General features: G+C 36.3%; 4 protein-coding genes and 2 long non-coding RNA genes across 6 annotated transcripts in view; 3 read left to right on the top strand and 3 right to left on the bottom strand.

The window, feature by feature from the left end:
• Positions 1 to 3,679, top strand: part of LOC130460009 (uncharacterized) — a 4,832-nt gene extending 1,153 nt beyond the window's left edge. Inside the window, exon 2 of the long non-coding RNA XR_008919808.1 lies at positions 3,433 to 3,679. This is a non-coding gene — a long non-coding RNA (uncharacterized lncRNA). The remainder of the gene's footprint in view (positions 1 to 3,432) is intronic.
• A 13,004-nt stretch (positions 3,680 to 16,683) lies between these two features.
• Positions 16,684 to 24,874, top strand: LOC110791292 (uncharacterized). The gene is made up of 8 exons (XM_021996047.2): positions 16,684 to 16,803; positions 19,753 to 19,789; positions 20,731 to 21,299; positions 22,382 to 22,743; positions 23,288 to 23,441; positions 23,945 to 24,148; positions 24,258 to 24,521; positions 24,632 to 24,874. Exons 2-8 carry the CDS (start codon positions 19,762 to 19,764, stop codon positions 24,638 to 24,640), a joined length of 1,590 nt encoding a protein of 529 aa, XP_021851739.2. The 5' UTR covers positions 16,684 to 16,803; positions 19,753 to 19,761; the 3' UTR covers positions 24,641 to 24,874.
• A 538-nt stretch (positions 24,875 to 25,412) lies between these two features.
• LOC110791290 (uncharacterized) lies at positions 25,413 to 31,813 on the bottom strand. The gene is made up of 5 exons (XM_021996045.2): positions 31,218 to 31,813; positions 28,669 to 29,252; positions 28,411 to 28,590; positions 27,188 to 27,386; positions 25,413 to 26,441 (listed from the first exon to the last, which is right to left on the bottom strand). Exons 1-5 carry the CDS (start codon positions 31,744 to 31,746, stop codon positions 25,711 to 25,713), a joined length of 2,223 nt encoding a protein of 740 aa, XP_021851737.1. The 5' UTR covers positions 31,747 to 31,813; the 3' UTR covers positions 25,413 to 25,710.
• Positions 31,814 to 34,566: 2,753 nt separating this feature from the next.
• On the top strand, positions 34,567 to 36,050 carry LOC130472095 (uncharacterized). The gene is made up of 3 exons (XM_056842528.1): positions 34,567 to 35,598; positions 35,740 to 35,930; positions 36,035 to 36,050. Exons 1-3 carry the CDS (start codon positions 34,567 to 34,569, stop codon positions 36,048 to 36,050), a joined length of 1,239 nt encoding a protein of 412 aa, XP_056698506.1.
• A 12,446-nt stretch (positions 36,051 to 48,496) lies between these two features.
• Positions 48,497 to 55,422, bottom strand: LOC110791291 (uncharacterized). Its single transcript, XM_021996046.2, has 5 exons — positions 54,844 to 55,422; positions 52,945 to 53,531; positions 52,677 to 52,856; positions 52,090 to 52,288; positions 48,497 to 49,483 (listed from the first exon to the last, which is right to left on the bottom strand). The coding sequence occupies exons 1-5, from the start codon at positions 55,367 to 55,369 to the stop codon at positions 48,756 to 48,758; spliced, it is 2,220 nt and encodes a 739-aa protein (XP_021851738.1). The 5' UTR covers positions 55,370 to 55,422; the 3' UTR covers positions 48,497 to 48,755.
• A 1,601-nt stretch (positions 55,423 to 57,023) lies between these two features.
• Positions 57,024 to 64,080, bottom strand: LOC130460003 (uncharacterized). The gene is made up of 4 exons (XR_008919799.1): positions 63,991 to 64,080; positions 63,791 to 63,880; positions 57,661 to 57,724; positions 57,024 to 57,434 (listed from the first exon to the last, which is right to left on the bottom strand). It is a non-coding gene; the product is annotated as an uncharacterized lncRNA (long non-coding RNA).
• Positions 64,081 to 72,089: the final 8,009 nt, after the last annotated feature.

Genomic DNA, 72,089 nt, shown 5'->3' with positions numbered 1-72,089 from the left:
GAGTGCTTTAAGTTTGTATTTGGATCTTGGGCTGTGCTTGTAATTGGTTACTACTTCATCTAGTTTCAGCCTATCTGATGTAAGGTTTTCCTCTAAATTTCTCAACTTCTTAATTTTCTGCCAATCTTATTCAACTTTTCGATGTTTTTCTAAATAAAATTCTGGTTTTTTTTTCTTGGATTAGGCATAACAAATCCTATAACTCGACTGCTGATATTCATTAGTAACTAATGCCTGGTATTCACCTAACAGGATATGCTTAGTTAATATGCTAAAATTCTTAATTTTAAACTTATTACATGTTTAATATGCTTAGTTTTAAGTTTCTAAGACTTATTCTAACTACTTATACACATTTAAGGCTTGTTTGGTCGTTATAGGACATATTTAGGCTAAAATGACATTTTCGCTCCAAACTATGAACTAAAGAACCTAAGTACTCATTTTAAACTTACTAAATGTTTTATATGCTTAGTTTTGACTTTCTAGAACTCATTCCAATCCATTTATGCATATTTAAGGCTCATTGTGTCGTTATAGGTCATATTTAGGCTAAAGTGCCATTTTCGCTCCCAACTTTGAACTTAAGAACCTAATGACTCATTTTAAACTTATTATATGATTAATATGCTTAGTTTTAAGTTTCTAAGACTTATTCTAATCTATTTATGCACATTTAATGCTTGTTTGATAGTTATAGGTCATATTTAGGCTAAAATGAGGCATTTTCGCTCCTAACTTTAAAATAAAGAACCTAAGCACTCATTTTAAACTTAATACATGTTTAATATGCATAATTTTAACTTTATAAGACTCGTTCCAATCTATTTATGCACCTTTAAGGCTCATTAGGTCGTTGTAGGTCATATTTAGGCTAAAATGACATTTTCGCTCCCAACTATGAACTAAAGAACCTAAGCACTCATTTTAAACCTACTAAATGTTTTATATTCTAGTTTTGACTTTCTAGGACTCATTCCAATCCATTTATGCCCATTTAAGGCTCATTGTGTCGTTTTAGGTCATATTTAGGCTAAAATGACATTTTCGCTCCCAACTTTGAACTTAAGAACCTAATGACTCATTTTAAACTTATTATATGATAAATATGCTTAGTTTTAAGTTTCTAAGACTTATTCTAATCTATTTATGCACATTTAATGCTTGTTTTATCGTTATAGGTCATATTTAGGATAAAATAAGGCATTTTCGCTCCCAACTTTAAAATAAAGAACCTAAGGACTTATTTTAAACTTATTACATGTTTAATATGCTTAGTTTTAAGTTTCTAAGACTTATTCTAACTACTTATACACATTTAAGGCTTGTTTGGTCGTTATAGGACATATTTAGGCTAAAATGACATTTTCGCTCCCAACTATGAACCAAAGAACCTAAGGACTCATTTTAAACTTACTAAATGTTTTATATGCTTATTTTTAACTTTCTAGGACTCATTCCAATCCATTTATGCACATTTAAGGCTCATTGTGTCGTTATAGGTCATACTTAGGCTAAAATGACATTTTCGCTCCCAACTTTGAAATTAAGAACCTAATGACTCATTTTAAACTTATTATATGATAAATATGCTTAGTTTTAAGTTTCTAAGACTTATTCTAATCTATTTATGCACATTTAATGCTTGTTTTATCGTTATAGGTCATATTTAGGATAAAATAAGGCATTTTCGCTCCCAACTTTAAAATAAAGAACCTAAGGACTTATTTTAAACTTATTACATGTTTAATATGCTTAGTTTTAAGTTTCTAAGACTTATTCTAACTACTTATACACATTTAAGGCTTGTTTGGTCGTTATAGGACATATTTAGGCTAAAATGACATTTTCGCTCCCAACTATGAACCAAAGAACCTAAGGACTCATTTTAAACTTACTAAATGTTTTATATGCTTATTTTTAACTTTCTAGGACTCATTCCAATCCATTTATGCACATTTAAGGCTCATTGTGTCGTTATAGGTCATATTTAGGCTAAAATGACATTTTCGCTCCCAACTTTGAACTTAAGAACCTAATGACTCATTTTAAACTTATTATATGATAAATATGCTTAGTTTTAAGTTTCTAAGACTTATTCTAATCTATTTATGCACATTTAATGTTTGTTTTATCGTTATAGGTCATATTTAGGCTAAAATGAGGCATTTGCGCTCCTAACTTTGAACTAAAGAACCTAAGGACTCATTTTAAACTTATTACATGATTAATATGCTTAGTTTTAAGTTTCTAAGACTTATTCTAACTACTTATACAAATTTAAGGCTTGTTTGGTCGTTATAGGACATATTTAGGCTAAAATGACATTTTCGCTCCAAACTATGAACTAAAGAACCTAAGGACTCATTTTAAACTTACTAAATGTTTTATATGCTTAGTTTTGACTTTCTAGAACTCATTCCAATCCATTTATGCATATTTAAGGCTCATTGTGTCGTTATAGGTCATATTTAGGCTAAAGTGCCATTTTCGCTCCCAACTTTGAACTTAAGAACCTAATGACTCATTTTAAACTTATTATATGATTAATATGCTTTGTTTTAAGTTTCTAAGACTTATTCTAATCTATTTATGCACATTTAATGCTTGTTTGATAGTTATAGGTCATATTTAGGCTAAAATGAGGCATTTTCGCTCCTAACTTTAAAATAAAGAACCTAAGCACTCATTTTAAACTTAATACATGTTTAATATGCATAAGTTAAACTTTATAAGACTCGGTCCAATCTATTTATGCACCTTTAAGGCTCATTAGGTCGTTGTAGGTCATATTTAGGCTAAAACGACATTTTCGCTCCCAACTATGAACTAAAGAACCTAAGGACTCATTTTAAACCTACTAAATGTTTTATATTCTAGTTTTAACTTTCTAGGACTCATTCCAATCCATTTATGCCCATTTAAGGCTCATTGTGTCGTTTTAGGTCATATTTAGGCTAAAATGACATTTTCGCTCCCAACTTTGAACTTAAGAACCTAAGGACTCATTTTTAAATTATTATATGATTAATAAGCTTAGTTTTGAGTTTCTAGGACTTATTCTAATCTACTTATACCCATTTAATGCTTGTTTGATCGTTATAGGTCATATCTAGGCTAAAATAAGGCAATTTCGCTCCCAACTTTAAAATAAAGAACCTAAGGACTCATTTAAAACTTATTACATGTTTAATATGCATAATTTTAACGATCTAAGACTCGTTCCAATCTATTTATGCACCTTTAGGCTCATTGGGTCGTTATAGGTCATATTTAGGCTAAAATGACATTTTCGCTCCCAACTTTGAACTAAAGAACCTAAGGACTCATTTTAGACTATTAGGACATTGTCATTAGTTTCTTGAATGTTAAAATGTGATATTTAATTTTTATTTAATCTAATGTTTAATTTAAATTTCTGTTTTTGTAAAGGTCTACACTCCGAGGATTGCGCCTTATGCGAGGAATTTGATGTGGTTCGTGAGCAATGGGCTAAGTTTTTTACCAGCAAGTATTTATTATTGGCTTTAGCGCGCTTGATCGAGTTGGTTTAGTTGTTATAGAATAAATTTTATATTAAAATGTATGTTTATGTTGAAATTGGAACATATATTTAAATGTAATATGTGCACTTTGGTTTTGGGATATATAGTATACAAAACTCCAGTTGTTGTTTTTATATTTGTTATACAGGTTGCGTTATTCTATTATTGTTTTGACAGGTTTCTATATTTGGTGCAAGGCACTCTAGGTATCCCTAAACAAAATTAGAATTTTCCCGCCAAAAGTGCTTTGTTGCAGCGTACATATATATTGTACGCTGCAACAAGGGAAAAAAATTTCGCAAAATTCCAGACTTGTTGCAGCGTACAAATAAATGTACGCTGCAAAAAGTTGAGTCTTTTGCAGCGTACATATATATGTACGCTGCAACAAGTCCAACTTTTTGCCAATTTTTTGGCACTTGTTGCAGCGTACATACATATGTACGCTGCAAAAAACCCCTTTTAGCAGCGAACATTGTACGCTGCAACAAGTTCAGACTTGTTGCAGGCCCCCCAGTTGCAGCATATGATGTACGCTGCAACAGGGGTCTAAAAGCCCGCTGCAATAAGGGTTTTTTCTACTAGTGAAAGGATTAATCCGGGCCAAGCTAAAACCGGATGTCGCCTACAAACTAAAAGTCGCACTCCACGGCTTCGCTAAAGTAGCACACTACTATAAAAGGTCGCTCGCACATACGAGCATAACCCCAAACATGATTACAAGATGCGAAAAACGACCGACGAGCCCCAGTGCTTGGGGGCTCACGGAAAATAGACTCCAACAAGGAGCGCACAATCGAAATCACATTCTCGGACTGCGCCATACACCATATCATGTTTGGATATCTAAAAAAAAACAGGTTCGACCTCAGGGAAAGGTCGTCATTGACACTTGTGCACGGTCCTCTGATCAAAGACCAAGTAGTGGCAAAATTGAGCCGTAAAGACTAGCTCAAACCACGAAACCAGACGGTCGCAAGACAAAGGTCCGTCTGAACACGTTGACAGCCCACGTTCAGGTTACAACTAAATTCGAGCATCCCTCGAAAGAATTCGCTCTTGCAAGAATGGATAAAAAAGAAATTCTCAAAAGAAATCACAAAAAACCAAAGAAATAGGAACTTGCCCATCTTCAGTTGGCAAGACCGCGGCACGCGAATCCCAAATCAAAAGACGAATTCAGGTTCGCTCACCTCCAACGAGCGGGGCGTCCACCCTTAGCGGACGGGGCTCGCCCACCTTTAGCGGGCGGGGTCTGCGTCACTAGCCGCGCAGGTCCTCAGTTTTCGAAAAAAATAAAGTCTTCAAATTTAAAATAGGCTCGCCATCTTCAGCCGGCGGGGTCTACGTCACAAACCACGTAGGTCCTTATTTAAAAAAAAAAAACACAAACAAATTTCAAAATAGATTCGTCCACTTCTACCGGACGGGGTGTCCACCCTTAGTGGACAGGTTCGCCATCTTTAGCCGGCGGGGTCTACGTCACAAACCGCATAGGTCCTTATTTTCAAAATTCAAAAACAGATTCGTCCACTTCTATCGGACGGGGTGTCCACCCTTAGCGGACAGGTTTGCCATCTTTAGCCGGCGGGGTCTACGTCACAAACCGCGTAGGTCCTTATTTTCAAATTTCAAAAACAGATTCGTCCACTTCTATCGGACGGGGTGTCCACCCTTAGCGGATAGGCTCGCCATCTTTAGCCGGCGGGGTCTGCATCACTAACCGTGCAGGTCCTTAGTCGCTGCAGCGATAACTTTTTCTGGTTTTCCCTTTTCCAAAAATTAAAAGGATTGGTTTTCCGTTTTTTCCAAAAAAGAGCGATGCTGGATTTTCCTTCGTTTTACGTCCCATAAAAACAAGGGGGTTTTCTCGTTTAGCTAGCCCTGAAAATGAGAATCTTTAAAAACACTTTTACCTCGTGATTGGGCTTGGCCAGGCCCCAATTACACTTTATAGCTTTGATTTCGAAAACATGTGTAGCTACTCCCAATGACAAAGTGAGGGAGTTTCTACGCACCTTTAGATCCTTCCAATGACAAAGTGAGGAAGTTTCTATACTATCAGTTGAATAATCCCAATGACACGTGAGGGATATGTCGACATTTCAAGTGATGACCCTTAAGTCAAATGTTATCACTCGGGGGCTCGTGAGACCCTCGCGAAACAGGTCACATACACCATGGCTTGTGTGACGCACTCCGTCTAATACTTTGACCATCGTCTTATTCCAAGACTCAGTCAAAGTGGGGGCTAACTGTAGACACCTACTTTTGTCCCCATTCCCGAAAGGGAAAGGTTCGATGATGAAAGCATAAATCTCCACTTGACAACGCATCTCCTATAAAATAAACGAATATCAATTCCCCTTTTCATTTCACGCGAAACCTGATATTTATAGAAAACTGCTATTTATGGAAACCTGCTAAAAATAGTAACTGCCGTAAAAGGTAGCTTCTAAAAGTGGCAAATCATAAAGGATAGAAACCTGTCAGAATTAGGTGTTTCATTCCAACATAAATCCTAAATGAGATAGAAAACTGCGAGAATCCTATTCCTAATATGATTCAGAAATAAGAGTTACGTATTAATTAAAATCCTAACGAGCCTAGAGTTCGTAACGGGCCCAGACGCATCCCGTCGCAAGGTTAATACGCACTAAAAGACTCGATTAAGTCTCAAACTCTACGGATTTCAGGAATCCGAATCTGACTAAGAAAACAGCCCAGACCCTATTTTCAACGCCTGGCTCTGGGCGCCGAAATCTTCGGCGCCCAGGCCTGGGCGCTGAAAATACCTGGGTACGTGTTTTTTCCTAATTCTTTGTGGATTAGAACTCTGCAATTCTATCTTTCCACGAACTCTTCCCTATAAATACAGCCCTAAATTCGACGTGAAAAGAACACACACAACACACAATTATATTCTGAGTTGACTCCAACCCTTAGCCTAAGCCTCACGATGCGAAATTGTTCACGCGTTCTGTCGCAATCGATCAATAAATCGAACAGAACGTATCGTGTCCCATAATTGAGAATCGTAAAATAAAAAGGAGAAATAGCAAAGTCAAAGTGGTTAGTTTTCTGAGAACCGTGACGCACCTCTCAAGGGTGCGTCGTAATGTGTCCCTTTTCGATGATTTAACTGCTTTCCTCGCCCTTTTTATGAACTGTTAAACTAACTAAATCTGATTGTTCTATCACGCCTAACAAATATAATATTTTTGGGAAATTGGATTATCATGCTAGGTCCCTTAATGCTATTTAAATCAGATAATCGCGATCGATCTAGTATTATATGTTGCATATTGCTAAAACCAACTCAGATTAGTTTAATAGTTAACGAATGTCCCTTCAATTATTTATGCTGAGCTAGTAAGGATATCCTGCCTCTGGAGTTATCGACGAGCGAAGTACTCCTCTCTGTAGTTACAGTCCCCCGAACCCTCAATCTCTACCTTGCGGGTGTATGTTGAGAGATCCCCACACCAGGGATCACAAGGGAACCTACGGCCGTCGTGGTCAAACATAATTGCACTCCCTTTATGTCACGATAACCGAGTTTTGTCAGTTTTTCTCATTGTCGTTAAAAACTGAATGGCGACTCCTATATTACTAGTCAATTGGGTGTAAACTCACAGGAAATCCAATTACACTTGATTGAATAAAAAGAATCGTCACACCCACGAAGGACGAGGTCACGCATTAGCCTCGCGCTTTTTCGACCCCCCTCACATTAACCATTGGTAAAGCTGAGCGTTTAAACTCAATGCTTTATGATCTCAAAACTACAGTGTATTTTGAATTCACAAGCACCAATAGGTTTGCCATTCGACTTTGATACTCGAAAACAACCATAAAAGTCGCTAAAAGAAACGTACATTTTATATTGCTCATTTTCTCTCATTTCCGTGAATCGTTCTTGGATTCATTACCAATCGAGGAAATTTACTGTTACCTTTCTAAAAGGATTTACTGCAGTGCAAGATATTTAATTATAAACAATAATTAAAACATACATTGAAGCATGCAAAGTCTAAACATTTATCATGAGTAATAACTTGAAAATTAAAGCATTCATGCAATTTAAACAAGTTATTGGCATTTTATTCGAATTTATTGTTCCGGCAGGTGTGAATAAAATGATTCCAAGACCCTAAAACCATTGAAGAATTTAAGCACATTATGTATTTAGACTCAATTCTAAAATCTTTTAGGTAAGCAAAAACCTTTTGCTAATAGTCTAGAAACTACTCTTGGTTGATAGGTACGTCTAAGAACTTATTAGGTAAACCTATCGATTTTGTCACGACATAAAAGGACTCCTTACTTATATCATTGAGTTTCACCAAAACTAACATGTACTCACAATTATTTGTGTACCTTACCCCTTTAGGATCAATAAGTAACACCTCGCTGAGCGTAATCTATTACTAGATTGATGTAAAGGTTATCCAAGTAAGTGTTATTTTAGCATGGCACCTTTTAACTCAACTTTTAAGTTTGGAACTTAAGGCTCTTACTATGTTGGTTAGATTTTAAGTGAACTAAAATCCTTAATCATGCAACATAATCAAGCCACAATCTCATGCATATTTAAGACATATTTAAAAGCAATAAATAACTTAAAGCATGCATAAGATAAATGTGATCTAGTATGGCCCGACTTCATCTTGAAGCTTCAACTTCAAAGTCCGTCTTGAAAATGGATTGGAAACTTCGTCTTTGAATTTCACCGTGGGAGGCGTCATTTTCTTCAAATAGGATCAGCTATAATTAAACTAATTACAACTATTTGATGGTACGCAGACCATATTTGAATTGAAAAACAAATTTGGTGCATTAGACCAATTACATTCAAATTAATGGTACGCATACCATATTTTCTATCCTATTTGGGCCATACTAGTCACTTCATAACCTGTAAAATAGTACATATACAATATATACCATTCACCCATTCATTATCATGAATAGCCCACATAGTTGGTTAGTAAAAACACATTGTATGCATCACATAAATATTTGCAACAATTAATCAAGGGCACCAATAATCTACCAATTATTCAGTCCTTATTAATTCTAATCAAGTTGTTTAACCTTAAAGGGTTTGTAGACCTAATCAAGAGTTTATGACTAAAATTGCTCCCACTTAAACCAATAACTTTATATGCTTTACTAATTTTAAACATAAAAATGTATTTCTAGTCTAACCGGAAACATACAAGTTTAATTAAAATTTAAAGCTCATATAAAATTATAATTGAATACCTTTATTTAATTTATTTTTCAGTTGAATTAAATGAATTTAAATTAATTCAAGGTTTAATTTTAGTAAAATAATTAGTATAAATAAAATTTATAATAATTATAATATTCAAAATTAAAATCCGAGAAAACAATTTAAATTATTAATTTTAAAATTAATTAAAATTATTTCCGAACTGAAAATATCAAATTAAAATTCAAAACGATTCAATCGTAACACGACGAGCACTTAAGCTTGCGCCCAAGTCCTATCGTGTGCACGACTGGTCGCTGCACAAGGCACGCATAGCTCCACGCAACACGCAGCCACAGGCCACACGCAGCCATCGCTGGCCACGCTGCGCGCAGCCTCGTGTTGTGTCGCGTCTGCTGCTGCTTTCCCTCGCGAGGCCTCGCTCGCTGGCGCGAGCCTTCGCTCGCTGGTGCGAGGCAATGCGCGCTGTGGCGCAGCTCGCTTGCTGCCCACACGCGACTGCTCGCTTTGCCCTGCCCCACGCCCATCACATAGCACACACGGCCAGCACCTCTGCTTCGCGCGCGCGCCATGCTATGCTGCTCGCTGCATTCGTACCGCACGGGCGACGAGCTCCCTTGCTCGTCGTCGCGTGCCCGCACTATACAACACCCCTTAAGGGTAACACGTAGCTTCCTTTGCTTTGTGCGTGCAACATTTATGAGTGTTTTTCATAAAAATTTAAAATTTTTAATTTATAATTAACGACAAATTAATAAATCATATTAATTTCATAATTTTAGGGCGAAAAATCGAAAATTTATTAATTAATTAATTTCCGATTAACATGGATTCAAATCTAGGTCATAAAAATTCAAAATTTAACAAAAATTAACAATTTTTATGGTGGATTTTAATCATGGATACCTAATTAAATTATTAATTAATTATGAAAAACAAATCAATTCTAAATTATTCGAATTTCAACAAATTAATCATACTTACAAATTAGGTTGTATAATTAACAAGTCTAGGCATTCATAACTGTTAAACATATACTGTAGGTCAATCAAAAACTCAAGATTTATCAACAAGAATCGCAAATATTCAATTTAACATCTTAAATTTACAAACTTTTGCGTTCGAAAAACTTAAACCTCCGAAAAGTCATAGTTAGGCTTCGAATTTGGGAATTCTGGGTTCAGTCGAAATATAGTAATTTTGTCAAAATTTTAGAATGCCTTTTAAATGCGGAATTGACACAAAAATCACTCGATTTGGTTGAGTAACGAATAAACTGCCGAAAAACTGCGTACATATAATTAAATAAACGCAATTTGCAATTAATTAACAATTACGAAAATTAATCACCCCTTCTAATTCTTTGCAAATTTGTAAAATTTAACCATGTTCATGCAATTTAGATTATGAAAATAATAAGAGGCTCGAGATACCACTGTTAGGTTATGATACATATGAATAAACATAAATCATGCGGAAAAACCATAAAGCCAGGAAACATATTATTTACACATAATCATTTAGCATAATTCAGATGCATACACTTTGTAGCGTGCCCTCCCTAGCTGCGCCCGAACCGAACAAGAACAAGTCTTTAGGACTCCAAGGGTCGTCCCTCCGTAGATAGTCCACAGCACGTCCGGATCCGCCTTAAGCTTGACCAACTAGAATCGCCCTTAAGATGCATACACTTTGTAGCGTGCCCTCCCTAGCTGCGCCCGAACCGAACAAGAACAAGTCTTTAGGACTCCAAGTGTCGTCCCTCCGTAGATAGTCCACAGCACGTCCGGATCCGCCTTAAGCTTGACCAACTAGAATCGCCCTTAAGGTACTAGGAAATTTCGGCTAATAAGCTACAAGTGTTTGGCTGATTTTGTTCCAAAATCTTACCTTTGAATACTTCAATCCTCGATGTAAATATGTGACCCTAGGCACCTATTTATAGAGTTTATGGAAAGGAATTATAATCCTATTAGAATTCAAATCTATTTAATTATAATCCTACTAGGACTTTAATTAAACAAACTTTAACTATTAAGATTAGATTTAATCATATTACGAATCCCGGTAGCCTTAGGATTCCGAGTAACACACACGAGTGGCACAATGCATCGCATGCAGGCCTTACGGCCCACGCACAATGCACGGCCCAGCTCGCCGCTGCCTTTGATGCGCGCGCGCCCAAGGCCTTGGCTGGGCCTGGCCTTTGCGCTGGGCCTGGTCTTGGCTTTGGCGTGTGTTTGCGCTTTTGCTTGCTGGGCGATGGCCCGGCTTCGTGCTGGGCCTTCGTCTGGCAGGCCTCGTCCAATGCTAATTCGTACGATACGCTTCCGATTAAATTCTCGATTCCGGAATTCATTTCCGATACGAACAATATTTAACATTTCCGATTCCGGAATAAATATCTGTTTCGAACAAATATTTAATATTTCTGTTTCCGGAATTATTTTCCGATTTCGATAATATTTCCGATTCAGACAATATTTCTGTTTCCGGCAATATTTCCGATTCCGGCAATATTTCCATTTCCAATAATACTTTCCGATACGTACCATGTTTCCGTTTCCGGCAACATCTACGACTTGGATAATATTTATATTTCCGATACGATCCATATTTCAGTTTCCGGCAATATCATCGTTTCCGGAGTATTCACTTGCTTGCCTTTGGCGATCTCAGCTCCCACTGAAACCAAGATCTGTCGTTTCCGAATATCCATAGATGGAGTATTTAATTTCATTAAATACTTGATCCGTTTACGTCCTATTTGTGTGACCCTACGGGTTCAGTCAAGAGTAAGTTGTGGATTAATATCATTAATTCCACTTGAACTGAAGCGGCCTCTAGCTAGGCATTTAGCTCACTTGATCTCACTGAATTATTAACTTGTTAATTAATACTGAACCGCATTTATTAGACCTAACATTAAATGCATACTTGGACCAAGGGCATTATTTCCTTCAAACACAAAAGGTTACTATTTCTTCGTACAACCCTAGACATCAATATCAAGGAGTTCCCATTCGAAAAAGTATCAAAGAGTTGTGTATTTCCATGATTAATATAATAATGGATAATTTTCTAATTATATTAAATTTGGCGCCAAATTTTGATTTAAATTAAATGTTGCCACAACTTTTTTTTGGTCACGAGTTTATTCAAAGTTGTGTTTGTTAGTAATTTCGCACCTCCATCTCGAAAATTCCTAGATCCACCATTGCCGTCCCATCACCCATGGCAGGTACAAAATGCATTCTCATCCCCATGCCCGCTCCAATGGGTACAAACTAAAACCCATCACCGCCCCACCACCCGCATGGATATCCATCACCGTCTCACCCTTGTCCCATACCTGCGCCAATACCCACCTAGTTTTTCATTTTTAGCAAACATTTTCCAACATATATAATGAAAATTTAACTTTATAAAAAATACCTTATGACTAAAAGTAACAAATCGAAAAAAAGTACATAGCATAAAAAACATTCAAGCAAAAAAACTAATTAAAAGTCTCACCTAAATTCAAATTATCACCTACTAACAAATCTAAACTCATAAAAAAATGTTAAACTTTAGATATTTCTTTTAAATTTCTAATTCACGTAGGAAATAATACCCAAGTCAGGTTAACGAGTATGAAGTGGAGCGAGGATGAAGTAAGGGGAGTGTGGCTGATCAAGCGGATGGATGGGGCGAGTGGGGATGGGGCTGAGCGGATTGGGTGCGGTGGGGCGGGCGGGGATGGAGCGAATTCAACAGAAAATCCATACCCGCCCCATCGCCCACGGCGGGTACGATTTTTATACCCATCTCCGCCCCATCTCCCGCCAAACCTCTTCCCATCCCCGTTTACTTGGGGCTGATGAGGTGCGGGTCTCCCACGAAACCCGCCCCACTGACATCCCTACTTGCATACGCTCTTTAACGGGGCTGGACGGGGATGGGGGAAGGTAATTTGGAGGGTGATGGGCAAAAAAATCATACCCGCCATGGGTTATGGCCGGGAAGGATGTGCATTTTATGTTGGACCCGCCTCATCCCCACCTGTACCATACACGTTTAATCAATCCACTTGTTTTTCATACTCAAAATATTATCTATATATTAAATTTTTTTAAAAGTTAAACCTTGTTTATAATTTTTCTCAGTGTTTAAAATAATTGAACAAAATGTTAGGTGTCTAACCTAACAACCTGTTATACGGACTATTTATTACTTTAATTGTCATAGTACTCCCTTCGTGTTTAATTAAAAGATACAATTTCTATAATCGAATATATTATGCTCCGTAATGACGAAATGGTTTTCCTTTGAGAGATACACTTTCAAAGGAGTTTATATTTTATCCGTGCAAGGGTGGTGGGGGCGGGGATGGAATTAGATTAGATTTTGAGGCGGTTATATGGGTGCGGATATACCATCATACACATCCACAGACCACCCTACCCATTGACTAACTTGTGAGTTTTATTCAATGTAAAACCTTCCTTTTGTAGACAAAATATCTTTTGATAAAACTTATCAAATTTTATTACTATTACTATTACTATTACTATTATTATGAGAAACCACCAAAACGTTACAAGCTTAACAAGCTACAAAGATCAAGTAAACTACAAGAAGTTGGTGGGGAGCCGAGATACAATCTGGGCCCCCACTCCTCTAGCTATGGCGAACCCGATCCTGCTGAAAATGTGGGCAGCTGCCCGTGCCCCTATGTCTTGAGCCCTGGAGTACGTCTGGACCCGCTTCAGCAACGAAACAGCCCCTTTCTCCAACTCCCCAAAAGAAGAGAAGGAAAAAGGAAAGAAACCGTAACCCAAAGCCCTACAACGTGCCGCATACTTAACCTGCTTCCGCTGCGCAGCAACCGCCACAACCCGACCCGGAACGAAGTCTGACAACCCAGATTGCGTCATAGGTGAAGACCCAGTCAAGTCAACACACACATCTACACCGCCATCCCAAGAATAAAGCAATATATCTGCAGGACGAAGAGCTCCATCACTCTCACTAGTCAGCCCAACATCAACCTCCTTTCGAGCAGAAATCCCCGACCGATAGCAAATATCCAAAAGGGTATCACGAACAACATTATGTCGATGTTTGATACCCACGATCCCAGCACAAGACACAGCATGATCCCCATAAATATCCCCATCGAAAACCCGAGAGCAAGCAGAACACGGCGTCGAATCAGAGAACAACGGAATACCCAACCGATAGCAAAGAACCGAACGATAAGTCTTACCGTTCATAGTCTGGCCTAAACCCGAGATGGGGACTGCCCGCAACCAAGCTGAGGAGTGATCCCCCTGCTGGGATTTCCAAAGGGCAACATGACGCGAAGATAAGGAGTAGGCGGATACCGCATCAGCAGTAACCTTCGTGAAATATATGTCTGCCAATTTCTTCATGAGAGTGGGGGCAGCGATTTCACTAGGGCTACTCATAAGGTCGCTCTCCACGGTCCTATTGAAAAGACCAAGAGCATCATCAAAGGCCGACCCCGGACCATCAACACCTGAAAGCCGAAGAAGCGAATCCTGCAAACCAGAAGACTGCAAACGGGATGCAAGAAAAGCATAATGCCGAACATCACCAGCTGAATAAACACCCAATCCTCCATACGAATAAGGCAAGGTAGCAAGACGCCATTGCCAGTCACCGAACCCAGGTCCCGAAGCAGTCACGATACGCTCTAAAGAAGCCCGAAGAGCCACATCAAAAGATACTTGGGCCGCTTCAAAAAGATGAGGTGGACAAGTGCGCATAGCAAAATAGAGTTTAGAAACTCCAGTGCACGCACGAAGAAGCAACAACTCACACTGGGGATCATTAAGCTTAGCTACAGCATCCATCAACACAACAGTCTTCGACACCCGCCGCGAAACCAACTCCTTACAAAAAGAGGAATCCGTACTGACTGGACCACCAAGCAACTTAACACCAAGCGCGGGACGAGCAATACCAGTAGGAAAGACACCCTCTAGACGACTGCGTGGGTCCTCCGAAGGCCAGAAAACCTCTGTCTTCTCAACATTAACATGGAGACCTAAATGAGGACCCTCCTCCAAAATCAACTCCAAGACCTTTCCAACCACCAAACTGTCACCAACGATAGTGCCATCATCCAAGTACCACGCCTGCAGAGATAGATCAAAAGAGTCATCGGTCATCTAATGATACATCATATATAGTCTCATTTTTGCCATTACTGTTACTATTGTCACTATCATTATATTTTGCTATCGGCCATCTAATGATATATAGTCTCATTTTTTTTAACAAATTTCTCTCCTCTCTTGTGCCCCAACTTAATCCTCCTCCCCCCCCCCCCCCCCCCCCCCCCCCTATTAGAGTCTAACCATCTTATTCTACTCGTACAATATTCTTGAATATTGAAGTTCGAAAAGGTAATTTGTGATATTGTGAATTATGAGGATCAAATTATAAATACTACAAAAAAAATGTCCGGAATAAGAATCTTGCGTACTTTGAACGCAATTGAATAATTAGGATATGGGAATCTATATACATGGTACTAGACACAACCATGTAAAATTTAGATGCCATAACTTCCTCCTCTCATTAGAGATGATCTAACCATCATATTCTACTTGTACAATTTTCTTGAATATTGAATGTCGAAAAGGTAATTTGTGATAATGTGAATTCTGAGGATCATATTGTAAATATTACAAAGAAATATAAGCTGGAATAAAAGTCTTTCTTACTTTGAACGCAGGATCTTTTACCAAATTGACTACTTTTAAAATTTTATTTATCAAAATGGCTACTTTTGAATTCTATTTCCCAAGTTAGCTACTCCGTACTATTTATTTACAAAAATGACTATTATGATTTTCAGACAAAAAAAAAGCATTAAACTAGTTTGGTTTTTTTTTTTTTTAATATATATGTATAGTAAACCGGTTTTTTTAAGGCGGTTTTATATTTTTTTTTATTTTTGACTAAAAAAACTTAAGAAACATTAACCCTTTAAACTTAAATTTAAGAACTTCGTAAACTTAAATATGAGAACTCCATTACTAACCATTGTCCCTAATATTCGTCCAAAACAACATGTATTCCCGGTAGAACTCGATAGTAAAGAAAAAATAAATGAAATAAATAGGGTAAGAACGAAAGAAGGTACAAATTCAAAAATGCTCAAGTATGCTCAAGTAGACAATTGAGGCTATTTAAAACCCAAAGCAGTTTAATATTTTGTTATTTAAATACTCAAACCAAACTGGTTCACTATTAGAAAAAACACAAACCGGTTATTTTTTTTTTTAAAATATCAATCCGGTTTACTATTAAAAAAAATACTCAAACCGGTTCACTCTTTTAAAAAAATATATCAAACCGGTTCACTATTAAAAAAAATTCAAACCGGTTCACTATTTTGAAAAAGCTCAAACCGGTTCCGTATAAAAATAAAAACTTAGACCGGTTCATTGGTTTTACATTAAAATCAAAATTAAAAAATAGCTAGTTTAAAATCAAAATAATAGCTAGTTTGGGAAATAAAATTAAAATATAGCTATTTTGGTAAATAAAATTGTAAAAGTAGCCACTTTGGTAAAAGATCCTTGAACGCAAGTGAATAATAAGGATATGAGAATCTATATACGTAGTACATGGTACTAGCAACAACCATGTAAATTTAGATGCCACAACTTCGATGATGAATGAGAATATTTTTTTTACAATAATTTTGAGTTAGGCCCTGCTTTGCAAAACTTGCGTTTAATATCGTCATTTTCGAACAAATAATCGGCATACTTGGACCAATAGAATATATTCTTGGTGGTCCAAATGCGTATAGTAACATCAAGCATAATTTCCTTATCTCCAAATCTTTGATATCAGAACAAAAAAAAAATTCCTAATCTTCTTTACCTATATATCTATAGGCTATAATACATCAAAACATGGAACTTACTACCAAAACTTGGAAGTTCACGCGCTTGTCTTCATCGCCTATCTAAGCTAATTGAGGAAATCGTTAAGGTGCGAATTTTATTCTTACTCCTCATAATATTAATGTTAGAATATATAGGTCTTGAATCGGTTAACTACTTAACTCCCATTTCAATAACCCAACACGCGCGGTATCCTTTATACTAGACTGTTATTATCTGTTTGAACTTATTTTCTGAGTCTTTAATTTTCCTCATCTGTCTAAAGACAGTGATTTAGACATTTTAGTCATAACCTAGTTGTATTATGTAACCGGCCTGTATTCCTTAAGATCAATAAAACTCCATTTTTCTCTGTCTGTAGACTTAGCTAACACATTGTTAGTGAAACACGTTATAGATGTAGCTAACACATTATTAGTAAAACACGTTAAATCTTTGGGTTCCTTATTTGCGTTATAAATTATCCTTATTTTGCTTCAGTTATAATCATTTCTCAATGGATATTTTATCCCTTTTCAACTAATAATAATTAATATATTATTACATTGTAAATTATATAGTTAAATGATGCTTATTCCTATTCCATTATACTCGAGACATGAGATATGAGATTTATGCCACACTAGTAGATGGCTAAGATGGTGGCGGATTTTTCGACGGGCATAGAAACTAGGAAATTTTACATCATTTTGGTATAAAAGTGCCAATATGCTTCATGGAATTAATGCCAAAAATTTTAGGTCACTGGAAGAACATTCCTGATCAGATACTTAGTTTTTTCGGATTTTTCATGAAATACCCCCGAATTTTGGCGTAATTCACCAAATGCCCCTCGACTTTCAGAAATTCACCAAATGCCCCTCACAAATGACTTAATACCCAAAATACCCTTACTAATGATGCGCCGTTAGTCCTCCGTTAACCTAATTTTCAAATTCACCAAATACCCCTATTTTAATACTTATTTCACCAAATACCCTTATTCAGAAACTTAATTCACCAAATACCAATAACTTAAAATTACTCATTTTGATGCTCAACGGCTAGTTTTTGTGTTTGAAAATTAGCCGTTGCTTATTGTTTGCTTATAAATACTCTTTTTCTGACGGTTTATTGTAGTTTTCCTATTATTTTGTTAATTTCATATCATTTTTGTCATGAGTTTTCTTTCAAAATCATCATCCACACCCAATGAGTCCACATATGTAAGAGTCCCAAATAAATTTTGTTATCATGGGAGAAAATTTGACATCCGAATATCTGATACAACACTCAATCTGAAGCTCCGGTACAACACTAAAACATAAAACACTCCTAAAAACACCTCAAAACGTCGCAACTCTTCAAGAAAATAGCTACTTCTTTTGTACCTTATTCTTTATGTGACCAATTAATTATATTTACCATGCAATCGGAAGGTATTTCTTTTTCAATATGGGAAATATCTTTAACATATGCAAACAGATTAAAAATAAAGCTCTTATTAATTTTATTCTAACGCATATGTTCCAGCTACCTCGGCTTCTATTGCTTCCATGCCACATATTTAACGTTAACTCCCTTTTGTCTCCTGTCTCTACTGCCTCCAAACATCTTTCTTCAATCTCCTAACTTTCTCTCAACCTTACAGTCGAGGCATAAAGGTTTTCCCACTTTTCTTTTGAGCTAGGTCCTATTGACATGGTCAGATTTATGGACAAATGTCTAATTTTGGATTTGAGGGAACAAGAAAAAAAAAATGAAACTAAGGTATGTTCCAAAGCTCATGAACCAGTGAAAAAACATGAATCTTGGCACAAAGATTTGCCTCCAAACTCAAGATTTTCACATCATGAATCCAAGTTGAAATCGAGGTTGTGATAAAAATGTATGTGTTATTGAACTTGATTTCTTAGTTTCTTTACCATTCGGACAATAAGAAAATTAAGGTGTTAGCTTTAGATTGAATTACTTCAGCTTCACTTACATAAGATCCCTTTGAAAATGGGGTTTTTTGGCCTTTTGCTCAGCTAAAGTGCATTGTCTTTACTGGATGAGGCCTGAACTTATTGGATCATAATTGAAACTTACTGAGTGTTGTATCGGAGCCTCAGATGAAAATTTCCTCCCATAATATTAGAAATTGTTTGGGACTCTTACATATGTGGATTCATGGGTGTGGATGATGATTTTGAAAGAAAACTCATGACAAAAATGATATGAAATTAACAAAACAATAGAAAAACTACAATAAATAGTCAGAAAAGGGGTTTTTATAAGCAAACAATAAGCAACGGCTAATTTTCAAACATAAAAACTAGCCGCTGAGCATCAAAATGGGTAATTTTAAGTTATGTGTATTTGGTGAATTAAGTTTCAGAATAGGGGTATTATATGAAATAAGTTATAAAATAGGGGTATTTGGTGAATTTAAAAATTAGGCTAACGGATGACTAACGGCGCGTCATTAGTAAGGGTATTTTGGGTATTAAGTCATTTGTGAGGGGCATTTGGTGAATTTCTGAAAGTCGAGGGGCATTTGGTGAATTACGCCATAATTCGGGGGTATTTCATGAAAAATCCGTAGTTTTTTTGTTTTTTTATGCTGCTTTCTCAAGACCCGTGCCTTGTCCTAGCTGGAATCTCACTACAACAAATTGTACCATTAACGACGAATAATCTCGTCGTTAAAGGTAGCGGTGGTATTTTCTTTCGCGAACCCGTCATACAAGGGGACCGTAATTGATGGAAAATTCTGTCGTTAGCCCGTCGTAAAAGACATTTGTGACGGTTATTTCCGTCTTTATTTGGTTGTTATCCCTGTCACAAAAAACTTTTACGACAGAATTTTTGACCCGTCATTATTGAATTGTCATTAATAATACAAATTCTTGTATTGTGATATATAGGAATGAAGTATAGTTCTCAAAGAAGAAGAATAAAAACAAGTGCGAAACATGTTTACATTGTTTTAGTTATCACACTAGATCGAGTTCAAATCCGATCCTCTGTCCCATAATCGTATCCCCTAACAATATGTCTTCAATGTTTATTGCAGAGATAAGGTATGGCGCAACACGGGTCTTGTGAAATAGGTACATACTGTACAATTATATGATCCTTCACTTCTGTTACAAATTTTGTTTATTTCACCCAGAGCTAATTAATTCCATATATTAGTACATACGGAGTATGTTTTAAAATTCAAATTTGGATATCAATTAATTTATTTTGAATCACTACAAGAAATTGTACCATTAACGACGGCAAATTCCGTCATTAAAGGCCAATAATCGTTGATTAAGGATGCGATTTTTTGTCGAACCAGTCATAAAAGGGGGTCGTCATTAATGAAAAATTCCGTCGTTAACCCGTAGTAAATAACATTTGCGACGGTTGTTTCCAACTTTATTTGGTTGTAAGCCTCGTCGCAAAAGGCTTTTGCGATGAGATTTTTGACCCGTAGTTATTAGGTTGTCATTAAAGATACAAATTCTGGTAGTGCATATCAACTAAATTAAAACTTTGTAATATCTGCCTATTTTTCATTTATACTCCTTCCGTATTTTTCAGTTGTCATTTTATCAGGAGTTGCAAGTTTATTTTTATAACATTTACTACATACTCCCCAATTTGTTTATTCTTTCTACTTCCACTAGGTTGATAAATAATTGATTTTTTGGAACTTTACACCTTGCTTTTTAAAATTTCTTTATTATTAGGATTTTTTGGCTTTTAGTTAACACCTTAAAAATTAAATAAAATTGGGTTTCAACACCTCTTAACAGATTCGTCCAAATATCCATTAGTAGGACTCACTATTTGGATTAGAATGTAATTGGGGTGAAATATCGAGGAACTTGTAAATAATTAAGTGAAAGGGAGGGCCTCAATAACAAACTTTTGGACATAATCCGTACGTTAAGTAGTGGTAAAAGCCAAAATAATTTAATTTTCAAGGTGTTAAAATAAAATAAAATAAAATTTAACTAAGATGTTAAATAAAATTCACATGTACACCGTATATGATTTTCAGGAAACAAGAATCGCGATGATGGTTTACAATTTGGAACCGTACTAGTGAAATTCAAAAATGAACCGGAGGTCGCAATACGTGATGCCAAGTATGAGCTGTTGTTGAATCTAAGAGGGCAAAGGACAGGCAATGATCAATTAGGAGGTGATATTGTGATGGTGTTAGATGTACGAGACGGAATAAAAGCAGAAAAGCTCAAGGAAATGAAACAAGCCGCTCAAATGGTGATCAACAAACTTAGCCCTTCTGATCGTTTGTTGATCGTAACTTTGCCATCGAAATCGGAAAAGGCGGCGAGGTATATGCGTTACATGAATCCAGAGTCTAAAGCACTTGAAGAATATATTGTCCAGAATTTAGTAGTGGGTGGTAATGCTGCAACTAACAATATCAATGGTGCACTTAAAACGGCTTTGAATGATCTTGATCATCGCAAAAAAGTTGCTGGGCGTTCCGGCGCAATCATACTTATGTCTGATGATGGTGTACATAATGAAAGTGGTCGCGCGACTAAAATTTGTATTGATCATTATCCCGTCTATGTTTTCTGTTTTGGGAACGGCTCCCAGGTACGTTTCAATATTGCATTGTTTGAATTCACATATCCCCTCTTTCGTAAATTAGAAGGTGTACCTAGTTGTATGTAGTTTTATATGTAACCTGGTAGGAAACACATTTTTACTATTTAAAAACACATTTTTTTCAAAATGAAAAGCACATTTATGCGGTTTAAAAGTACATTTTTACAGTTTTAAAACACATACATATTTCTACAAAAGCTTATCTTTTTATTTTACTCATTCGTTGCACTTAACAATAAGTTCTTTTAAAGCGGATGTGTTTTTTTTCTATAAAAATGTACTTTTAATAAGTAAATATGTGTGCTTTACTAAACTATAAACACTACAAGCTAGAATTTGTATCATTAATGACAACCTAATAACGACTAGTCAAAAATCTCGTCGCAAAAGTCTTTTGCGACAGTGCTAACAACCAAATAAAGACGGGAACAATCATCGCAAACGCCTTTTATAACGGGCTAACGACGAGATTTTCCATCAATGACGACCCTCTTTTATGACGGGTTCGTAATAGAAAACCCCACCACTATTGACCTTTAGCGACGGGATTTTCGCCGTTAATATACGATTTCTTGTAGTGAAAAATGTGCTGTTAAAAGGATTAAAAAGAAAAATGATTTGATTGCATGTAGCTTTACATGCAACAGGTTGTACATTCTACCAATTGTACCAAGTAATTGTGTTACACATATCATTTTAGATCTGTAGTTTAAACGTCTATTTACAAAATATGAGTATTAATCAAGTTGGTATTAGCATTGCATAGTGGTTGTTTATTTTGTCTCTTAACAAATTAGTTATTTGGTTGGAGGTTTGAATTCCCAAAAATAAAAAAGATTATTGGTCAACTTTTTACTCTTAAATGGAGCACGTGGGTCGAGAGAGAGTTAGTCATTACTGACGGCAGTGGACACATTGGTTATACCTAAAACCAAAAAAAATACGTAGTACGAGTTTAAAGCTACAAGTATCTAAAATTAATGGCATTTCTTGTTATAAATGTGATAACTGAATCATTCACATAGAAAATGTGTTTGTTTTGTTTGTTTGTTTGTTTGTTTGTTCAATAGGTTCTTAAAGAGATTGCAACAAACAGCAAAGACGGGAAATTCAATTTGGTAAATCCTGAAAATCTGAGCGAGGTGGTCTCGGAATGTTTGGATGGGATTCTTAGTGTTCCGGTTCACGATGTTAATCTAGTTATCAAACCACTGACAAGTTCGGTGACGAAAACAGCAAAGATTACAACCAAAATCAACAAGGTTTATGCAGGAAAATATCCACAATCAAGAGAGGAACAAACTGGTTCTGTAACTGTTTCGTTTGGCAATCTCTACAAGAGAGAAAAACGCGCAGCTGTCGTCGACCTTTCTCTTCTAGACATCGCTAATCCGATCGACATCAACGCTCTTCAAATCTTTTGCACTTACAGGTTTGTTGTACACTACTGTATAAAGCTCAAAAACGCTACTTACAATTAAATTGGCTAACCAACACTACAAGAAATTATACTATTAACGACGGGAGTTTCCGTCGCGAACCCGTCATAAAAGGGGGGCCGTCGTTAATGAAAAATTCCGTCGTTAACTCGTCGTAAAAGACATTTACGACGGTTGTTCCCGTATTTGTTGGGTTGTTATCCCCGTCGCAAAAGCCTTTTTACGACGAAATTTTTACCCGTTGTTATTAGATTGTCATAAAAGATACAAATTTTTGTAGTGCAAAACCGCCCCCAATGACGTGCCAATTATGAAAAAAAAAATATTACTAAAGGTCAAGGTTTAAAACCTCAACATCTTACGGAACAGTACAATTTTTTAAAACTTCAATTCATATGTCACAAAAATTTATATGCATATTTTAATTTGTATGTCAAGTAATTTCAAAAAGTTATCAAGGGCCTGAAAGTATAAATAGTCAATTAATGGCACCGATAGTTTAATACTTGTGATTTTAATGGATATGTCATATGTCAGGGGTGAAACTGGAATTTTGAAAACCAATCCACTCATATTTCGTGTTAAACGACGCACCGCACCAACAGTGACACAATCAACACGAACTTATGCAAAAAGTGTGGAAATGGCTAAGCGTGAATTGGAGGGCACATCAGTTACTCCCATCACTCCGGTAACGTTTGTTTTCACTCAAAATTCACTTATATTATCTTTATCTTATTCAATCCTCGTTTATTTTATTTAACCATATCTTATGTTATTTTACCATCAGAATATGATATATCATATGTTATTAACCCTGGAAAACTATTTAGCTCTGAATAGTACTACCTCCGTTTTAAAAAGTTTTTTACGCTTTGGAAAATGTGTCTAAAGTATAAAAAATTTGACCGTAAATTCTCATCAATATATACATCAAAACGTTACATGTAAAATCTTATTAGATTGGTCTCGGGATATATTTTCAGAATATCAAAATTTTATAATTTTTTCACATACGAAATTGGATATTTTAGTAGTTAAATATTGCATTGGAGACCGTGTAATTAGTAACTGTAAAGATCTTTTTGAAACGGAGGTAGTACAAAGTAAAAACTTTGCAATGAAATGAAAACCAGGGAAAGAATGTAACTTAGCTTGATCAACATAACTTTTTTTTTTTTTTTAATTTTGCAGAAATTAATGGTAGAAAAGTACGGGCCATATGGTTCTCAAAATCCCGAAAACTACAGCTATAAATTTCAAGAAGGTGAATCCATAAAACATGTGATAGTAAGGTACGGATACATCGTGGATGCAATTGAGTTCGTTGTTGCTAAGCCAAATGGAGACACCTACACTAAGATGTTTGGTGGCGATAACGAAAATCAGTCCATTAAGGTTAATTTACACTCTACATATCTTCATGTATTTTTTAAAAATTACTAAACTTATTTTAAGTTACATTTCAAGCCTAACATTTTCTAAATTTGAATTTTTTGGGCATTAGTTTGCATTCAAATCCGGCGAAAAGTTAACTCAATTTAGCGGCACATATGGAAACTACAAATACCAGGGTAATCAATGTCTCATTGCCACAATAAAAATTCATACCAATTTATGTCCAAGCGGATATGGGCCATTTGGGCGAGGAATGGGAGTCGAACATGTGCGTAATTTCTCAACGCCACTCCCACTTAACGGCCCTATTGTCGGAGTATTTGGAAGGCACCACAACTATCTCGAGTCTGTTGGAATTTTCGTCAAAAAGATAGTAAGTTATGATCATAAACTGTTATTATTACAAATAAAATTTGATTTTTTCAGCTTAGATGTTAACTTTTTCGTACTAAACTAATGCTTTGAGTTTAATTGATTTTCAAGACAAGTTGATCAGGATCGCTCAAGCTCATATGTATGAAGTTGAAGTCTTTCCACAAATTATGCAATTGGTATGTCCGTAGAATTTTTTTGTTTCCAATAAGCCACCCCCCATCATGTCTTCCACAAAGTGGCCACTCAAGTGTGATTTGTAATCATTAATTTTCTTGAGTGATGTTGTACTTGTGTTGGTTTAAATATAACTTATGACCTTGTTTTCTGTTATGAATATAAACTTGTTAAATATGGGACTGTTCTGTGCCACATTTATAAATACACTACAAAAAATTGTACCATTAACGACGGGAAATTCCGTCGCTAAAGGCCATTAATCGTTGATTAATGACGGAATTTCCTGTCGCAAACCCGTCATAAAAGGGGGCCGTCGTTAATGGAAAATCTCGTCATTAACCCGTCATAAAAACATTTGCGACGGTTGTTCCCGTCTTTCTTTGGTTGTTTTCCCCGTCACAAAAGGCTTTTGCGACGTGACTTTTGACCCGTCGTAATTAGGTTGTCGTTAAAGAAATAAATTCTTGTAGTGATAAAATCGATAGAATTCTAGATTCCATCTTAAAGCAATATAATTCCCTTTGAAATAATTGCTTTTATCACACATGAATCCTAAAGTATAAGGAAATCCTGTAGAGCATAGTAGATGCACTCATGTGCATTGTGCACCCTCTCCTATTTTCTCCTTACATGTAACCAGAAAATGCGATATAGACCACCCAAAGTCATACAAATACCTTAGGATATACGGTGCACCAGGTACACTTAATAATTTTCAGAAAGCTATAGCACATATACATATATACATCCTTACCAAGCTAGGATAAATTATAAAATTAAAGCTTAATTGAAGAGCTCAACCCACACACTTACACACCATACGTACCATACAAATCACAACCAACATAATTTGAATACAAACACACCATACATATACAATCGCAACACACTTATATATTACAGAAATCACCTTCGAAAGTTTTTTAGGGATAACATCCTTTACCATCAAAATATACACAAACCTTTGGATCAAATTCTTCGTTGGACCGATCGAACGTGTCAAAGATAGATCAACAACAACTTTTCTTGATGCAAAGATGGCCAATCATGTGAAGGCTTTCAGCTCCACTTTGATGAACAAATGGGCATTGTGGCACATACATCTTCGCATGCTCATTACTATTATCATTTATTGTTACTTCCCATTTCGCATTTAAGTCCTTAGCAGAAGCCATAGACCAAGTAGCAGTAGCATTCTCATATCTACTATGTGTAACCCTGATAAATTTCTTCAAATTCTCGTTCTTGTAAATATCATTTGTATCTATGTCGACCACAAATATGTCTCCGTACGGTCTCACGGAGTGAACGAAAAGCGGCATCGAAATAGGATCACAAGACACCGCAGCAAGATCAGCCGTAACAACAAGACTCTTTCCATCCGGGCTAAATATTGGGTGGTTCACATGACCCGGAAAAGAGCCTCCTAAATAAGAATTTCCGCTGTCGATAACTTTCACAACCACATTTTTATCATTGGCCTTCACTAGGTACACCGCAAAAAATCCCGCATCAGGTAGGTCTTCAAGTTTTTTAGCGTTCGGATTCGAACGAGTTGATGAGAATGCAATCCAATCTCCATTTGGAGACCAATTACAATGTGTGTCTACCCAATTTCCTTCGGTTAGCCTTGTTACTTTGCCTCCATCAAATTCCCCTAATTCTGCGTTCTCCATTATATATAGATTCTTGTACCCTTCCTTTGGAGATCCCTTTGTAGATCGATATACTAGCCTTGTACCTGATAAAATACACAAACGAGCTTCAACCAACAAAATTATTTTTTAATCCATATATTTATCCGTTCTTTTCTAATTGCTACTTCAATTCCACCTTGTGCAGACCCGTATTAACACTACACGATATTGTATCATTAGCGACGGGAATCCCGTCACTAAAGGCCAATAGTCGTTAATAGATTTCTTGTCGTGAACCCGTCATAAAAGGGATCGACATTAATGAAAAATTCCGTCATTAACCGTAGTAAAAGATATTTGCGGTGGTTGTTCCTGTCTTTGTTTGATGGTTCGGCAACTTTTGTGTAAGGCCGCCTTACCGGAAAGACCACTTTGGTTACTTAACTAATTCATTCAATTTCTTAACTAATTGGTTACATTACTTAATTAATTGATTCAATTGCTTAACTAATTAATACCTTTGCTTAACTAATTTGTTTCAGTGCTCAACTAATTAGTTCAAGTGCTTAACTAATTGGTTCCATTGCTTAACTTATATGATACCAAAGTGGGGTTTTGTGTAAGACCGCCTTATAGAAAAGTTTGTATTGATCGGCTAGTCCAGTCGCAAAAGGCTTTTGCGACAAGATTTTTAATCCGTCGTTATTAGGTTGTCATTAACGATACAAATTATTATAGTGTAAGAAAAAAATATCTAAATAGAGATATTTATTTATTATCATTGTTCATTGGATGCTAAAATTTAATTTTGATAATTAGGGTAACATGAAATAAGTAGGGAATTGGATACCATCAGGATTGGTTGATGGGAAAGCACTATTGTGACCCTCGTCCGTCAGATATTTGATAGTCCTATCTTCGTCGGACACACGGCTAATAGCCAATATTTGAACAGTCTCACTTTTCTTGAAAGAAGGTCCAACGCACACATAGAGTGTGTCCTTCTTTGAGTTCCACACCGGCGAAAATAACCTGTTCGACTCATTCTCCTGCACCGCATATCAACTTTTAATAGCTACATATGTCATAAGTTATGAATATACAAGCGTAAAACGCTAATTAACTGAATTTATCTTATCTGAAATAAGTCAGAATAACCACCTTATACTTTTTGTTTTTATTTTTTCATCTTAGATTTACTAACTTCTTAATTTCACCACTATTTAACGTTTTCCGTCTCTTTTTGTTAAATTATTAATCTAGAAAAATCTAGATAATATGATTGTGAAAATCTAATAGTAAAGTGTGTAGAAAAATCTAGCTAAAATAATGTTTAGAATTTACTTAATAAATATCGAGTTAAGAAGAATCTAGATAAACGACAAGTATAGAAAAATCTAGAAATTAGTATATACCAACTATAAATATGTTGTATGCATAAGTTGAGAGGTGAGCCAATCAAGAGAGCAGATAAGTGATAGACGTGAATTCTCCCAAATATTGTTGTACAATTCTAATTAAGGTAATCAATGATAAAATACAATTTTGTTATATTATTCGGGTCCAACAAAACTTCCGCGTGCGTCCTCAAATTTCTATCACTTTTTCCATCCAATGTGGCTCGTCTATGAATTTCCTTCAATTTCACCCCATAACTTCATGATTCTTCCGTTATTCACCCTCAAACCTTGCTCATAAAGTTATAATTTCAAATCTCTCTCCATTGTCAAAAATTTTCCAACTAAATCTACATTTAGGGGAGAAAAGAATCCATATATTGATTTTGTACATTAATCTATGATGAAATTTCAATGTTTCTCTAGACATGTCGATTAAGGAGAGATAGAGAAGAAGAAAAGTGGGAAAATAAAATTTTGGACCGAAAGTGTTAAGTGGTAGTGAAATTTAAGAATTTAGTAAGGTTAAGATGGTAAAATATGAATCTGAACCAGCCCACCCACCAGCACTAACAAAAAAAGTATGAGTGGTTATTCTCACAGTGGATAAAACATAAGGTGGTTATTTTAAAATATCGTAAATGTAATTAAGCAGATGTGACATGTATGTTCATACCTGATAAACCACATGTAACCCTTTGTCGTTGGCAAGCCATACGGCCTTGAACTCATTGTCAACGAATGCAAGTTTGTTGCCACAAGCTGAAACTGTTGGAAAGACACCTGAAACCCTCAATAGTCCTACATCGCTAGCCGGAGATTGTAGCTCGTAGAAATCTTTGTCAACCACATTATACTGCCAATCAAACTTAATTATAAGTTAATCTGTCTAATTATAGCAGAATATTTGAGAATAGGTCATGTAAATACGTACTGTGTTAACTTTATCGCTATTGCAACGATGGTAACCAATACGCATTTGTCCACCATTGTCATCAATTATAAAGGGATTAAAATGGTCAGCTTTGGGTCTGGTTGTAAGAGTTATTTTTTCGGATTCGGTTTTTGGTTGGTTTGTATCAAAAATCTCAATGTGTCGGTATTGATCTTCTTCACGTTCATCCTGTGTATCAAATGTAAATTTACGACGAATGGTGGCCACCGCCACTTTGGTCTCGTTGATGGCCGCCGGAGTCATGGCATTGATCTCCGTCGGGGTTACTCGAGTCACAGATGTGGGACCCATACGAAGATCAACCCGGAACACACCCCAACGTTTTTGCGCCATGACCTTCTCGATGTTGCGGTGGAAAAATAAGACATGGTCACTTCCCCAAGTTGGCCAACCTCCATCTATTATAATAAACTCACGATTCAAGGGGTGTTCAACATCAAAAACACAAATGCTAGTCTTCAAATCTTCAACCTCGCCATTCCAACCATCTGCCTTTAACTGAAAAGATGCAACTGCTATCTTCTTTCCATCCGGCGACACCGATGGATTCAAATCGGCTTGCCCTATTAATACGGGGAAGGCAATAAAGGATGAGATAACTACAAACTAACATCAATGGCACAAATTTTAATTACATCTAGTGTACAATACTCCCCATCTGAAAAATTCCAATGCAAACAGAACAACAAACATATGAAAAAACACAGTAATGTATTACACAAATTTATATAAAACGGTTTTATGTATAGAATCAATATTTTACCAAATACTTCCTCCGTCCCTTAATACTCGCACCGCTTTCCTTTTCGGGTCGTCCCTTAATACTTGCACCGCTTCTATAAATGGAAATATTTACTTATATCATATTATTTCTCACACTTAACTACTACTCCACCTACATCGCTACTCCCTACAAAAAATCATTTAAAAATTCACACCCCTCTCTCACCACTCCCTACCCTTTACACATTTCCCACTAACTATATTAAAAAAAATACCCCACTATCAACTAACACCCATTAAATTAATAAGTCAATTCAAATGTCTTAAACTCCGCATCGGTCATTCCGGTGCGAGTATTAAGGGACGGAGGGAGTAGTTACACTTCTTAATCAAATAATTACTCAATGTGATCAATATAATTAATTATATTCTCTTATTATTAATTATAGTCTCCAATGAAATAGTTATACCTTTTAGTCAAATTGTTATTTTTTTAATGCTGACATCAACGATCTTTTACATAGTGTGGTCTCAAAATACTCATAATTTATGATCTTGTTGGATACACCTTAACTTTTTAGTTTCCCAGTACACCCTCGATGTTTGTTTAGTAGTCATATGTTGATTGTCACAAGTATTAAGGAAAAAAGTTAAATATGATATAATAATGAAGCAAGTGGGGTAATTGACAATAAAAAAATATAAAAAAAACAAATACGATTTAAAATTTGCCAAAAATGGAATTATTTATGATTTAGGCTCAAAGCAAAGTAAAAAATAATAAACATTGGGCAGTCGGTTTAAAAGTGTTGGGAATAGTGGCTAATTGAAGCCATAAATGAATCCCACCCCAGCTGCAACAATTAGTCCATATAGTCTAGTTGTTTGTTGTTTTCTAGCTATTTCATATAATGGGTGTATCTGCTATTTTGCTTGTTTCCTAATTACATGTTTAGGGAATGCTGAGGTGTCTTTAATTAGGGCACTAAGTTTAAGGTAGATGCACCGCCTATTTAAGGCACGGTGAGGCTCATTGTTGAACTCAGATTTTACACAAATGAATGAATGAAAAGCTGGGTTGAATGGCATGCAATATTTCTCTGTGCAATGTTCATAAATCAAAACTTCAAAAGTTCTCATGGTATCAGAGCATCCAGGTTCGTTTATTGCACAATTCTGCTATTTTACTTCAGTTAATGCTTGATGTTTTGTTAGACTAGTTTCATTCCTAAAGGTTGAAGCTTTAAGTAGTCTCTCATGAAATCTGTAGTCTGCTGCTTTTAACCTAGAAACTTTAGTATCTACCGCTTGCTGAATTTTTGTATATGCCTAGAAAAAGGTCCAAAAATAACAATAATATGACTACAATAGAACCAACCAGTCCCCTTTATTTGCACTGGCCCTTCAGATGGTAGCAACTCCATAACCATAGAAAAATTTCAAGGATCTTCTAACTATAGGTCATGGAGAAGATCTATGAAAATTTCTTTTAATTAGTGCAAAGAGAAAACTAGGGTTTGTAACTGGTGCTGTGAAACGAGATTCTAGTGATGTTGTGAAGCAAGATCATTGTGATACTTGCAATAATATGGTGATTTCATGGATAAGGTAATATTTCTGTGTGCAATGTTCATAAATCAAAACTTCAAAAGCTCTCAAAAAGTTAAAAAACAGTGGAATTGTGACTTAAAAAAGTACAGCCCGAACTAGTAATTGTAACGCCTATAAAAAAGAAGGGACTCGAGGGAGTAATAACTTTATAACTTTTTATAAAAAGAAAAGAACATAAGGAATAATACATGTACCTTGTGGAGTTAGGCGTTTAGTTTCGCCAGTCTTTAGATTGGTTTTATAAACAGCAGTCCAAGGCTGATGAGGCTCAATGGCAGGCTCCATAGTAGAGACATAGATAAGGTAATCACCTGCAAAACATGCACTATCCTCCATACGAACACCATTGAAGGTGCCGTATAATTCAGCAAAATTGAAAACTTTGACTTTGGGTGTCCGGTCACGGTAGAGGAGAGCAATATGAAGAGTCTCGAGGCCTTTAGTTCGCTCCGAAACAAAAATAATGCCCGAGAGTTTACCTGAGTCGACATCAACGTCTTTGCCGAGGGAAGCCAACAGTGGGCGCTTGAGAATAGTCTTAAGAGCTGATGGGGGGATGACTTGGCCGTGGTGGTTGTAGAAAAAGTCCTCGTCCGTCATTAGCGTCTCATCGGTTGCGGACACGGTGGGATAGGCGGCGGCGTATATGTCGAGTGGAACGGGTGGTCGATAGGTTGCCCAAAAGGCAATGCTACCTCTCTTTTGCACATTAGAGCTATCCATTTTTCGATCTCGTCTTGTTTTGTTTTTTTCTTCTTCTCTTTACTAGTTTAGATGATATCGAATGAATGTAGTAAATGAGGTATTTATAAGCGAGTAAAAGAAGTGGATAAGTAAAAGTACTAATCTTTAGACTACTTTTTTTAAGAGGAAAACCGGCTATTGGGGAAAAGAATTAACTTATCTACTTGAGAGATCTTTCATTGTTGTAGTAGGTGATACACTGATACGTAAAGGAAAAAAAAGAGATGAATAACTAAAAGAACTTATCTATTTCGCTTTAGTGAAACGCAAGCAAATAAGCAAACTAACTACAGACTATCAAAAGCTAACTAACTACAGGAGTACTGCGTAAATATGGTGTACCAAAATATGAAAGATACAAATAAATATACTCTGTCCGTTTCATAATAAGAGAAATAGTTTTACTAGCACACGAGCCAACGAACAAATTTGACTATTGATATCTTTAACTCCCGAATAATGTTAAAGTCAAATTCTTGCACTTATTCTGAAACAGAAAGAGTAATATTTAGAAGAAGAAAAGTTAAATTTACTTTTTCAAGGCTATGTACATACTTCATGTTTCGCAGGCGGTTTGTTATGACAGTTTAGGTTAGGCAACCCCCTAAATTATTTTGGGACTAAAGCTTGGTTATTGTTGTTATTATTATTGTTTTTTCAAAGATTTAGCCTATAGCCTACTTTTTATACTTTGGATTTTTCTACACTATACACCTGTGTTTCACCATTAATTTAAAAGTATATATGTTGTACCAAAGCCTTTTAAATTTTCCTTCCCTGCATGCAGAAAATAGATGTTCACAAGTTCCGTTACTTTTCGCGAAAAAAAGTTTTTCTACATGAACGTTGGTGTTGACCCTAAAGTTTTGATGATGACAAAGCAAACTCCTGACAATTGGTTAAGTTATGTTGCATAATAGGTTCCGAGCAAGTAATTGATCCATGTCAAATACTACATTGAAGATATAATCATTAAGCAAGTTTACAAAGGCGAGATCCTTAGGCGAGTTCCTAAGGCGAGATCCTCATATATTATGTGGATCCTCGATGTTCCAGAGAAGGAACAAATTGGGAAGACTTCGAGTGAAGCTTCTAAAGGTGCAACATGAAGACTACAACATATGAGTTTATGTTTAGGATTTATGTAAGTATTTAATATTGTTTATACGTAATTTGGAACGAAAGGAACCTAAGTATTTTGGTACGTTTTAAATTGAAATATATTAACTGTAATTATAAAAGAGTTTTAAGTTGGAAAATCTTTGTTAATAAATAAAATGAATTTAATTAATAAATGTAAACATAGGATTCTGTTTTCATTCTCCTTGTTTCTCAAGCAAAAGATTTTCCATGATCCTTAAAACTCTCCCACGTATTTCTGTTTAAACGTGCATTTAGTGTTTTGATTTGGTCTCCCTGTTTCTCTCCAACTATGCCCATGTTACTGAGCAGTAACTGTTAGTGGGTAGTTGAGGAGAACATGGGTACCCAACCCTAAGTAAAACTCTCCTATAAAAGGAGAAGAGTTTTAGCTTTTCAAAACACAACTGATTTCTACAAAATCTATCTTAAAGAACTTAAACGTTTTAAAAGAATCAGTTGGCAAAATAGAGTGTTCCTTGAGTTCCTTATTATTATAAGCTTTATTACGTACTAGAATCTATCTATCATATTGTATTTGGGGTTTAAGGATTGAGTGATCCTTGAGTGACTTAGAGTTAAGTCAAAGAGAGAAAGAGCGACTAAGAGTTTAGTCAAAGAGAGAAACAGTGACTTAGAGTTAAGTCAAAGAGAAAAGGAGCGACTTAGAGTTAAGTCAGAGAGAGAAAGAGTAGCACAGTAATCGAAGGGGATTGCTGTGGGGAACTCGTGTTCGAGAGGAACTCGAGTTAAAGAGTGTATTTGTAATAGAGTTATTGCATTAATACAAAAGAGTAGTGAGGTTCTTCTTGATTAGGGTCAAGAAGGTTCCTCCGTTTTATATCTTTCTTCGCTCATTGTTCTCAGTCTCTTTATTGTTTAAATTCCGCAAGAAACTTACTCAAGTTCCCAAGAAACAATTCACCCCCCCTCTTGTCAAGTGTTCCTACTGAACTATCAGTTGGTATCAGAGCAGGATCTCACAAAAATACAGGAAACCCTGTTGAGAAAAAGTTCCTGGAAAGTATGAACGCTTACGAGAAACTCGAGGAAGGTTATTCCACTCAAAGACCTCCAATGTTCAACGGGAAATTCTACACCTACTGGAAGAACAGGATGGAGATCTATATCAAGGCAGAGAACTATCAAGTCTGGCGAGTCATAGAAGTCGGTGATTTCGAGGTAACAATGACCAATGCTCAAAATGAGGTAGTTCCTAAACCCATGTCTGAATTTACTAAGGAAGATTTTGAGAAATTTGAAATCAACGCAATGGCTGTGAAAATCTTGCATTGCGGCCTTGGACCTCACGAACATAACATAGTTATGGGGTGCAAGAGCGCAAAGCAAATCTGGGATCTCCTTCAAATAACTCATGAAGGAACTAATGAGGTCAAACGCTCAAAAATTGATTTATTAATGTCTAGGTATGAACGTTTTGAAATGCAACCAAGAGAAACAATACAGGAAATGTTTACTCGTTTCACTAATATTACTAATGAACTAGTTTCTCTTGGAAGAAATATTCCCTCTGATGAACAGGTTAGAAAGATCCTAAGGAGCATGCCACAGGATGATAGATGGAGGACCAAGGTCACTGCATTGTTTGAAACAAAGGACTTCACCAAATTCAACATTGAACAACTGGCGGGATCCTTGATGACTCATGAATTACATCTAGGAGCAGCTATTCCTGAGAACCCAGGCCTTGCTCTCAAGGCTGAGGAACAGGAGGACTCAGAACCTGACGAAGATGAGGTTGCTACGTTGGTCAGAAAAATAAAAAGATTTTACAGGAACTCTAAACCTGGAAATCTAAGAGGAAGGAACTCAGTGAGAAAATCAAGTGGTTCCAAGTCTGACCAAGGATGTTTCAAGTGCGGTGATTCTGACCATCAAATCAAAGACTGTCCTCAGTGGAAAAATGAAAAAGGGAAAGGCAAGGGAAAGGATCAATACAAGGAAAGGTTCAACAAATCCACCTTTGCCAAACCCAATTTCAAGAAGGCAATGATTGAAGCTTGGGAAGAAGCCACTGACTCGGAAGAAGATGAGGATCAATCAGATGAAGAAACAGCAAACCTTTGTCTTATGGCAAAGATCGATGGAACCACCCAAGATCCATCAAGTGAAGTAAGGTCCTCAACTCTTTTATCTCTGTCTAAAACTAAATTAGTGGAATTATTGATAGAAACTCTAGACATTTTTAAAAAGCTTATCGTAATAAAGGCTCAAAGTGACAAGGCAATGGAACTTAGCAAAGAACACACAACCTACCTCGATAATGTTAAATCTGATGTACATGGTAGGTTCTTTCAGTTGCCTGTCAGGAATACCTCTCTTAAAGACTCTTTCGAAAGAGTTAAAAAAGTATATATTATGCTTGATGAAGCTAACAATGCTGATGAAATTCAGGAACAAGAAGATTTCGAAATTGGTTTAATTCGTTTTACAGATAATGATGAGGAAATCTCTCCTGGAAGACATCAAAATGGAATAGAAGATCCACAAACACAAGAAACTGCTTCTAACCAAAAAGTTCCTGTACAAAGAAATCCAAGAGCCCCTGATCCTGAGGAACCAGAAAATGATGATTCTGAGGAACCGGAAGAAGATCAAGAAACCTCTGATGCAGAGGAACAAGGATCTCAGGAAACGGAAGGAACTGAGGAGACCTTAGATGTTCCAGTGGCACAATATCAACCTAAGCCCTGGAAACATCAAAGTTCTCACCCAATGGATCTGATTATCAGTGATATTAGGAAAGGAACTCAAACAAGGTCTCAACTAAGGAACTTCTGTGCTTTTCATGCGTTCCTCTCCACAATCAAGCCAAGGAACCACGCTGAATCTTTGAAAGATACTGATTGGATCACTGCCAAGCAAAATGAGTTAAACGAGTTCCAAAGGAACAAGGTATGGCATCTGGAATCCAAACCAAAGAATCAAAAGGTCATAGGATCGATGTGGGTGTTCAGGAACAAGCTTGATAAACATACAACGATCATCAGGAACAAGGCAAGGTTAGTAGTCAAAGGCTACAATCAACAGGAAGGTATTGATTTCGAAGAAACGTTTGTACCTGTTGTTAGATTAGAAGCTATTCGAACTCTAATTGCTTTTGCAGCCTTTATGGGACTTAAGTTGTACCATATGGACGTCAATGCTTTCTTAAATGATTTTCTTGAAAAAGACGTCTATATGGAACAACCCCCGGTTTTCGAGAATCCCGAATTTCCGAATCACATCTATAATCCTGACAAAGCTCTCTATGGGTTAAAGCAGGCTCCGAGATCGTGGTACGAGAAATTATCCAAGTTTCTTTTACAAAATGATTTTAAACGAGGAAGAACTAATAAAATTCTATTTTTAAAATCAAAAGGATCTGACTCACTAGTTGTACTAATTTACGTTGATAATATATTGTTTGGTACAACTAATGAAAATTTTTGCAAGGAACTTGCAAAGTAAATAAGCAGAGAGAAGCACGGGAGAATGAGATTGGACCTCGGGATGATCAAGCTAAGATAAGTAAGCAGGAAAGTTCCTCACAAGGTATTACTTTTATAGATTTATGCATAACTATTATATACCATTATAAATACATGTGCGTAAAGCATAACCGAAGTTTGCCATTGTTAAGGAACAACCAAAAATTTAGAATTAAAATGTATATTTAATTAGTCAGTAATATGAGATACGTGATTTAATTAGTTTCTCTAAAATAAGAGGATCATGGATATATTCTTTTTGTTACAATTTTTTTCCATCTTTTATTTTTCCACAAATTACTTTTTATTTATTTTTATATATCCATACTTTTTATTTATTCAATTAAATTTTATTTTTTTCCAAAATTAAAAGCTAATGGATCACACCTATGGATCTCTCATACCCATAGCCTCCACAAATTCACATCTCACAAATTCAACACCACAAACCCTAGAAAAAGAAAAACCCCAAATCTAAAACCCTAGCCACCATCACCGGCGGCCGGACTCAAGCAGCCACGACCACCGGCGGCAGCGGCTCGACCCCAAGCGTCGCAGCACCGACGGCCGCGAATCCCCACTCTTTTGCCCTTAATCCCAGCCACGACCCACCACCTCTTCTCTCCACAACAACCAGCGACGGTGGCTCCAAATCACTGCCCTCCCAGCCGTCCGAATCCGCCATCGTCGCCGAAGCCCACACCACCACTTCCGACAAACAACCTCCCAAAATCCTCCACCCAAACCCGTTCGCGACCACCCTTACACCAACCGCCCAGATCGCGACCCATCACCACACAACATCCGACCCGCTCGCGCCCTCGCCCAGCCCAGAACCGTCCTCCCTTCCTTCCGCCTCCCCTTATGTTCGGTTGACCAAGGATGCCGAGGTTATTGCAAAAACCGAAAAAAAAAAGAAAAAAGAAAAAGAATTACGGATTGTTCTAAGGGGGAAATTACCTCATTCCGTGTTCCTTCGGTTGATGATGCAAATTTGGTAACGAGATTTGCAATTAATATTGAGGATAATGGGTTATGAATTATATTCAAGGGATGACGTTGTTGTTATAAAAAAAAAAAAAAAAAAATTATGAAAGGTTAACAACGTGGTTCCTAAGGTGAACAGTTCTCTGTTGTTTGTTGATATATATTATGATAATGAGAATGATGATGAGAAAGTGGAAGAATGAAAAGACGCAATAGAAGTTGAGAAAGGATATGGATCTATATGCAGTTGAAAAAGGAACAACCTAAACTTGCTACATACCCAAGCCATCTTTCCTGATCCTATCCATTTGTGTTACATTACGCTTTTGATTTTTTTTAGAACTTTTTATTTTATTTTTTATATTCTTTTTGGTATGTAACCCTCTGTTGGGAAACATACGATTTTTATTCTTTTATTTCTGTGGAACTCCTACAAGATCGTATCTCTAAGAACTTGGCTTGTTAATTATTATGTTTTATATTCGAAATTAGTACGTTGTAACTTAACTTTGAGGCTAACTTAGTTTGCCAACCGTTGATCGGAGGGCGCTCTAATCGGTATATATTAGTATTGTGTATTTCTACTTTTTGTTAATGCCAACAGGGGGAAATGAATGCAAACTTAACTTAAATTGATCACTTGAGTCCGTCTCACTACTCTCTTCTCGATGTAAGTTTATAAAATTTTATTTCTCGTTTTTAATTTTATTTTCGTTTATTAAAATTAATTTCAATTTTCCTTAATTTCATTTAGGAAATTTAAATTAATTTTTATAAAAATACTTTATTTAATTTATTGCTTTATATTTATGCTAATTGATTATTATTGCATTTAGTGAAAGTTTGCTTTTGTTGTCATCACCAAAAAGGGGGAATATTGTTGACCCTAAAGTTTTGATGATGACAAAGCAAACTCCTGACAATTGGTTAAGTTATGTTGCATAATAGGTTCCGAGATCCTTAGAGGGATAATGCTAAGTTAAGGAGATCCTGAGTTGGATAAACTAAGCAACGTGGAATATAAGCAAGTAATTGATCCATGTCAAATACTACATTGAAGATATAATCATTAAGCAAGTTTACAAAGGCGAGATCCTTAGGCGAGTTCCTAAGGCGAGATCCTCATATATTATGTGGATCCTCGATGTTCCAGAGAAGGAACAAATTGGGAAGACTTCGAGTGAAGCTTCTAAAGGTGCAACATGAAGACTACAACATATGAGTTTATGTTTAGGATTTATGTAAGTATTTAATATTGTTTATACGTAATTTGGAACGAAAGGAACCTAAGTATTTTGGTACGTTTTAAATTGAAATATATTAACTGTAATTATAAAAGAGTTTTAAGTTGGAAAATCTTTGTTAATAAATAAAATGAATTTAATTAATAAATGTAAACATAGGATTCTGTTTTCATTCTCCTTGTTTCTCAAGCAAAAGATTTTCCATGATCCTTAAAACTCTCCCACGTATTTCTGTTTAAACGTGCATTTAGTGTTTTGATTTGGTCTCCCTGTTTCTCTCCAACTATGCCCATGTTACTGAGCAGTAACTGTTAGTGGGTAGTTGAGGAGAACATGGGTACCCAACCCTAAGTAAAACTCTCCTATAAAAGGAGAAGAGTTTTAGCTTTTCAAAACACAACTGATTTCTACAAAATCTATCTTAAAGAGCTTAAACGTTTTAAAAGAATCAGTTGGCAAAATAGAGTGTTCCTTGAGTTCCTTATTATTATAAGCTTTATTACGTACTAGAATCTATCTATCATATTGTATTTGGGGTTTAAGGATTGAGTGATCCTTGAGTGACTTAGAGTTAAGTCAAAGAGAGAAAGAGCGACTAAGAGTTTAGTCAAAGAGAGAAACAGTGACTTAGAGTTAAGTCAAAGAGAAAAGGAGCGACTTAGAGTTAAGTCAGAGAGAGAAAGAGTAGCACAGTAATCGAAGGGGATTGCTGTGGGGAACTCGTGTTCGAGAGGAACTCGAGTTAAAGAGTGTATTTGTAATAGAGTTATTGCATTAATACAAAAGAGTAGTGAGGTTCTTCTTGATTAGGGTCAAGAAGGTTCCTCCGTTTTATATCTTTCTTCGCTCATTGTTCTCAGTCTCTTTATTGTTTAAATTCCGCAAGAAACTTACTCAAGTTCCCAAGAAACAATTCACCCCCCCCCCTCTTGTCAAGTGTTCCTACTGAACTATCAGTTGGGTTAATAGCAAAGATACGTGTGATTATAATATCGAAAACCCTTAATTTGTTTAAAAAGTAACGAATTTTGTTAACGTTGGGTTAACAACAATGATAAGAATGTTTATATTTTACAACTACATGATCGAATCCGTATATTGTGAGAGATTTCAAAAGCATTATGAGTACGTACAACGCAGAAATCACAGAAACATAGAGGTATAACGCTGAAAAAACCTTACATCCTCCTTTTTATAAATATCGCACCATCTTGTTTTTTATACTATTCAGACTAAATCTTTGGTCATCTTTTTTATTCATCTCTAAGAAAAAATATAGTCATGGTTGTAAACATCAATTCATGTTAGAGAAACTCTAGAGAGAAGCGAGAGAAAACCTTGCCTTCTCCCCCAAGTTTCCCTTCGGTGCATGATCTCCATTGTGCACTGCTGCCATGGCAAGGAAGTCTGGGGGCAAAATGCAAGGTAGTAAGCATGGCAATGCAAAGCAGAAACCAAGAGGACCTTCATCTGATTCTCAGGCTCTTAGGACTCGATCGATTGAGGAGGTTTTAGGAGTCGAAGCACTGGATTTGACGATTAAAAATGAAATTCTCACCCCCAAATCTGGATTGAAACACTTGCAAGCTCGTTCTGAACTCAGGCATTCCTTCAATGAGTGGATGCAATCTGTTCACAGATCAGCTAACAAGGTGAATAATACTCCATCTAATGTTGACATTGGTACGATTTCCATTCCAATATTGCAACAATTTGATGAAGTAATGACTGAACATGCTGATAGTGTTGATGATGAATTTAGGCCACCTGATCCAATTGAAATGCATCCTGTTTCTAGCCCTGTACAGATTGATTTTAATGATATACAGGATGAGGTGGATTTTTGGAATTCTTCCATAATCTGCTATATTATTGGTGCTAATCCCCCAATACATGTTATGGAAGGGTTTATTAGGAGAATCTGGAAGAACTTTAATGTTGATAAGGTGGTGTTGGTGAAAAAGGGGATCTACTTAGTGAGATTTCTGACTATGGACATGAGAGACAAAGTCACTTCTGGCCATTTTTTCTTTGACAGCAAACCTATGATAGTGAAACCCTGGAGTGTTGATATGGATATGGAGAAGGAAGAGATCAAATCTGTCCCCATCTGGATTCAGTTGATTCTGAATTTTAAATATTGGGGTGCAAAATCTCTTTTCAAGATTGTGAGTCAGTTAGGCAAACCAATTAAGAGGGATGCAGCCACTATGAGTAGGGATAAACTTCAGTATGCTAGGGTGTTGGTTGATATGCCAATCACACAAAAGCTTCCTGATCAAGTTTCATTTATGAATGAGCATAATGAGCTGGTTCAGGTACCTATCACCTATGAGTGGAGACCAACTGTTTGTGATAATTGCAAACTAGTTGGACATTCAACCATTGAGTGTAGGAAGGGGAAAACTAAGAGAATATGGGTGCAGAAAAAACAACAAGTTCAGAATCACACAGAAGTGGTGGCACCAGAGGTGGATCAGGAGGGGTTTCAGAGAACTGTCAGGCCAATCAGGGTTAGACCTACCAATTTGGTTCCAACACCAGTTGTTAATTCTTTCCAAATGCTGAATGATGATGGTGGTCACAGTGCTTGCAGTACTGCTGAGTTGGATAGGGAAGATGACATTGAGGAGGGTAGCACAGGAAGAGGGAACTCTTCCAAATCTTATGGATAGGATATTATCTTGGAATGTTAGGGGTATCAACCTAGCTCAGAAACAGGATACTGTGAAGCATTTTCTTCATAAATATCATGTGGGGTTAGTTGGTCTCCTAGAGCATAAGGTTAAGCTTCCTAACTTAGGGAAGCTTTACCAAAGAGTTTTCCCAAATTGGTGTTTCTCTAGTAATGCAAGTTATCATAATGGTGGCAGAATTATTTTGGCTTGGAATCCAGGAAGCTTTTCTGTGAGTATCCAAGCAGCTTCTAGTCAGTTTATGCATTGCTTCATTCAACCAGTGAGTGGTATGCCTAGTTTTTTCTGTACTTTCATTTATGCTTTCAATGATAGCTCTAATAGAGAAGTGTTGTGGAAAGATTTGAAAGCTTTAAACACACAGGATGCCTGGATCTTGTGTGGAGATTTCAATTGTGTTATGAGTACTGATGAGAGAGTTGGCTCCCCTGTTAGGAATACTGAAATAGTGGATATGTGTGATTGTATGCATTTCTGTAGTATGGAAGATATTAAGAGTGTGGGTAATTTCTACACTTGGAACAATAAGCAGCATGGTGCAGCTAGAGTTTTTTCTAAAATTGATAGAATAATGGCTAATCCTAAGTGGTTAGGTGTTTATAGCTCAGCTGAAGTGTGTTTTATGAATGAGGGTTGTTTTGATCATTCCCCTGGATTGTTGACTGTCTATCCTAGGGATACAGGGGGGAAAAAGCCTTTTAAGTATTTTACAATGTGGAAATCTGCTCCTCATTTTCTGACTCTTATCCAAGCACAATGGAGTGGTACAGTTCAAGGGAGCAAGATGTTTGGTGTTGTTCACAAACTGAAGAAGGTGAAGTTGGTTCTCAAAGAGTTGAATAGAAAGGGATTCTCTGATGTTCAAGCTGCTGATCTTCAAGCATACCATGACATAATTGCAGCTCAGACATCAATGCATCTTGATCCTGCTGATCAGAGTCTTGCTGATGCAGAACTCAATGCAGTGCAGAATTACAAAAATAAGCATCAAGCCTATTTAGAGTTTTTGAAACAGAAGGCAAAGGTTTCATGGATTAGGGATGGTGATGAAAATACCTCCCTCTTCCATCAGAGTATCAAAGCTAGGAATAATCATAACCAAGTTTACAGCATTCATGGCATGGATGGGATTTGGAGAGATAACCCTACGGATATCTCTCAAGCTTTCTTGGATTATTACACAACTTTGTTGGGTACTACTCACACTGATAGAAGACCTGTTCTTAGTCATATTGTCCAAGCTGGTCCATTGATTACAGATGCTCATAGAAATATTCTAAATGCTCCTTATACAGCTGATGAGGTGAAGAAAGCTTTGTTCTCTATTCCTGGTAGGAAAGCACCAGGGCCTGATGGGTATGGATCCTACTTCTATAAAGATGCTTGGAGCATTGTTGGTGATGATGTTGTCAGTGCTGTTCTGGATGTCCTCCAACAAGGCAGGTTGCTTAAGGAGTTAAATCATACAGTCATTACTCTCATTCCTAAGACTAAATGTCCAAAGAATGTGAGTGAATTCAGACCTATATCCTGTTGCAATACTCTGTATAAATGCATTACTAAGGTGATCTGTAGCAGATTGAGGCAAGTATTACCAGATTTGATCATTGAGAATCAAGGGGGGTTTGTACATGGCAGATACATAGTGCATAATATCATGGTGGTTCAGGATTTGGTAAAACAGTATGGTAGGAAGAGTGCTAAACCAAGTTGTATGATGAAGATTGATCTTCAAAAAGCATATGACACAGTTGATTGGGATTTCCTGCAAGAAATGTTGGTACAGCTGGGTTTTCCTGTAGCTTTTGTGGCTCTTGTAATGGAGTGTGTGACCACCCCTAAGTTCTCTCCAATGCTTAATGGCACAATGCATGGCTTTTTCAAGTCAAAAAGGGGTTTAAGACAAGGTGATCCCATGTCTCCCCTTCTGTTTGTGATCTGCATGGAGTACCTGTCCAGAATTCTCTACAAAATGAGTGAGTTGTCTCAATTCCAGTTTCATCCTAGATGCAAAGAACTTAAGCTCACTCATCTATGTTTTGCTGATGATCTAATCCTGTGTAGTAAAGGTGAGTTCCCCTCTGTGTATCTTCTGCTTCAAGCCTTTAAGCTGTTCTCCAACTCTTCTGGTTTGTTAGCCAACAAGCAGAAGTCAGCTATCTACTGCTGTGGTATGGCTGAGAATGAAATCAACAGAATTGTCAATGTTTCTGGTTTTACTAGGAGTCAGCTTCCTTTTAAGTACTTAGGTGTTCCCATCTGTGCTAAAAGAATTTCTGCTGCTCAATGTGATGTCTTAGTGGATAAGATGGTTGCTAGGATTAAAGTCTGGAGTTCAAGGAATCTTTCCTACACAGCAAGAATGCAGCTCATTAATTCTTTGTTGATGAGTATTCATATGTACTGGGCTCATGTATTTATTTTACCCAAGAAAGTACTGCAGGAAGTTACTAAAGTTTGTAGAGCATTTCTCTCGAGTGGGCAAGCTTATAGTCAGAAAAACAGTAACATTTCTTGGGAAAGTTCATGTTGTGATAAGAAGCAAGGTGGACTTGGATTTAGAGATGCTATCAGATGGAATATTGCAAGCATTGGAAAATATGTTTGGGCCATTGCTTCCAAGCAGGATAATGTTTGGATCAAATGGGTTCATGCTGTGTACATTAAGGATGGGGATTGGTGGGAGTATAAACCTGTAGCTTCTGCTAGCTGGTATTGGAAGAAGATTTGTGCCATAAAAGAGAGGTTGAAACTAGTCTATACTCAAACTGAGTTAGCTGTTATGCCTCATTATTCTGTGAAAACAGTTTATGAGAAAATCATTGGTCCAAAACCTGTGATTCAGTGGGATAATATGGTGTGGAATAGGTTGAATATCCCTAAGCATAGATTCATATGTTGGTTGGCAGTGCAGGACAGGCTTCAAACCACTGCAAAATTGGCAAGATTTGGTGTTAGTAATACTGCAAGTTGCCTGATTTGTGGACAAGCTGATGAAGATCATAAGCATCTGTTCTTTGCTTGTCCCTATAGCAGCAGATGCATTAGTGCTCTCAAAGCTTGGTTAGGGATTACTTATTCCACTGGTAATCTGAAGCAGCTCATGAGGTGTATTGCTCATGGCAGAATGTCAAAGTTTAGAAGGCAGGTTAGCTTTGCAATGCTAGCTGCTGCAGTGTATGCTGTTTGGTCAAGTAGGAATGGTTGTTTTTGGAATGCTTCATTTCCAACTGTTCAGAATATGGTAGCTAGAGTTAAGCAAAATGTTAGAGATCGAATTTTGGTTGTTTTACCTAAACATGTATCTAGGAGAGATAGCTTGTGGTTTGCTACTCTGTAAGATAGCTTTTTGTTTCTAGCTCTTTGATGGAATGGTCCAACCTAGTTGGTTTGTTTCATCCTTGAGTTAGTTTAGGTTGTAAATCTGTTTTGAACTTAATATTATTCGATCTTGCTTGCCTAGCAAAAAAAAAAAATATAGTCATGTGAGATCTTGTTAGATTCATGTCAATACATATTTTCTTAATATCAACTTTTTATAATTTTTTCGTATACATAATTCGAGATATTAAGAGTCAAAATACGTGTTGAAAAGCGTAAATTCAACCATGGTACAAAATTTAAGAAACAAAGAAAGTATTGTTATTGCCATGTTCATTTCTATTTACTTAAATACCTAGCCGGCTAGGCGATTCCTAGTTCATAAAACCAATGGATTGGTTAATTAATTGAAATTTTACACACGCAACGTGAGGATATGATAATAACTTTATGTGATGCGGTTATTCTGAAGCGTTATTTTTTTGCCCTATTCTTCAACTTGATATCATTAATTTTAACCAACTGGGGTTGGTGTGATCGAGTGGTTAAGGACTTTATGCTCTTTAATCAAGGTCTCGAGATCGAGTCTTGGGTATGAAAAAACCTTAGCTGGGAGAGTACTGCTCATCCAGATACCAATACAAACTCCCACGTAATAGTCCACTCGCCGAAGACGGTGGAAACCCCTCGTAGTAGAAAAAAAAAAAAACTAAATTTAAGTGGTAATACATGGCCAGATGAGGGTGCATTAGCCACCAAATTGATCACAAAATTATGTTCACCTACATTCTTATGAAGCTATTTACTTTTAATAAAAGATGGAATGTCTTAGGCTCCGTTTATTTTGACGAAATAAAGTTCTCCGGAAGAAAAAAAATCGTTTTCCTTTGTTTTTTTAAGGGTGGAAAACAAATTTTTTTAAAGGGAGAATCAATTTTTTAAATGGAAAACAATTTTCCTTTTGAAAAGAAGAAATGTCACGTTTTCTTCTCCACTCCGTTAGTGTGATCTTACCCCTAGTTTTAAGGTGAGTCTTTGAATCAATCTCGATTCTCAATAGAGTATGAAGGCGGGTCTATGGTAAAGTGTAAAATTAGGGACCATTCAAGTGAGTTTGTCAAAAAAAAAAAAAGGTTTTACACACTTTTTTAGTTGTTTACTTGAGTTTTAAGTGAGCTTGGAATCTGGGGATAAAATTTAAATTATAGACGGTCTATATATGGTTGAATAATTAAAATATATAAAAAAAATCAGCGAAAAACTGATGTAGCAGAGTTTGAAGTTTCGGGTTGAGTTTGAGGGATAAGTTCACTGATAGAGTAAAAAACTAATATTGGGCTTCAACCATCAACTTAAGCTTTTGGTTGAGTTAAACCTCTGATATGGTATCAGAAGCACCGTGACACAAAGGTCACGGGTTTAAATCTCATCCACCCCTCATTTCAAATTGGAATATTAGCGTTGGGTATTGGGAGGCTCATGTTGCGTTTTGGATTCTCTAGAGTTCTAAAATAACTCTACAAGGTAGAGTTTGAGCATATCAACCATTGATTGAAAAATCAATGGTTCATATATTATCTTTCCAAAATTCCCCCTATTTTTTCTCATCAATATGAGCCATTGATTTTAAAATGTATGGTTTAGATACAACTCTACCTTGTAGAGTTTTATTAAAACTCTAGAGGATCCGGACTCCCATCCACATTTCAATTAAGCTTAAAGGGATTTCATGTAAAGGGATGTGATAGAGTATAAAACTAATCTTAAAGTTTCAACCATTAACTTAATCTTTTGGTTGATTTGGTCCTCTGACACCCACCTCCAATTTTTTTTCTCTTTATCTACGTAGTATTTCTCATTTTCACTCTTTTTTTTCTCTATAACTTTTCTTGTAAAAACAAATAAATGAGAACTATTTTCCCATAATGTTTTTCCTTGAAAAAAAGTTCCATGAAAATTCATTTCCGACAATTTTCCCTTGTATGTTATCCGTTGAGACAAACGAAGCCTAACCACGGTTGTTAGACTTGTAAAACAAAATTAATGCTAAAAAGAAAGTCTCGGTCGTAAATTAAGTTTCTAAGAACGGTAATTTATCTCCTTCACTTAATCACTTGTCAACATATTTAGCACACTTTTTTTTGAAAAAAACATTCACTTTTGCTTTTAATTTTAACTATGTGTCGATCAAATTTTGTCTTTTTCTTGTTTTCTTTTGTTTAATATTTTTTTTGTCTATTTTAAGCTTCCTTAATTAAATCACATGCTTTTTCTTTAGAGAAGGACTTAAAGAATACTTGATTAATTTATTGATCTGATTCTCACTCAAAGGATAACAAATCATTATCCACAATTATCACTTTTTTGTACTCTCTCGTTGTGAAATTCGTGAAGATTTAAGTCCCAACCAATTAATTACCTTCAAAAATAAAAGTCCCAATTAATTTTGATGTTTTGGTTTATTGTGGCTTCTACCACTTCATAGTAATTGCAGCATGTCATCTTACCAATTACCATACCAATTTTTTAGTGTGAATGAGCCTAAATTATAAATTAATAATGATCTCGAGGGATTCGAACCGCAATTATATTCGGGTGTACAATATTCATTGTACACTCCGATTAATATTCATTGAGCAACTTATAATGAATATGGAGAACGATTTCAAAGTAAATGTATACGGAGTAAGTGGAACATTATACTATATATTCTTTAAAATTTGAATTATATATACGTTCATCTGCTATATGTTCTTTGGGTATGAACGATATGTTATTTGAATTTAACCTATACGTTCATTTAAACACAGGCATTGTATACCCGGGTACATAAACCACATTTTGGATTCAAACAGCTAATTTATTGTACACAGGCACTCAATTTTAACCACTAGGCGAAAACTTTATTGGTTCTTACCATTACTATTTACTAGTATTTTATGCACGCGATACGTACGTGAATTTTGAAATACATGTAAACCAACGTTAATAAATCAATTTTTATTATCGTAGAATGACTAGCTCTTTATTTTTCTTTTCCAAAAGTATTTTAACCAATGGTTTAATACCTATTGAAAGATTTCATCACAAACGCATTGTCGAAAAGTTAAGAAAATTGTTAAAAATATTTATACAATCCAATTTGTACGTGATTTTTGTTGTCAAATAAAAATTATACATGTTATTCATCACGATTCTGGTTTAAAATTAATTAATTTTTTTATGAAAAGCGTAGTTGGACGACGTCATATTATGATAAAATGTAGACGAGTATATGAGACAGAAAAAAAATAGTATTAATTCCCTCCACCCCATATTAGTTTTGATATTTATCTAAACACAAAGTTTTATTTTGTGTTTTATTGACAATAAAAATTATAATTATAGATTTAAAAGGAAATAATGGTATTACTTATTGAAAAATATATGTGATGGAAGATAGTCGAGTACTTTTTTTTTTTTCAGGGATACCGATTTCTTGGTAATCCGAAGAGAGAGGTATTAAAATAATAGTAAGACTTTCATAAAATAAAGAGTAAAAACTAATATGGAGTGGATAAAAATAGAAAAGGTAAAACCTAACACACACAATTCACAAATGTATGCCTAGGAGGCTAGGAAGGTGAGCCATAGTGATATAGTTGTTGCCTTTTGGGCTTTTGGCATTGAGGTCCATTAGTTGTGGGGGAATCCTTCAATTCCTAGAACGTTTGTCTCCTCTAAGGATGCTCGTTAGGTTGTATGATGTGCTTTATTTATAATTGAATTGCTTACATATAAAAAAAAAAAAAAATAATCAGATTCACAGGAATGGACAATGCTTCAAGTTTAAACATAGAAAGCCAAAAACTAGTCCTTTTGTAAAACTTCATTCAATACAAACACACCATATCATACATACAAATCACAACCAACATAATTTGAATACAAACACACCATATCATACATACAAATCAAAACCAACATTTATTTGAAAAAACACAAACACACTTATCAAACAACTTCTAAAGTTGTTTCAAGGATCACATCCTTTATCATCAAACACACAAACCTCTGGATCATACTCTTCATCCTTGTGATAAGGACCGGACACACCACAGTTAATTAGATCAACAACAACTTTTATCGATGCAAAGATGGCCAATCATGTGAAGGCTTTCAGCTCCACTTTCATGAACAAATGGACATTGTGGCATATACATCTTGCAATGTTCATTATTTCCCTTTCTTGTAACTTCCCATTTAGCATGCAAATCCTCAGCAGAGGCCGCAGACCAACTAGCAGTACCACTCTCATACCTACTATGTGTAACCCTGATGAACTTCTTCAAATTCTCGTTCTTGTATATATCATCAGAATCAATGTCAACGACAAAGATATCTCCATAAGGTCTAACTGAGTTTCGGAAGAGAGGCATCGAAATAGGATCACAAGACACCGCAGCAAGATCAGCTGTAATAACAAGACTCTTTCCATCCGGGCTAAATATTGGGTGGTTCACGTGACCCGGAAATAAGCCTCCTAAATAAGAATTACCACTGTCTATAACTTTCACAACCACATCTTTATCATCTGCTTTTACTAGGTACACTGCATGGTATCCTGTATCAGGTAAGTCCTCGAACTTTTTTGCATTGGGATTCGCACGGTTTGATGAGAATGCAATCCAAGCTCCATTTGGAGACCAATCACAATGTGTGTCTAACCAGTTTCCTTCAGTTAGCCTTGTTATTTTGCCTCCATCGAATTCCCCTAATTCAGCATTCTCCATTATATATAGATTCTTGTACCCTTCCTTTGGAGATCCCTTTGTAGATCGATATACTAGCTTCGTTCCTATAATATGCACACACAATTGCTAGCTTTGATCAACAAAATTATTTTTTAATCAATATGCTAATAAATATTGCTACGTCAATTCTACCTTGTACACACATAATAAAAGAACGAGTAAACAAAATTATTGATCAAAGTTAGTAAAGGTAATGCAGTCAATTGTGAATTGAAATTCCAGAAAAGGAAACTTTAGATCAATTAAAAAAGAATTGAACAAGTATTTATAACCTTCTTTTGTACTCCTCCGTACATTTTGGAAGTTACATATATATATATATATTTGTCACTTTTAACTATATTTTTTTAAGAGATATATTACATTTTTGATAACTTCTACATTAAGCTATTACACCCAACGTTGAACTTTATAAACAAATTGCACCCAAAATATATATAAAAAAAATCTTATAAACAACGGTTTTTTCATGAAATGCCCCTGAGGTTTGCAATAATGCACCAAATACCCCTGCGCGTTTTAAAATTCATAGAATACCCCTATTTTTTCCAACTGTTCATAAAATACACTTGGATTTAACGTCCGTTAGTCCTCCGTTAGTATGAATTTACGTTTTTACCCTTATGTGGCTTAAATCCCATTCATCTGTACACTTTCTCTCTCTCCCACCCAACCCACCCAAACTTTCTCTCTCCTCCCACTGAACCAACACCACTCCTCACCCCGTCACCATCTTAGCCCCCGCTACCGTCGCCAACCTCGGTCAGGATTTGACTTTCTCTGGTGCACCGTCGATGGCATCGGTGACCCGGTCAACTCTCTATCTCCTCCATTGGCGTTGTCGACGAGTGAGATTTCATCAAGGTGAGAGGCGTTGATTAAGGGGAGGAGAAGACGGCGGGAGGAGTTGATCCCGGAGCGGAGGAGAGAGAATTAGAAAAAATCAGGTTGGCGGAGGAAGAGGAGCTTCCACCATCGTTGGGCGGAGATGACGGAGGCGGGGCAACACCAGAAACGTCCGTTGTTGGCGTGGTCATGGTGGGTGAATTCTGCGGCGATTTCGGTGGGAGAAATTAGGGTTTTGAGACCGGGTCGTTTGCTAGGGATGTTGCTATCATGCTATGCATCCTGAGACTTGGATTGATTTCCCTTTGCCTGAGGATGACGAGGATGAAGGTTTGATTCAACTTTCCTTCTTTATTTATTCAAGTTGTGAGCTGCTAAATTGCCAATTGTGTTTTTATCTTTGGTTTGATTCAATTTTTCTTATAATTTCGTTGAATTGTTGAATAATTTGTGCAAAAATAATGACCAGGAAGTTGAATTGCATAATTATAAACGGATAACGGGGAGAGAAAATGTGTGATAGATCCTGCAATGACCTCAGTTTGCGGTGCACCAGGTAATTTTTAGTGTTTTCCAGTTAAAATTTTATAAAATTTCGGCTAAAATTTCAGAATATTTTGTTAAAATGTTATTGATTTATTGGATTGTAATGAATTGAAGCTAGATTGAGTGTTGTGTGCTTATTATTGACAATTTTGATTGTTCATTGTTCTGTAATTTTGTTTTTCCAATTTTATTACTCATGTTAGGGATAATTTTCAAGCAATTAGAACTCAGAAGGAGATTTCTTTTTAGGATTAGGTTTGTGGTTTTTCTTTGTGTTTTGGGTTGTATAGTTAGAATTTAGGTTGAGTTTCGTGGATGCGACAGTATGAATGTATGATCATATCAATTGCGCAACCTATGGTGCTTTTGGGAGCATTGAAGTATTGTGCTCGAAATGAATGCGGTTTAGAGACTCTGGACGCTAGCTGTACCTATATCTTCGACCAATTGGGACTGCAGGACTAGCTAATTTGCGTTCTACCGGTGTGGTTCTTTCTATTTAAGGGTGGAAATGGCTCAAGCAAGGTAACCAAGAATGTGATGCATTGTAGTACAAGAGTGATTGTAAATGTTCATTGCAAGGGTATTATTACCGGCTTACTTTGAATTTTCAAGAACTTTTATAGACTTTCAAATGTAATGGCAATGGCAATATAATCAGAGTTTTTGTAAAGCTACTCTGCAAATTAATCGGCTTTTTATGGAATATAATTCCTATTTATTGCTGGAAATTTGTTACAAACGGTTCTACTTCATTGTTAGGAAAATTAGAAATTCAAACTAGCCGTTGAATTCAAATTCTGCAGTTTTAAAGGAGTTTGGGTATTTGGTGCAAAGAACTTTATAAATTGGTGTATATTATGCAATAACTTTATATGTAGGTGTATTTTATGAATTATAAACATGACTTAACGGAGGACTAACGGAAAGTCATAATAGGGGTATTTTATGAACAGTTTGGAAAAAATAGGGGTATTATATGAATTTTGAAACGCGCAGGGGTATTTGGTGCATTATTGCAAACCTCAAGGGCATTTCATGAAAAAACCGTATAAACAAAGGTTCATGAGTGCACTTCCATTTTTCTTTGAGTAAATTAATTACCTCACTTTCTTTTCCTATATTTTTTTATTGTCCTTTAACCCACTTCCATTCTTATTATAAGAAAATTAACTTACAATTCTTAATATTTATGCCGCTCAATATGTAACTCTTTAAAAAAATAATTATCTGATAGTGCAAAATGAAAATTTAATACCGTCGGGATTGGTAGATGGAAAAGCACTATTGTGACCCTCGTCTGTCAGATATTTGATAGTCCTATCATCCTCAGAGACGCGGCTAATCGCCAATATTTGAACCGTCTCACTTTTCCTGAAAGTAGGCCCAACGCACACATACAGCGTGTCCTTCTTTGCGTTCCACACCGGCGAAAATAACCTATTCGACTCATTTTCCTGCACCGTATATCAACATTTAGTACGGAGTAGTTTAATTTTATACACTACAAAATTTTGTATCTTTTATCACAACCTAATAACGACGGGTAAAAATCCTGTCGTAAAATGACTTTTCCTACGGGGATAACAACCCAACAAAGACGGGATCAACCGTCGTAAATGTCTTTTATGACGAGTTAACGACGGGATTTTCCATTAACGACAGCCATCTTTTATGACGGGTTCGCAACGAAAAATCCCGTCGTTAATCAACCATTATTGGCCTTTAGTACAATTTTTTGTAGTGATAAATGATCGATCGACGATGTATCGACAAGCGTAAAACACGAACTAATGCACTAGAAGTACAAAATTAAGCTCATGTGACAGATATGTACGTTGTTACCTGGTAAACAACTTGTAACCCTTTGTCATTGGCAAGCCATACGGCTTTGAACTCATTGTCAACGAATGCAAGTTTATTGCCACAAGCTGAAACTGTTGGAAAGACACCTGAAACCCTTAATACTCCTACCTCGCTAATCGGAGATTGTAGCTCGTAGAAATCTTTGTCAACCACATTATACTGTCAATTTACAAATCATAAGTGTCTAATTATAGCAGAATATAACATATGAGAAAAGGTAATTAGGTGAGAAATTAAGTGTACGTACTGTGTTAACTTTATCGCTATTGCAACGATGGTAACCAATACGCATTTGTCCACTGTTGTCATCAATGATAAACGGGTTAAAATGGTCAGCTTTGGGTCTGGTTATTAGAGTTATTTTTTCAGACTCGCTTCCAGTTAATTGGTTGGTATCAAAAATCTCAATGTGTCGGTATTGATCTTGTTCACGCTCATCTTGTGTATCAAATGTGAACCTTCTACGAATTGTGGCCACCGCTACTTTGGTCTCATTGATGGCCGCCGGAGTCATGGCATTGATCTCCGCCGGGGTTACTCGAGTCACGGATGTGGGACCCTCACGGAGATCGACCCGGAATACACCCCAACATTTTTGGGCCTTGACCTTCTCAATGTTGCGGTGGAAAAATAAGACATTGTCACTTCCCCAAGTTGGCCAACCTCCATCTATTATAACAAACTCACGATTCAACGGTTGTTCAACATCAAAAACACAAATGCTAGTCTTCAGATCTTCAACCTCGCCATACCAGCCATCTGCCTTTAATTGAAAAGATGCAACTGCTATCCTCTTTCCATCCGGAGACACCGAGGGATTCAAATCGGCTTGCCCTGTTAATATAAGAAAGGCACATATAAGATAACCATAAACTATATAACATCAACTAACTAAGGAAAATTTGCCGATAACTACCTTACCAAGTAGCCAAACCCCTAGTGTAAAAATTATCGATTTTTTATACTTTTTTTTTTCTTTCCACAAATGTTGCACCATTTTGACTTTTTATACTATTCATGTTGTATCTTTGACCATCTTTTGTAATATATACACGTAAGAAAATTACTAAGATGTTAGATTCGTTTTGATATATATTTTCTAAATATCAATTTACTCCCTCCGTCCCATATTAGTTGTTACACTTTCCTTTTTCGTCCGTCACAGATTAGTTGTTTCACTTCTAAATTAGGAATGACCCCACAATTATTATATTGTCTCTCTCTTCCCACTAAATTTCTTTTTGTCCTCACACCCTCTCTCATTCAATTAAAAAAATACCCCACTAATTAACTCCTATCACATCTACTTTTTCAATAAAATAACAATTGATAACCAAACAACCACTTATCACGTAAAACTTTGTGCAAAGGTAAGTGTAACAACTAATCTGGGACGGAGGGAGTATTTTATAATTTTACTAATGCACAATTTGACTGATTAAAAGTCAAAGTCATATGTTGGAAAACGTAAACTCAACATCAACATGGTGCAATATTTAAGGAATGGAGAAAATACACTATAAGAATTTGTATCATTAATGGCAACCCAATAATGTCATGTCAAAATCCCGCAAAAGCCTTTTACGGTTGTGGTAGCAACCAAATAAACACGGAAACTGCTGTCGCAAATGTCTTTTACGAAGGGCTAACGACGTGATTTTCCATGAATGATGACCCCTTTTAATGACGCATTCGCGATAAAAAATTCCACCATTGTTGGCCTTTAACGACGGGATTTTTTGTCGTTAATGGTATAATTTCTTATAATGGTATAACCTGTTTTAATGATTTTACTAATACAAAAAAAAGTAAATTGACCAATGTGCATTGACACCATGTAAACTGCAAGTGAGTACGGAGTAGAACAAAAGAAAACAGTTTTGACTTAGTACTTGACCTGTTTTGACTTTTTGCACTATTCACATAATTTACTTTGACCCTATTTTATTTCTAGTATATGAAAACAAAGGTTAGTATATAATATATTGTTAACTCCATCTTAATATATATTTTCAAAATATTATATTTTTATAAGTTTTTATAATATGTAGTTAAAGAAATTGGCGGTTAAAGTTGTGCATTGGCAAGCGTGTCCGGTCAAAACAGGTCGAGTATTAAGGGAAAGAGGGAGTAGTACACTACATACCTTTTGGAGTTAGGCGTTTAGTTTCACCAGTCTTAAGATTGGTTTTATAGACAGCAGTCCAAGGCTGATGAGGCTCAGTGGCAGGCTCCATAGTAGAGACATAGATAAGGTAATCACCTGCAAAACATGCACTATCCTCCATACGAACACCATTGAAAGTGTCGTATAATTCAGCAAAATTGAACACTTCAAGTACATTTGACTGACAGTCCAGAAGAGCAATGTGAAGCGTCTCAAGTCCCTTGGTTCGTTCGGACACAAAAATAAGCCCCGAGAGTTCACCTGAATCGACATCGCCGTCGTTGTCGTAGGTAGCCAACTTAGGAGATTTGAGAATAGTCTTGAGAGCAGACGGTGGGATGACTTGACCGTTGTAGTTGTAGTAGGACTCCCCGTCGGTCATAAGGGTCTCGTCTTCCGTGGTGACGTTTGGATAGGTGGCGGTGTATATATCGAGCGGAACTGGTGGTCGATAGGTTGCCCAGAAGGCAATGCTACCTCTCTTTTGCACATCAGAGTTATCCATTTTTCTTGTCTTGTGTTTTTTAATTTCTCTCTTTATTTTCTTTAGTTTAGATGATATATCGAATGAATGTAGTAAATGAGGTATTTATAGGGCGAGTTAAAGAAATGGATAAGTAAAAGTACTTATCTGTGGAATACTTTTTTAAGAGGAAAACCAGGGATTGGGGAAAAGAATTAATTTATCTACTTGAGAAATCTTTCACTGTTGCAGAAGGTGGTACGTTAAGGGAAAAAAAAAGACGAATAACTAAAAGAACTTATCTAATTTGCTTTAGTGAAACACAAGCAAATAATTAAACTAACCATAAAAACGACCCTAGCAGCTCTCCACCCTTCTTCTCTCTCTGGATTTACAAATCTCAAGGTTAATTTCCTAAGTCACAAATAAAATTATGTGAAATCGCAGCAGTCATAAATTTTACAAATTAACTAGATGAATTATGATTAAATCGTACTCGCGGCTACAACAGATCGCTAGTTCGTCTCTCTGACTAGGCTGTATATTCCACCGATATTTACGATAGATATCCCACAATAGAAAATTATCTCAACATGGTCATAGTTTTAATGAAGAAATACCTCTTTTGTTTCAATTTGTTAAATCCGATTTCTGTAGATGTCGTATGACCTTTTACTAATGAGTTGAGTTTAGTATAAAAAAAATAACTAAACTAACTAAATACAACCCTGAATCTTCTATCCCACTATTCATGTATTACTTGTGTGTCACTTACTCCTCTTATTAATTGATATTTATACTTAATTATCCATTTTTAATTAAAATGGCACATAAGTAGCTCACGAATTATGAAACAAAAAAAATTTAACCGACAACAATACAATATGAAATCAATTTTTTTTTTTATGCAAGCTAGGAATTATATTAAAGTATCACAGAAAACCGCAAGTTCAAGGAGGTAAATCCTCCAATAATACATCATACATGAAATTAGGGGTTCTTCCCACAACTTAACATATATAATTAAAATCCAAATTTGTCCTACAGAACTTAGCAAGCTTGTCGGAAGCCTTGTTTCCTGCTCAATATGAAATCAATTGAGAGTTAAAGTTAAAACACATTTTATGGTTAAATTTTTTTTCTTTTTCTTATTCTCTTTCTTAATTTTTTATTTTGTCTATTTTAAGCTTCCTTAAATCACATACTTTTTCTTTTGAGGAGGCCTTAATTAAAGAATACTTGAATAATTAATTGATCTGATTCTCACTCAAAGGACAACAATCACTTTTTTCACTCTCCCGCTATTCTTCAAGAGTTCAAGATCACTATCATCAATCAATTATGGGTTCCAAATCGCATACATTAATATTACGTTACTACGCCACAATAAGCTTTTAATAGCGCTTTTTTCAATTGAAGACAGCGCTTTAAAAGCGCTGTTAATTAGCAGCGCTGTTAAAAGAATAATAGCGCTTTTAATAAGCGCTGTTAATATTTCCTCATTTAGCAGCATTCAATATAAACGCTATTAAATTTTCTGGTTAAGGTGAAAAATTATGCACCGAACAACTAATTTAATTTAAATTAATTAGTAGCATTTAATTAAAAAAATGCTAATATTAGAGCCTTAGAGGCGATTTTTCATTTTTTACAGGTTCTTTTTTAGTTTTAATTTTTAATTATTAAATACCTGTAATAAAAAAATAAAAACAACCGTTCTAGAGTCTGTAATATCAAAGATGAATGTACATATGTTTCTCCCTACAAATAAAAAATAAAATAAAAAAACATAATTGAATATACCATCCAATTTTATTTCTATCATTTCAAATAAACGTCTCGACTTCTCATAATTTAAAGTCATATGCAATGTTGGCAACACACTAGAAAGAAAAAAATAGAAAAAAGAAAGAAGTCTATGTCATATAGTACTTCTTTCAATTTCAAATCAAAACACTAAAATTAGAAAATTGTAGACAATTTCCAATCGAAAAACATAATTGATCCACCACAAAATGCACACGAGAAGAACATGACGCATCTATTGAGCTCTGACTTCATCAGTTTGTTCTTGGTCATAATTCGGAACATTGCAATTATGAAAGTACTACAAAATAAGAAAGTTAACATAATTAGTAACAACACATATAATGTATAAGCATAACTGAACAAAGAAAAATACATACATCTTCACATATTATAGATAATATTGTTGAATCCAATTCATATTTATCTCTAATTAGGAAAGAATAATAGCACATAAATAATGGCCTGTCGCGATAAGGATACAACACTAGCATCTCCTAGATCAGTATATACAAAATGAAGTCTACCTGGTTCTGGAAACATTTGTTGCAAACTCTTAACAGCAGCCAGGTTCCCACCAGAAAGATTGTCCTACGCATAAAAAACAATCTCTTTGTAAACCTCAATAACTAAACCAGTAGTGGATAACAACAATGATCAAAGGAAGGGGATACCACAACTGTCACACGATAGGAGTCCTATAGAAGTCTTAGTGATGCATGAGAGCCAATAAAGCCGGCCAGCACCACAAGTTACCAGAACATGAGTGACACCCATTTCACAGCGGGAAAACTGTAGAAATGAAAAAAGACACTACGAACAAATGAAAATGTAACTCCATGATTAAACTATAACGACCCACCTGGTGTTGTTAGTTGTGCGTGGGAGTGTCTGTTAGGTTATGATACATATGACAATTCATAAATCATGCGGAAAAACCATAAAGCCAGGAAAGCATATTATTTACACATAATCATTTAGCATAGTTTAGATGCATACACTTTGTTGCGTGCCCTCCCTAGCTGCGCCCGAACCGAACAAGAACAAGTCTTTAGGACTCCAAGTGTCGTCCCTCCGTAGATAGTCCACAGCACGTCCGGATCCACCTTAAGCTTGACCAACTAGGATCGCCCTTAAGGTACTTAGAATTTTCGGCACATATAGGCAATTATGTGACTGAATTTTTGCTCTCAAAAATCACTTTGAATACTTGAATTCTCTATGCAAAATAATGACCCTAGGCCTTTATTTATAGAGGTATGGAAAGGGAATTGTAATCCTATTAGGATGCGAATTAATTAAACTAGAATCCTAATAGAATTCTTATTTAATTAATTCATCCTTTTAGGTTTAGGAATTTAATCATATGTCGAAACCTGATAGCTTTAGGATTCGTATAGCACACAAACACACACACGCACGCACAGCAGCCCACGAGGGGCGCCATGCGCGCGCGCGCAGCTCGCGAGCTCGCAGCCCATTGCCACGAAGCCCACACGCTGCCGCAGCGTTGGCGCGCGTTGGGCCTGCCTTGCGGTGGGCCTGGCGCAGCCTTGGCTGGTGCGTTGTGGCACGCTGGCTTGCTGGGCGATGGCCCGGCTTCGTGCTGGGCCTTCGTCTGGCAGGCCTCGTCTGATGCTAATTCGTACGATACGCTTCCGATTAATTTCCCGATTCCGGAATTCATTTCCGATACGAACAATATTTAATATTTCCGATTCCGGAATTAATTTCCGTTTCGAACAAATATTTAGTATTTCCATTTCCGGAATTATTTTCCGATTCCGATAATATTTCCGATTCTGACAATATTTCCGTTTCCGGCAATATTTCCGATTCCGGCAATATTTCCATTTCCGATAATATTTTCCGATACGTACCATGTTTCCGTTTCCGGAAAAATCTATGACTTGGATAATATTTATATTTCCGATACGATCCATATTTCCGTTTCCGGCAATATCATCGTTTCCGGAGCATTCATTTCTTGCCTGTGACGATCTCAGCTCCCACTGAAACCAAGATCCGTCGATTCCGAATATCCATAGATGGAGTATTTAATGCCATTAAATACTTGATCCGTTTACGTACTATTTGTGTGACCCTACGGGTTCAGTCAAGAGTAAGCTGTGGATTAATATCATTAATTCCACTTGAACTGAAGCGGCCTCTAGCTAGGCATTCAGCTCACTTGATCTCACTGAATTATTAACTTGTTAATTAATACTGAACCGCACTTATTAGACTTAACATAGAATGCATACTTGGACCAAGGGCATTATTTCCTTCAGTCTCCCACTTGTCCTTAGGGACAAGTATGCATTTCCTAATTCCTTTGTCGCTCGATGCTTGCTCTTGAACATAAGGTAAGAGTTGTCATCCTTATTATGTCCAGAGGTGTTCCTCGGTTTCAGAGTTCAACTGATCAAATAAACAGATAATCATAGCCTATTATTCATCCGAGCACGGCCATGCATTTCACAGTTTCTAGCTCTCCGAGTGGCCTTGTACAACTTTTAAGCATCTCATCCCGATTTATGGGAGGACAATCCCAATCTTGCGATCTTGAGATTAGACTTCGTTTGATAGGTGATTACCTGAGCGTTGCCTTTATAGCCTCCTTTTACGGTGCGACGGTTGGTCAACGTCAAAGCAACCAGTTCTCAAACAAGTAATCTCAAATCACTCAGGTATTGAGGATTTAGTGTCTAATAATTTTAATGAAATTTACTTATGACAGATTTTCATCTCTTACAGTAAAGTTTCATAGGTCTTGTCCGATACTAGTCTTCCCAAAGTAAGTATCTATGCAAATGATTATGACATTCCCATGTCCACATAGTTCAAGAAACAGAACTACTAGTCATCTTGCATTCTAATCGTCTAACGTTTTCTATGCGTCCAATTTTATAGAAAACTCCGACTAGGGACCATTTTCAACCTTTGACATTCAAGTTCACTTGATAGACATTTCTTAGTCACAGGACTGGTCCTGACAGTCTATCTTGAATATATCGTCAAATTGAAGGGACTCATCATTTAATAAACCACAAATTAAATGGAAAAATGAATTCTTTTCATTTATTGTGAATGATTAACCAATAATGTTTTACAAAGATTTAAACTCTAAAACTTTAAAACATTAAACAGGGATATCAAAGCCATTCTCCAATATGCTTGATTCCCATAGCTGCAGTGTGCGAGTTGTGCTTCGCCTGCGGCAGAGGTTTAGTCAATGGATCTGATATGTTGTCATCAGTTCCAATCTTGTTTATCTCGACTTCTTTTCTTTCAACGAACTCTCGTAGAAGGTGAAATCTACGAAGTACATGCTTGACTCTCTGGTGGTGTCTAGGCTCCTTTGCCTGTGCAATAGCTCCGTTATTATCACAATATAGGGCTATTGGTCCTTTAATGGAGGGGACTACACCAAGTTCACCTATGAAATTCCTTAGCCATATAGCTTCCTTTGCTGCTTCATGTGCAGCAATGTACTCCGCTTCAGTTGTAGAATCCGCAATGGTGCTTTGCTTAGCACTTTTCCAGCTTACTGCACCTCTGTTGAGGCAGAAGACAAACCCAGACTGTGATCTGAAATCATCTTTGTCGGTTTGGAAACTTGCGTCCGTATAGCCTTTAACAATTAATTCATCATCTCCACCATAGACCAGGAAGTCATCTTTGTGCCTTTTCAGGTACTTCAGAATATTCTTTGCAGCAGTCCAATGCGCCTCTCCTGGGTCTGACTGGTATCTGCTCGTAGCACTGAGTGCGTACGCAACATCCGGGCGTGTACATATCATAGCATACATTATTGAACCAATCAATGATGCATATGGAATCCCATCCATTCGTCTACGCTCATCAAGTGTTTTTGGGCACTGAGTCTTGCTTAGAGTTATTCCATGAGACATGGGTAGGTAGCCTCGCTTGGAGTCTGCCATCTTGAACCTATCAAGCACCTTATTGATATAAGTGCTTTGACTAAGTCCAATCATCCTTTTAGATCTATCTCTGTAAATCTTGATGCCCAATATGTACTGTGCTTCTCCTAGATCTTTCATCGAAAAACATTTCCCAAGCCAAATCTTGACAGAGTTCAACATAGGAATGTCATTTCCGATAAGTAATATTTCGTCGACATATAATACTAGGAAAGAAATTTTGCTCCCACTGACCTTCTTGTATACACAAGATTTGTCTGCGTTCTTGATAAAACCAAAGTCACTGACTGCTTCATCAAAACGTATATTCCAGCTCCTGGATGCCTACTTCAATCCGTAGATTGACTTCTTTAGCTTGCATACCTTTTTAGCATTCTTTGGATCCTCAAAACCTTCAGGCTGTGTCATAAACACAGTTTCTGTTAAAACGCCGTTTAAGAAAGCAGTTTTGACATCCATCTGCCATATTTCGTAATCGTAATATGCAGCGATTGCTAACATTATCCGAATAGACTTTAGCATTGCAACTGGTGAAAAGGACTCCAAGTGTCGTCCCTCCGTAGATAGTCCACAGCACGTCCGGATCCGCCTTAAGCTTGACCAACTAGGATCGCCCTTAAGGTACTTAGAATTTTCGGCACATATAGGCAATTATGTGACTGAATTTTTGCTCTCAAAAATCACTTTGAATACTTGAATTCTCTATGCAAAATAATGACCCTAGGCCTTTATTTATAGAGGTATGGAAAGGGAATTGTAATCCTATTAGGATGCGAATTAATTAAACTAGAATCCTAATAGAATTCTTATTTAATTAATTCATTCTTTTAGGTTTAGAAATTTAATCATATGTCGAAACCTGATAGCTTTAGGATTCGTATAGCACACAAACACACACACGCACGCACAGCAGCCCACGAGGGGCGCCATGCGCGCGCGCGCAGCCCGCGAGCTCGCAGCCCATTGCCACGAAGCCCACACGCTGCCGCAGCGTTGGCGCGCGCTGGGCCTGCCTTGCGGTGGGCCTGGCGCAGCCTTGGCTGGTGCGTTGTGGCGCGCTGGCTTGCTGGGCGATGGCCCGGCTTCGTGCTGGGCCTTCGTCTGGCAGGCCTCGTCCGATGCTAATTCGTACGATACGCTTCCGATTAATTCCCCGATTCCGGAATTCATTTCCAATACGAACAATATTTAATATTTCCGATTCCGGAATTAATTTCCGTTTCGAACAAATATTTAATATTTCCGTTTCCGGAATTATTTTCCGATTCCGATAATATTTCCGATTCTGACAATATTTCCGTTTCCGGCAATATTTCCGATTCCGGCAATATTTCCATTTCCGATAATATTTTCCGATACGTACCATGTTTCCGTTTCCGGCAACATCTATGACTTGGATAATATTTATATTTCCGATACGATCCATATTTCCGTTTCCGGCAATATCATCGTTTCCGGAGCATTCATTTCTTGCCTGTGACGATCTCAGCTCCCACTGAAACCAAGATCCGTCGATTCCGAATATCCATAGATGGAGTATTTAATGCCATTAAATACTTGATCCGTTTACGTACTATTTGTGTGACCCTACGGGTTCAGTCAAGAGTAAGCTGTGGATTAAAATTATTAATTCCACTTGAACTGAAGCGACCTCTAGCTAGGCATTCAGCTCACTTGATCTCACTGAATTATTAACTTGTTAATTAATACTGAACCGCACTTATTAGACTTAATATAGAATGCATACTTGGACCAGGGCATTATTTCCTTCAGTGTCATGCCTTTAATCCCCAACCAGTGCGGATCCCTCAAAACATAAACAAGGAAAATTCAGAACCACCCCCTAATTTACCGAATTGGACTCATGTGAATGCTGATGCCTCGTTTGTAAATTGTAACCTGCCTTCCAAAATAGCAGGGGTGTTCAAAGATAGTAAGGGAACATGGAAGGATGGTTTTTCCAAACTAAGTTATGCGATTATTCCATTATATGTGAAGCTACTTAGCATTAAGAAAGCTATGACGGTTGCAAAAGAGGAAAAATGTCCAAACTTGGGTATAATGTCTGACTGTCTTATAGCCATTAATGCACTCAAGGAAGGAAAACGGTATATGATATAATGTGTAACGTTAATGATTGCAGGGAGTTCAATTATCACCCTTAGCTATGCATTTGTCAATTATCAGATGTGTAGCATGTTGAGAAAGAAGGTTCAAGTATTGGTGCATAATGGATCTGATACCTAATGTACATTAGTAGATACGAAGAAAGTGACACGTATTACCATTGCTCCGTAAAAAAAACTAAATCGCTATCCTGGTGGCTGGCAGGTATAAGATAAACTGAGTTATGCAAGACGGAGAACAAAATTTGGGTTACTTAAATTGTTAGTAGAACTATAAGGTTGAACATAAGCTTTCAAACAAGTTTCAAAGAAACTCTCTGAGGATATTTACCTTAAAATGGCAGGAGATAAATCTCATATATCCTACCCCACAAACTGATCACCAGTAAGAAACCAACAAACTGTAGTTTCCTTTATCTAATTCAACAAGTCCAACTTCCTTAGTAGTAAATCCATAAAAGTTGAAGTTCATGAAAAGAACAAAATTGATAGAAATGAAACTAAAATAGTTCTATTAATTTTCCTTGTTTTTGTAGTAAAAATCTCGTTATTATTAATTATAAGTAGTTTGATGATCTTCAACTAACCTTTGATAGCACAGAACAGACAGAGGAAACCATCGCCTGCATCACGTCAACAACAGAGCTGATTGCAGCCTTCAAAGAGTCAATATCAGGCTGCAAGTAGAAATTACATTATGACCCGAGTGAAATAAGTTTGCTGCATATTCAGATAGCAGTAGTATGCAAAGCTGCGAGCTGACTGATGAACTGAGTAACCAACTGACCTCTGATGCTCCAAGAAATTTTTTCGCCAACATCTGAGTGTTTTATAGTAGTGTATCCCAATATTTTCTATGTGTTCAACACTGAAAAAGATTAACCCAATAGTTTTGAGTAGAAACTTCTAAAAATAACTTAATTTGTTGCACTTGCACGTACCAAAGTCTGGACGTAGCAGTCATTGCTGGTGTTACTCGGCTCAAGCAGGGTAGGCATCCTCTTGGGAAAATTTATTCCTTAATGAAATCTGAGCTTCTCCTGTACTCATCATATCGCTCATCACATATAGATATAAACTGAAGAAGAAACAACATCACTTAGCAAGATACCTGAAACAATCAGAAAGTATGAACGGATTGCAGCATTAGCTTTTTTTACAAGATTATTAATGAATTATACCATCAATCCGAGAACTAGGAGGATCTTTCTCGTTGAACTCCTTCAAAACCCTCTTGGACTGCATCACATAACGTTGTCTAGGACTGTGACATAGGTTTCCTCTTTAGTAGTCTTGACTGCAAGATTGTAGGGGGGGAAGTTCAAACAAGTGTAAAATAAGAAATAAATAAGAACCATTTGAAATGCATTCCGGACCTTTGTTTTCATCATTCTCCAGCTTCCTGTATTTTGCTGCTGAGATTAATATGCCTATGTCTTAATAGAATTTATATCAACTGTTTGATCTGAACACGAACTGTTATCAACCGAAGAATTCTACATCCAAGACCAAATCTGAAACTATCAGGTCAATTCATATTTATTTCGAGCCCATAGCTAGGTTGATACATAATCGAAAAGGCACTCAAGTTTGCGGAAGCAAATTAGTTTATTACGGGTAAGGGTAAATCATATTCTCCTTGATCACAATTAACAAAGAGATGATCAACATATCAAAAAAATTAGTTCTTTGGAACGTATCTTGCCCTCAAATGAGTACTATATACCGAGGCTACATGTAAATTCATTACATTTCTGCTTAGTACAGATACAAGATCGACAAGGGCTACCAGTGAAATACCTTTCTTTCCTGTCCTAGGCAAGTCTTAACTTCCAGGCGATCATAGTAAAGAGTATCTGCACAAAAGAACATAACATTGAAAGAACGGGATAGTGAAGAATATACTTCATATTGAAGAAAAAAAGGGATTAAATCACATGATGCATCAGCATGGATGCAGATTCCTTAAAAACATATTTTAAAGGTAATAACCTCCAACTAATTAATATGTTTTCATGTGTACGTATGGTCTGCCTGGAAAAGAAATAGAATTCTCATAATGCATTCTAAAGAAAAACAATCTCCAACTTTGGAGTTAACAATTCCAAGAGTATTCTCTAGTCAATATATACAAAGTATATTTTTCCTCAACTCACACCAGTATAATTATTGTTCCATCCTTCAGATTGTTACAGTAAAGCCAATATATCTTGTATAGATACTTCAGAATATTAAAAGGCACAAAAAACTCATTCAAAACTAACATAGCACACATTGGGGGTTTGATATGCACAAGAGACTGAGTGCCAAAGGTATTGCGCGACAGATATTCTGCTCTACATAATACAACTAATGCTCTCTTGAACAAATTGCCATCTGAACACCCATTACTTCTGCCATGGAAACCATGGAAACCCCAACAGCTGGTCCCAGTTTTGTTTCATCATTGTGAAGATGTTGGGAAGCAATGACCCAACAGACTCATGACTTGCAATGATAAGAAAAAACCAAATTCAACTAGGAAGCTACTTCTTGACATATGGAAAAGGTTCATGAAAGTCAAGTCTACACGGTAGCTTAAATTTCAGACAGTGATACACTATTTAATTAAAGCTACACTAAAAATAACCCACCCAACTTCATTAAGCGACCACCTTCACTAGAAATTGTTAGGTTATGATTCATATGACAATTCATAAATCATGCGGAAAAACCATAAAGCCAGGAAACATATTATTTACACATAATCATTTAGCATAGAATAGATGCATACATGTTGTAGCGTGCCTTCCCTAGGTGCGCCCGAACCGAACAAGAACAAGTCTTTAGGACTCCAAACGTCGTCCCTCCGTAGATAGTCCACAGTACGTCCGGATCCGCCTCAAGTTAGACCAACTAGAATCGCCCTTAAGGTGCTTAGGATTTTCGGCTCTTATTGCAAGTGTATGGCTGATTTATATTTCAAAAACTTACCCTTTGAATACTTCAATCGTACCCATAAATTGTGACCCTAAGCACTTATTTATAAGAGTATGGAAAAGGAATTGTAATCCTACTAGGATGTGGATTTGCTAATTAGAACTTTATTAGGACTCTAAATAACAAAGCAAATCTAATAGGATTAGGATTTTAATCTTTGCACAAATCCTAATAGGATTAGGATTTCCCGCACACGCATCGTACAAGCCGTGCACCCGCGCAGGCCTTGCGGCCCACGACAGGCGCACAACCCATGTTGCTGTGCTGCGCGCGCGCGCGCCCTTGGCTGGGCCTGGCCTTGCGCTGGGCCTGGTCGAGGCGTGCGTTGCTGCGTGCGACTCGCTGGGCGATGGCCTGGCTTCATGTTGGGCCTTCGTCTAGCGGGCCTCGTCCGATGCTAATTCGTACGATACGCTTCCGATTAAATTCCCGATTCCGGAATTCATTTCCGATACGAACAATATTTAATATTTCCGATTCCGAAATTAATTTCCGTTTCGAATAAATATTTAATATTTCCATTTCCGGGATTATTTTCCGATTCCGATAATATTTGCGATTCTGACAATATTTCCGTTTCCGGCAATATTTCCGATTCCGGCAATATTTCCATTTGCGATAATATTTTCCGATACGTACCATGTTTCCGTTTTCGGCAACATCTACGACTTGGATAATATTTATATTTCCGATACGATCCATATTTCCGTTTCCGGCAATATCATCGTTTCCGGAGTATTCATTTCTTGCTTGTGACGATCTCAGCTCCCACTGAAACCAAGATCCGTCGATTCCGAATATCCATAGATAGAGTATTTAATGCCATTAAATACTTGATCTGTTTACGTACTATTTGTGTGACCCTACGGGTTCAGTCAAGAGTAAGCTGTGGATTAATATCATTAATTCCACTTGAACTGAAGCGGCCTGTAGCTAGGCATTCAGCTCACTTGATCTCACTGAATTTATTAACTTGTTAATTAATACTGAACCGCATTTATTAGACTTAACATAGAATGCATACTTGGACCAAGGGCATTATTTCCTTCAGTCTCCCCTTGTCCTTAGGGACAAGTGTGCATTTCCTAATTCCTTTGTCGCTCGATGCTTGCTCTTGAACATAAGGTAAGAGCTGTCATCCTTATTATGTCCAGAGGTGTTTCTCGGTTTCAGAGTTCAACTGATCAAATAAACAAATAATCATAGCCTATGATTCATCCGAGCACGGCCATGCATTTAACAGTTTCTAGCTCTCCGAGTGGCCTTGTACAACTTTTAAGCACCTCATCCCGATTTATGGGAGGACAATCCCAATCTTGCGATCTTGAGATTAGACTTCGTTTGATAGGTGATTACCTGAGCGTTGCCTTTATAGCCTCCTTTTACGGTGCGACGGTTGGTCAACGTCAAAGCAACCAGTTCTCAAACAAGTAATCTCAAATCACTCAGGTATTGAGGATTTAGTGTCTAATAATTTTAATGAAATTTACTTATGACAGATTTTCATCTCTTACAGTAAAGTTTCATAGGTCTGTCCGATACTAGTCTTCCCAAAGTAAGTATCTATGCAAATGATTATGACATTGCCATGTCCACATAGTTCAAGAAACAGAACTACTAGTCATCTTGCATTCTAGTCGTCTAACGTTTTCTATGCGTCCAATTTTATAGAAAACTCCGACCAGGGACCATTTTCAACTTTTGACATTCAAGTTCACTTGATAGACATTTCTTAGTCACAGGACTGGTCCTGACAGTCTATCTTGAATATATCGTCAAATTGAAGGGACTCATCATTTAATACTAAACCAAGATTAAATGGAATATGAAAATACATTTCATATATGATAAATGTTCAACCCTGATGTTTTACAACCATGGGCCTCAAACCCATCTTTAAAACATTTCATGGAATTCAAAGCTATGCTTGATTTCCAGTGCTACAACGTGAGTGTTGCTTCTCACTTGTTGCATAGGTTTAGTTATCACGCTTTGCCAATCTTAACATCCTTTTCATCGAATGTTCTTCGAGATATGATGATAAGATCTTTTGAGTATGTTTATTTTGTGATCTAGTGTTTCTTGCTACATTAGTGGTTCTACGCATTTTGCAATGAAGAACCATTAAGTCAACAGACATGTGATCTTCCCAAGTTCAATGAAGAACTCATATAAACAACTCTATTTTATTGCTTCTTAGGCAATAATTACTTTTACTTCAACTGTATAGGTTGCTAGTGATGCTTTGTTTGGATCTACTTATCCAAGCAGTTCACAGATATGTGGAAGACTCTCCAACTATATCTTAGAACATAGAAATTATTATTTTAATTTCCCACGCAACAACTCATGGTCTTCAATCCATGTTGCCATTTCAAAACACGATGCTCTTTAGCTCGTCCTTGTCAATGGTTAACTCCAAAGGGTCTTTCTTGATCCTTTGCCAGTGTTTATGCGTGTAGCATCAATATTTAGCATATCTTTATTTTCTTGAATCAAGAACTATTCCTATGTACCTTTTCAAGTACCATAAGTGTTCTTGATCTCAATCTAGTTGATCTTCACTTAGATCAATAGAGATTGGTATATGTTCGTCATGCCTAAAGTCATACGATACGTTTTTGGCGATCCTCATATTATATTATATACATGATAAATTCTTTCGCAGAATAATTCCCAATTGAATTATATTCATGTAACTTTAGCTCATTCAGTTTCAGTAGATACTGAATCCAACTAAATTCTTTGACATATAATATAGGTGAAGAATCTCATTAGATTCTTTGATGTTTAACTTAGTGAATGCTTATACATAGTTCAAACATTCATTACTTAGATTTATTCATATGGATCGAATATCTCCAATGGAGTCTTTCGTGTTTGATTTAGTAAATGCCATTACTAAACAATATCATAAGATCTTTGTAAATAGATCTTAATACCCAGTATGTACTAAGTTTCGCCTTGGTCCATCATTGATGAATAATTTCAAACCTAACTTATTATCATTTGAATGTTATTTCACAATAGAGAGATATGTGTGTGATACACATAGGACTAATTAAGTTATTATGTACTCCCACTAAACTTCTTATATATCTATAAGAATCATGTACATTTTATGAAACTAAAATACTTATTAGCTTCACTAAAATACAATTCCAATTCCCAATTGCTTGCTTAAATCTGTACTTAGATTTCATTTCAAGCATTATTTGGATCCACAAATCCTATGACATGCCATGTACATAGTTTTCTTCCATCATTTGATTGAGGAATACGTTTTGTCATCCAATTGCCATATGTACCAATATGCAATCATTGCTTGAATTATAGACTTAAGCATTACGATTTTGCATGAGGTTTCAACACAATCCACACCGTGAATTTGCTTGTAACCTTTAGCAACTAATCTAGCTTTGTGTGTGAACACACTTTCATGTTTGATGGTTTTTATCCTTAAAACAAACTTGCAACCAATAGGTGTGAAACTATTCTTGCAAATCAACAAAATTTCAATTTTGTCATCAAAACCTTGAGTATGTTTTATGGCCTCTAACCATTTAAAACATTTGAGTCTATATATGGCCTCTAACCATTTTAGGGAATCTGGGTTTCGTCATAGCTTTCTTACAGGTCACAAACTCATTAATCTACATGATAATAGTTTGACTGCAAGTTGTAGGTTTCTTTACTATCTAATAGAAGAATTGCATAGTTTCAGTGACCTGAACTCCATGTTTCTTCACTATCTAATAGAAGAATCTCATAGTTTCAGTGATTTGAACTCTATGCCTACTTGGGTATAGAACATCAAACAATAGAATATCAATAGCCACTTAAAAGTCCTTTGAATATTCTGTTCTCCTTAAAGCACTTGTAAAGTCTTCTAAGAGATGTCTATTCTTTAAAGCCACTTCTAAAGTCTTTAAAGAATAAGTTCGGATTTTCTGAAGCACTTCGAAAAGCCTCCGGAATGTCCGTTTATGTTTGTTGTTCGCCTCGAAAACTTTCGAGGTCTATTTTCTCCCACTTGTCATTTTGGAAACGAATCTCTAAAAGGACATTATTTCGAGCAAACAAACATTATGTTCTCAAAAATTCGTGGTAGAAACAATACCCTTGTGTCTCATTTGAATAAATCACAATGAAACATATATCTATACTTGGGCCTTAGTTTGTCGAATGACAAACACTAAGCTCCCACTGAGTTTTGCAACTCTCTAGATATATTTTATGAAAAGTTATTCTGAAATTACTTTTCAATAGCTTTGACGAATTTGGTTTAGTTTGGTGGTAGTTGAGCATTTTGTTTTAGAAATTATAGGAAAAGTCTTTATGATTCATCATTAATCGAATCAAGTACTAATTGACTTCGATTATTCCAACTAAGATATGCCATATCTTATGGACCTAGATTGTGAAATTACAACACACAATCATTGATGATCATATTTGGTCTCAAGTAATCATCAACATGATCTAACCTAGATCTTTATGATTTCTTGCCAAGTGGATTTTATACTTCTGAATCTTTGAACTAGCCAAACAGATTCAACTTATATCACATTTGAGTAAATAAACCTATATTCACTCAAATCCATGTGAAATAATAAAGTCATAAAACCTTTCTTTAGCTTTGAACTCTATCGTCTAGGCGTTCTAACAATAGTTCATATTCTTTGTTACTTTCAACAAGTAAGACTATCTTGTCTTAAGTTGATCTAGAAATCAACCAACTTTCAAAAGTCCATTAAAATAGAGCTTGTGAATGTTAACTTGTTGATATGGTCTAGGCAACAATGCCAAAGATTAATGGAACTCAAATCAAGGGTTTGATTTGAACCTAGTAAAGTTTTTATTTAAAGAGTTGTTTGTTTTAATCAAGCATATTGACTCAAACCGTAAATGACCATTTCATTCAAATAAACAAATAAACAAACAAGCATTGTTTTCGTTCTTCTGAATGTGAGTCTTTCTGTGTTTGAAGCAGAAATTTAGGTATGCTGATTATGGAACAAAATAGCCATTAAGTTCCAGCCTTTGAAAGGACTTAAAACAAACTAGATGACCCTACAACTAATGTAGCATTGCCATGCTTCATTTCCCACTTGTAGGTCATTAGTGTATCCTAACTTCCATTGTTTGAGTTATTACCGAAGTAAGAACCTCAAGCGGTATATGATACCAAGGAAGTTTGATTGCTAGGTCACTCTCTTTAAACATAAACTTATAGGTAGAAACGGAATCGTAAATTCCTTTCATTTGTTCCTCGTTTTCCTATTTCTTGTACCATTTCTTATAGTCTTAAGAATTGATTTCTTTAGTGTTGACTTTTATACTTTGTTAGACATGTCCAATGTCACTCCAACAAGGTTCTTACCATTTAATTTATGTTGAATATTCTATTTCAACTAGATGATCTTACCAGAAGCTTCTAAAGTTCTCTAAGCATCAATCTATTCGAATGTCTAGGGACTAGACTCATTCGAGAATTAAATGGACAAAGATATTAGGTTGTTAACCATTGGTAAAGCTGAGTGTTTAAACTCAATGCTTTATGATCTCAAAACTACATTGTATTTTGAATTCACAAGCACCAATCGGTTTGTCATTCGATTTTGATACTCGAAAACAACCATAAAAGTCATTAAAAGAAACGTACATTTAAATTGCTCATTTTCTCTCATTTCCGTGAATCGTTCTTGGATTCATTACCAATCAAGGAAATTTACAGTTACCTTTCTAAAAGGATTTATTGCAGTGCAAGATATTTAATTATAAACAATAATTAAAACATACATTGAAGCATGCAAAGTCTAAACATTTATCATGAGTAATAACTTGAAAATTAAAGCAATCATGTAATTTAAACAAGTCATTAGCATTTTATTCGAATTATGTGTT

This window comes from Spinacia oleracea, chromosome 4 (genome assembly GCF_020520425.1).
Source record: "Spinacia oleracea cultivar Varoflay chromosome 4, BTI_SOV_V1, whole genome shotgun sequence".
Classification (NCBI taxonomy): Eukaryota; Viridiplantae; Streptophyta; class Magnoliopsida; order Caryophyllales; family Amaranthaceae; genus Spinacia; species Spinacia oleracea.
The sequence above is the reverse complement of the archived record's forward strand: the minus strand, read 5'-3'. Positions and strand labels throughout refer to the sequence as shown.

Coding starts and splice junctions, on each gene's coding strand:
- LOC110791292 (XM_021996047.2), top strand. CDS start 19,762: ATGGCGCAACACGGGTCTTGTGAAATAG. Junction 19,790..20,730: donor ACACGGGTCTTGTGAAATAG/GTACATACTGTA, acceptor TATGATTTTCAG/GAAACAAGAATCGCGATGAT. Junction 24,149..24,257: donor ACGAAAATCAGTCCATTAAG/GTTAATTTACAC, acceptor TTTGGGCATTAG/TTTGCATTCAAATCCGGCGA.
- LOC110791290 (XM_021996045.2), bottom strand. CDS start 31,746: ATGGATAGCTCTAATGTGCAAAAGAGAGGTAGCATTGCCTTTTGGGCA. Junction 29,253..31,217: donor TAAACGCCTAACTCCACAAG/GTACATGTATTA, acceptor CCGTATTAATAG/GGCAAGCCGATTTGAATCCA. Junction 27,387..28,410: donor GGTTACATGTGGTTTATCAG/GTATGAACATAC, acceptor TATGCGGTGCAG/GAGAATGAGTCGAACAGGTT.
- LOC130472095 (XM_056842528.1), top strand. CDS start 34,567: ATGACTCATGAATTACATCTAGGAGCAGCTATTCCTGAGAACCCAGGC. Junction 35,599..35,739: donor AGACCTTAGATGTTCCAGTG/GCACAATATCAA, acceptor TCCACAATCAAG/CCAAGGAACCACGCTGAATC.
- LOC110791291 (XM_021996046.2), bottom strand. CDS start 55,369: ATGGATAACTCTGATGTGCAAAAGAGAGGTAGCATTGCCTTCTGGGCA. Junction 53,532..54,843: donor TAAACGCCTAACTCCAAAAG/GTATGTAGTGTA, acceptor TTATATTAACAG/GGCAAGCCGATTTGAATCCC. Junction 52,289..52,676: donor GGTTACAAGTTGTTTACCAG/GTAACAACGTAC, acceptor TATACGGTGCAG/GAAAATGAGTCGAATAGGTT.